Raw genomic sequence first — 72,089 nt, 5'->3', positions numbered from 1 at the left:
AAGAAGAAGAAGAAGAAGAAGAAGAAGAAGAAGAAGAAGAAGGGAAAATGAAATATCCCAACATTTCAAGGGGCTGCTCAGGACAATGCTTTCCTTATTAAGATCCTCACAGCATACCATATCCAGAAAGCACAAAGACACCGTGTTTTTTGTTAACCCAGTTTATTTTATTTATTTTTTCATTTATTTATTGAGGAGTTAATGTTTTACATTCGACAGCAGTCTAGGGATCTGATGCCAGAGGTCTCAAGTACCCCTAGATGCCTCTCTGCCTGTACCAAACCAATCAATCAACCCGTACATCGTTCCATCCATTCATCCATCCATCCATCCATCCATCCACCCATCCAACTATCCATCCACCAATCAACCAAGCTAAGTACAAATGGAGATATAACCTTGAATGCTAAAGACAGTCAAGCCTGCACAGATAGGTTTCCAAGTGGCCAGTTTGGCTGAATAGGGCAGAGGGGCTGATCCAGGGAATGTGGTGGGGGGTGTGGGTGTGGGTGGGGTGAGCAGGTGAGCCTGTGAGCTGGGTCACATCAGGTGCGCGGAGGGGGCGGTGCGGGGCAGCTGTCACATGCGAAATGTCAGAAGCGATCGAGCTGGTGAGCAGGGTACCTGGAAGAGAGGAGAGACAAGAGGAGAAGAGAGGAGAAGAGAGGAGAGGAGAGGAGAGGAGAGGAGAGGAGAGGAGAGGAGAGGAGAGGAGAGGAGAGGAGAGGAGAGGAGAGGAGAGGAGAGGAGAGGAGAGGAGAGGAGAGGAGAGGAACTAAGAAACCCACCTGGACAGAGGTAGCATACAGGCATCCAGCAAGGCAGGCAGGCATGCAGGCAGCTGTGGCCCAGGCTCCCTGGCTCCCAGGCGCACCTCCTCCTTTGCTCCCTTGGCTGCCAGCCCCGAGGTCTGTCGTCGGTCAGCGCTGTCGTCCCGTCCTTCCGTCCCTCTGTGCCAGGGCCCAGGGGTCTGGGCGCTGCCTCCTGACCTAGTGGCAGGGCAGTTGGGCTGCCCAGTGTCAGTGCGCCTGCGCACAGAATCCTGGGGGGGGGGGACATCACAGAGGGCTCGAGAGGTTGCTAGGTCACGAGGACTCCGCCCATCCAGTTGACCCCTAGGGAGGCGGTGGTGGTGGCGGCGGCCATGACACCCACCCTGAACTTGATCTGAGGGGTGGTGGCCAGCCACCAGAGCCAGAGCCCCAGGCCAAAGCCGGCGCAGGTGGGCAGGGCTCAGGGGCCAGGGGCGCGGTGGGGGTGTGTCCGGGGGCGGGGCCGGCATCTGACAGCCCAGGGCTGGGGGCCAAGGGTCTCCACGCCCCTGTCCAAGCAAGTGCACTGACACACAGACACACTGACTGACTGACAGCCCCCGTCCCACAGACACCCCCCAGGGCCCTGGGAGCCCTGAGCTGCCCCGAGCTGCCCCGGGTTTGGCGGGCGGCCACCTGGACACAGGCCTCCATAGTGGATGCCCCTGTGGACCCCGTTGCCTGCTGACAGCGGCCCTCCTCCCCCTCCCCGTCCCCCTCCCCTTCCTCATCCTCAGAGGGACTCACTCAGGCCCCTTGGCCTAGGCAAGCCAGGGCTGCTGGCTGTGGCTGCTGCAGCTGCTATCCAGTGGGTGGGTGCAGGTATCTGGTCCTGTCAGTCCCTGATTCTTGGGACCTGCCTGCCTCCAGCTCCACCCACTCTCCAGTCCAGCCCCCTGCCCCTCCGCGAGGATGTCCCCTTTTCCCCTTGCCCCCTGTCCCCCAGCTCCCCAACAGTCATCTACTGTGTGCCTCCCAGCGCTCCTTTCCTGCCAGCCTGCTGCCGCCCTCCAGCCCTGGGGACCCTGGGCCAGCCCAGCTGCCATCTCACCATGCAGCAGGGGGACCTGCCCTAACCCCTTGCCACCACACCCACACACACAATTCTGCACCTATTCAGGGGCTCCCCTGCCTGCAGCCTGCCCCCCCAAACAGTCTCCTTCTGCCCCTCAACCCCCTTCCGACCCCTGCCATGGCCCCACACACACACACCTGGGCATGAGCAGCCCACACATGCACCTCTCTCCCCTCCCCCTCCACTCCATTTGCACTAAGGATGGGAAGAATCTTTTTCTCTGGGTGTCCCAGAGGGAGTTGGGTCTGTCCAATGTCCTGGGGAGCCGGAACTGCAAACAAACAATCTACAATGTAACATTTGGGTCTCAGGCCGCCCAGTCCCAAGTGCGCTGTGCAAGCCTAGGACTGGCGAAAACGCCCCACTCTGAACACAAGCTCTGGCTGGGGCAGTGGCTCCTCCTGTGGACTCAGAGACAGGCAGACAGAGTTTTCAGGTTCAAAACCTGTACTTCCCAGAAGCTGGTCCTTCAGTAAGGGTAAAAATAAATAAATAAATAAATAAATAAATAAATAAATAAATAATAAAACACTTTTCATTATTTATTAGTGCTGCCTGACTCTCCTGTGTGATGCCTGATTCTCAGTGAAACAAGGGAAAAAATCTTTTTGGGAGGGAGCAGGACCAAGATGCAGGCAGGTGGACTCTGTGGAGGGTGGATGGGTAGGTGCCCCATGCCCTGGCTCCAGAGCCCCAGCTGCTGTTCCAGGCGCTCTCTGATTCCAGAGATCCCCCTGTGTCTTCTCATGACACTATTTCCAGGACTGATCCTCAGGATAATGAGGATTCAAAAAATAGACAGGTCATATTGCTGTAAAAAGGAAATCCAGGGAGGTTGGGCGGTATGTCAGAGGGTTAAGCGGTGGTGGTGCGAAACGTGGGGACAGGTGGAAGAATCCGGGGAATGGCCCCCAGACCCCCACCTGCAGGGGAGTCGCTTTACAGGGAGTGAAGCAGATCTTCAGGGGGTCTATCTTTCTCTACCCCCTATGCCTTTCCCCTCCCCTCTCCCTTTCTCTCTGTTCTATGCAAGGACAGTAACAACAACAACAATAACAAGAAGAACCACAACAATGATCAAGCAACAAGGGCAGCAAAAGGAGAATAAATGGTCTGCAGGAGCAGTGGATTCCTGGTACAGGCACCGAGCACCGGCAATAACCTTGGAAGCATTAAAAACAAACAAATAAATAAATAAATAAATAAATATATAAACTCATAGAGAAAATATACAGGTAATATACATGTATACATGCATCGGTGTATTCACTTTGTAAATAAATGTACATGCACTTTTGTTTATCTAGTGAAGCAGATCTGCAGGGGTCTACCTTTCTCTCCCCCCCTCTGCATTTCCACTTCTCTCTCCCTTTCTCTCTGTCCTATGCAAGGACAGTAACAGCAACAACAACAATAATAATAACCACAACAAAGATCAGGCAACAAGGGCAGCCAAAGGGGAAAAAGTGGTCTGCAGGAGCAGTGAATTCGTGGTGCATGTATCTAGCCCTGACAATAACCCTGGAGACAATAAATGGATAAATACATAAATACATAAATAAATAAATAAACAGATAAAGAATACATAAATAAAAAATACAGGTTAATATACATGTATACGTTTCTCTGTGTTTCTACTGAGTAAAATGTCAGCGCTTTATTTATTTAGTGAAGCAGATCTTCAGGGGGCCTATATTTCTCTCCCCCATCTCTCTTTCCCCTCCTCTCTACACTTTTCTCTGTCTTCTGCAAGGACTGTAACCATCACAACAACAACAACAACAACAACAATAATAATATTAATAACCACAATAATCAAGCAACAATGGCAGCAAAAGGGGAAAATATGGAACATAGGAGCAGTGGATTCGAGGTGCTGGCACTGAGCTGTGGCAATAACCCCTTGTGGCAATAAATAAATAAATAAATAAATAAATAAATAGTACAGGTAATATACATGAATATGTCGGAGTGTGTGTATCCACTGTGTAAATGTAAAAGCACTTTTATTTATTTATTTATTTATATTTTATTTCTTTCTTACCTATCCAAGAGAATTTCTTTTCATTGCTAAAACAAATGTCACATTAAGGGTAGCAGGTGGTACCTCACCTGGTTAAGCACTCATGTTACACTGTAGGAGGACCTGGGTTCAAGACCCTGGTCCCCACCTGCAGGGGGAAATCTTTACAAGTGGTGCAGAGGTGCTGCAGGTGTCTCTCTGGTTCTCAAAATCTCTATCCCTCCCTTCCCTCTCGTTTCCTGACTGTCCATTCCAAAAAAAAAAAATAAAGATAATAGAAAGCAAAGAAAAGAAGAAGAAGAAGAAGAAGAAGAAGAAGAAGAAGAAGAAGAAGAAGAAGAAGAAGAAGAAGAAGAAGGGAAAATGAAATATCCCAACATTTCAAGGGGCTGCTCAGGACAATGCTTTCCTTATTAAGATCCTCACAGCATACCATATCCAGAAAGCACAAAGACACCGTGTTTTTTGTTAACCCAGTTTATTTTATTTATTTTTTCATTTATTTATTGAGGAGTTAATGTTTTACATTCGACAGCAGTCTAGGGATCTGATGCCAGAGGTCTCAAGTACCCCTAGATGCCTCTCTGCCTGTACCAAACCAATCAATCAACCCGTACATCGTTCCATCCATTCATCCATCCATCCATCCATCCATCCACCCATCCAACTATCCATCCACCAATCAACCAAGCTAAGTACAAATGGAGATATAACCTTGAATGCTAAAGACAGTCAAGCCTGCACAGATAGGTTTCCAAGTGGCCAGTTTGGCTGAATAGGGCAGAGGGGCTGATCCAGGGAATGTGGTGGGGGGTGTGGGTGTGGGTGGGGTGAGCAGGTGAGCCTGTGAGCTGGGTCACATCAGGTGCGCGGAGGGGGCGGTGCGGGGCAGCTGTCACATGCGAAATGTCAGAAGCGATCGAGCTGGTGAGCAGGGTACCTGGAAGAGAGGAGAGACAAGAGGAGAAGAGAGGAGAAGAGAGGAGAGGAGAGGAGAGGAGAGGAGAGGAGAGGAGAGAAGAGGAGAGGAGAGGAGAGGAGAGGAGAGGAGAGGAGAGGAGAGGAGAGGAGAGGAGAGGAGAGGAGAGGAGAGGAGAGGAGAGGAACTAAGAAACCCACCTGGACAGAGGTAGCATACAGGCATCCAGCAAGGCAGGCAGGCATGCAGGCAGCTGTGGCCCAGGCTCCCTGGCTCCCAGGCGCACCTCCTCCTTTGCTCCCTTGGCTGCCAGCCCCGAGGTCTGTCGTCGGTCAGCGCTGTCGTCCCGTCCTTCCGTCCCTCTGTGCCAGGGCCCAGGGGTCTGGGCGCTGCCTCCTGACCTAGTGGCAGGGCAGTTGGGCTGCCCAGTGTCAGTGCGCCTGCGCACAGAATCCTGGGGGGGGGGGGACATCACAGAGGGCTCGAGAGGTTGCTAGGTCACGAGGACTCCGCCCATCCAGTTGACCCCTAGGGAGGCGGTGGTGGTGGCGGCGGCCATGACACCCACCCTGAACTTGATCTGAGGGGTGGTGGCCAGCCACCAGAGCCAGAGCCCCAGGCCAAAGCCGGCGCAGGTGGGCAGGGCTCAGGGGCCAGGGGCGCGGTGGGGGTGTGTCCGGGGGCGGGGCCGGCATCTGACAGCCCAGGGCTGGGGGCCAAGGGTCTCCACGCCCCTGTCCAAGCAAGTGCACTGACACACAGACACACTGACTGACTGACAGCCCCCGTCCCACAGACACCCCCCAGGGCCCTGGGAGCCCTGAGCTGCCCCGAGCTGCCCCGGGTTTGGCGGGCGGCCACCTGGACACAGGCCTCCATAGTGGATGCCCCTGTCGACCCCGTTGCCTGCTGACAGCGGCCCTCCTCCCCCTCCCCGTCCCCCTCCCCTTCCTCATCCTCAGAGGGACTCACTCAGGCCCCTTGGCCTAGGCAAGCCAGGGCTGCTGGCTGTGGCTGCTGCAGCTGCTATCCAGTGGGTGGGTGCAGGTATCTGGTCCTGTCAGTCCCTGATTCTTGGGACCTGCCTGCCTCCAGCTCCACCCACTCTCCAGTCCAGCCCCCTGCCCCTCTGTTGTTAAAATTTCCGGGGCTCTTGCCGGGCCGGCTAGCTTCACGGTGGTGAACAGAGACGCGGAGACAACGGCTGGGCAGGGAAGCTCTATTTCTTTATTCAGGAACAACGATTCACAAATTAAGACAAACTAATCACCAAACAGAACTCTGCTGTCTCTTTGCGGCGGCACAAGCACTCCCTCTTACTCTCGAACTCAGGAACTCTCCAACTCTGGAACTCTAGAACTCTCTTACTGGGGAACCCTCTGAAACTCTGGCACTCTCGAACTCAGGAACCCTCTCCCTTACTCTCGAACTCAGACACTCTCTAACTCAGGAACTCAAGAACTCTCGGACTCCGGAACCCTCTCCCAGGGTCCCTTGGGGCGGGGCCAAGCAGGCCCGCGAAATTAACAGGACTCATCCAATTCTCTTGGAGGGGGAGGGCTAGAACAAGCCAATGTAAAGCATACGACACCCCTCCGCGAGGATGTCCCCTTTTCCCCTTGCCCCCTGTCCCCCAGCTCCCCAACAGTCATCTACTGTGTGCCTCCCAGCGCTCCTTTCCTGCCAGCCTGCTGCCGCCCTCCAGCCCTGGGGACCCTGGGCCAGCCCAGCTGCCATCTCACCATGCAGCAGGGGGACCTGCCCTAACCCCTTGCCACCACACCCACACACACAATTCTGCACCTATTCAGGGGCTCCCCTGCCTGCAGCCTGCCCCCCCAAACAGTCTCCTTCTGCCCCTCAACCCCCTTCCGACCCCTGCCATGGCCCCACACACACACACCTGGGCATGAGCAGCCCACACATGCACCTCTCTCCCCTCCCCCTCCACTCCATTTGCACTAAGGATGGGAAGAATCTTTTTCTCTGGGTGTCCCAGAGGGAGTTGGGTCTGTCCAATGTCCTGGGGAGCCGGAACTGCAAACAAACAATCTACAATGTAACATTTGGGTCTCAGGCCGCCCAGTCCCAAGTGCGCTGTGCAAGCCTAGGACTGGCGAAAACGCCCCACTCTGAACACAAGCTCTGGCTGGGGCAGTGGCTCCTCCTGTGGACTCAGAGACAGGCAGACAGAGTTTTCAGGTTCAAAACCTGTACTTCCCAGAAGCTGGTCCTTCAGTAAGGGTAAAAATAAATAAATAAATAAATAAATAAATAAATAAATAATAAAACACTTTTCATTATTTATTAGTGCTGCCTGACTCTCCTGTGTGATGCCTGATTCTCAGTGAAACAAGGGAAAAAATCTTTTTGGGAGGGAGCAGGACCAAGATGCAGGCAGGTGGACTCTGTGGAGGGTGGATGGGTAGGTGCCCCATGCCCTGGCTCCAGAGCCCCAGCTGCTGTTCCAGGCGCTCTCTGATTCCAGAGATCCCCCTGTGTCTTCTCATGACACTATTTCCAGGACTGATCCTCAGGATAATGAGGATTCAAAAAATAGACAGGTCATATTGCTGTAAAAAGGAAATCCAGGGAGGTTGGGCGGTATGTCAGAGGGTTAAGCGGTGGTGGTGCGAAACGTGGGGACAGGTGGAAGAATCCGGGGAATGGCCCCCAGACCCCCACCTGCAGGGGAGTCGCTTTACAGGGAGTGAAGCAGATCTTCAGGGGGTCTATCTTTCTCTACCCCCTCTGCCTTTCCCCTCCCCTCTCCCTTTCTCTCTGTTCTATGCAAGGACAGTAACAACAACAACAATAACAAGAAGAACCACAACAATGATCAAGCAACAAGGGCAGCAAAAGGAGAATAAATGGTCTGCAGGAGCAGTGGATTCCTGGTACAGGCACCGAGCACCGGCAATAACCTTGGAAGCATTAAAAACAAACAAATAAATAAATAAATATATAAACTCATAGAGAAAATATACAGGTAATATACATGTATACATGCATCGGTGTATTCACTTTGTAAATAAATGTACATGCACTTTTGTTTATCTAGTGAAGCAGATCTGCAGGGGTCTACCTTTCTCTCCCCCCCTCTGCATTTCCACTTCTCTCTCCCTTTCTCTCTGTCCTATGCAAGGACAGTAACAGCAACAACAACAATAATAATAACCACAACAAAGATCAGGCAACAAGGGCAGCCAAAGGGGAAAAAGTGGTCTGCAGGAGCAGTGAATTCGTGGTGCATGTATCTAGCCCTGACAATAACCCTGGAGACAATAAATGGATAAATACATAAATACATAAATAAATAAATAAACAGATAAAGAATACATAAATAAAAAATACAGGTTAATATACATGTATACGTTTCTCTGTGTTTCTACTGAGTAAAATGTCAGCGCTTTATTTATTTAGTGAAGCAGATCTTCAGGGGGCCTATATTTCTCTCCCCCATCTCTCTTTCCCCTCCTCTCTACACTTTTCTCTGTCTTCTGCAAGGACTGTAACCATCACAACAACAACAACAACAACAACAACAATAATAATAATATTAATAACCACAATAATCAAGCAACAATGGCAGCAAAAGGGGAAAATATGGAACATAGGAGCAGTGGATTCGAGGTGCTGGCACTGAGCTGTGGCAATAACCCCTTGTGGCAATAAATAAATAAATAAATAAATAAATAAATAAATAGTACAGGTAATATACATGAATATGTCGGAGTGTGTGTATCCACTGTGTAAATGTAAAAGCACTTTTATTTATTTATTTATTTATATTTTATTTCTTTCTTACCTATCCAAGAGAATTTCTTTTCATTGCTAAAACAAATGTCACATTAAGGGTAGCAGGTGGTACCTCACCTGGTTAAGCACTCATGTTACACTGTAGGAGGACCTGGGTTCAAGACCCTGGTCCCCACCTGCAGGGGGAAATCTTTACAAGTGGTGCAGAGGTGCTGCAGGTGTCTCTCTGGTTCTCAAAATCTCTATCCCTCCCTTCCCTCTCGTTTCCTGACTGTCCATTCCAAAAAAAAAAAATAAAGATAATAGAAAGCAAAGAAAAGAAGAAGAAGAAGAAGAAGAAGAAGAAGAAGAAGAAGAAGAAGAAGAAGAAGAAGGGAAAATGAAATATCCCAACATTTCAAGGGGCTGCTCAGGACAATGCTTTCCTTATTAAGATCCTCACAGCATACCATATCCAGAAAGCACAAAGACACCGTGTTTTTTGTTAACCCAGTTTATTTTATTTATTTTTTCATTTATTTATTGAGGAGTTAATGTTTTACATTCGACAGCAGTCTAGGGATCTGATGCCAGAGGTCTCAAGTACCCCTAGATGCCTCTCTGCCTGTACCAAACCAATCAATCAACCCGTACATCGTTCCATCCATTCATCCATCCATCCATCCATCCATCCACCCATCCAACTATCCATCCACCAATCAACCAAGCTAAGTACAAATGGAGATATAACCTTGAATGCTAAAGACAGTCAAGCCTGCACAGATAGGTTTCCAAGTGGCCAGTTTGGCTGAATAGGGCAGAGGGGCTGATCCAGGGAATGTGGTGGGGGGTGTGGGTGTGGGTGGGGTGAGCAGGTGAGCCTGTGAGCTGGGTCACATCAGGTGCGCGGAGGGGGCGGTGCGGGGCAGCTGTCACATGCGAAATGTCAGAAGCGATCGAGCTGGTGAGCAGGGTACCTGGAAGAGAGGAGAGACAAGAGGAGAAGAGAGGAGAAGAGAGGAGAGGAGAGGAGAGGAGAGGAGAGGAGAGGAGAGGAGAGGAGAGGAGAGGAGAGGAGAGGAGAGGAGAGGAGAGGAGAGGAGAGGAACTAAGAAACCCACCTGGACAGAGGTAGCATACAGGCATCCAGCAAGGCAGGCAGGCATGCAGGCAGCTGTGGCCCAGGCTCCCTGGCTCCCAGGCGCACCTCCTCCTTTGCTCCCTTGGCTGCCAGCCCCGAGGTCTGTCGTCGGTCAGCGCTGTCGTCCCGTCCTTCCGTCCCTCTGTGCCAGGGCCCAGGGGTCTGGGCGCTGCCTCCTGACCTAGTGGCAGGGCAGTTGGGCTGCCCAGTGTCAGTGCGCCTGCGCACAGAATCCTGGGGGGGGGGGGGACATCACAGAGGGCTCGAGAGGTTGCTAGGTCACGAGGACTCCGCCCATCCAGTTGACCCCTAGGGAGGCGGTGGTGGTGGCGGCGGCCATGACACCCACCCTGAACTTGATCTGAGGGGTGGTGGCCAGCCACCAGAGCCAGAGCCCCAGGCCAAAGCCGGCGCAGGTGGGCAGGGCTCAGGGGCCAGGGGCGCGGTGGGGGTGTGTCCGGGGGCGGGGCCGGCATCTGACAGCCCAGGGCTGGGGGCCAAGGGTCTCCACGCCCCTGTCCAAGCAAGTGCACTGACACACAGACACACTGACTGACTGACAGCCCCCGTCCCACAGACACCCCCCAGGGCCCTGGGAGCCCTGAGCTGCCCCGAGCTGCCCCGGGTTTGGCGGGCGGCCACCTGGACACAGGCCTCCATAGTGGATGCCCCTGTCGACCCCGTTGCCTGCTGACAGCGGCCCTCCTCCCCCTCCCCGTCCCCCTCCCCTTCCTCATCCTCAGAGGGACTCACTCAGGCCCCTTGGCCTAGGCAAGCCAGGGCTGCTGGCTGTGGCTGCTGCAGCTGCTATCCAGTGGGTGGGTGCAGGTATCTGGTCCTGTCAGTCCCTGATTCTTGGGACCTGCCTGCCTCCAGCTCCACCCACTCTCCAGTCCAGCCCCCTGCCCCTCCGCGAGGATGTCCCCTTTTCCCCTTGCCCCCTGTCCCCCAGCTCCCCAACATTCATCTACTGTGTGCCTCCCAGCGCTCCTTTCCTGCCAGCCTGCTGCCGCCCTCCAGCCCTGGGGACCCTGGGCCAGCCCAGCTGCCATCTCACCATGCAGCAGGGGGACCTGCCCTAACCCCTTGCCACCACACCCACACACACAATTCTGCACCTATTCAGGGGCTCCCCTGCCTGCAGCCTGCCCCCCCAAACAGTCTCCTTCTGCCCCTCAACCCCCTTCCGACCCCTGCCATGGCCCCACACACACACACCTGGGCATGAGCAGCCCACACATGCACCTCTCTCCCCTCCCCCTCCACTCCATTTGCACTAAGGATGGGAAGAATCTTTTTCTCTGGGTGTCCCAGAGGGAGTTGGGTCTGTCCAATGTCCTGGGGAGCCGGAACTGCAAACAAACAATCTACAATGTAACATTTGGGTCTCAGGCCGCCCAGTCCCAAGTGCGCTGTGCAAGCCTAGGACTGGCGAAAACGCCCCACTCTGAACACAAGCTCTGGCTGGGGCAGTGGCTCCTCCTGTGGACTCAGAGACAGGCAGACAGAGTTTTCAGGTTCAAAACCTGTACTTCCCAGAAGCTGGTCCTTCAGTAAGGGTAAAAATAAATAAATAAATAAATAAATAAATAAATAAATAAATAATAAAACACTTTTCATTATTTATTAGTGCTGCCTGACTCTCCTGTGTGATGCCTGATTCTCAGTGAAACAAGGGAAAAAATCTTTTTGGGAGGGAGCAGGACCAAGATGCAGGCAGGTGGACTCTGTGGAGGGTGGATGGGTAGGTGCCCCATGCCCTGGCTCCAGAGCCCCAGCTGCTGTTCCAGGCGCTCTCTGATTCCAGAGATCCCCCTGTGTCTTCTCATGACACTATTTCCAGGACTGATCCTCAGGATAATGAGGATTCAAAAAATAGACAGGTCATATTGCTGTAAAAAGGAAATCCAGGGAGGTTGGGCGGTATGTCAGAGGGTTAAGCGGTGGTGGTGCGAAACGTGGGGACAGGTGGAAGAATCCGGGGAATGGCCCCCAGACCCCCACCTGCAGGGGAGTCGCTTTACAGGGAGTGAAGCAGATCTTCAGGGGGTCTATCTTTCTCTACCCCCTCTGCCTTTCCCCTCCCCTCTCCCTTTCTCTCTGTTCTATGCAAGGACAGTAACAACAACAACAATAACAAGAAGAACCACAACAATGATCAAGCAACAAGGGCAGCAAAAGGAGAATAAATGGTCTGCAGGAGCAGTGGATTCCTGGTACAGGCACCGAGCACCGGCAATAACCTTGGAAGCATTAAAAACAAACAAATAAATAAATAAATAAATATATAAACTCATAGAGAAAATATACAGGTAATATACATGTATACATGCATCGGTGTATTCACTTTGTAAATAAATGTACATGCACTTTTGTTTATCTAGTGAAGCAGATCTGCAGGGGTCTACCTTTCTCTCCCCCCCTCTGCATTTCCACTTCTCTCTCCCTTTCTCTCTGTCCTATGCAAGGACAGTAACAGCAACAACAACAATAATAATAACCACAACAAAGATCAGGCAACAAGGGCAGCCAAAGGGGAAAAAGTGGTCTGCAGGAGCAGTGAATTCGTGGTGCATGTATCTAGCCCTGACAATAACCCTGGAGACAATAAATGGATAAATACATAAATACATAAATAAATAAATAAATAAACAGATAAAGAATACATAAATAAAAAATACAGGTTAATATACATGTATACGTTTCTCTGTGTTTCTACTGAGTAAAATGTCAGCGCTTTATTTATTTAGTGAAGCAGATCTTCAGGGGGCCTATATTTCTCTCCCCCATCTCTCTTTCCCCTCCTCTCTACACTTTTCTCTGTCTTCTGCAAGGACTGTAACCATCACAACAACAACAACAATAATAATATTAATAACCACAATAATCAAGCAACAATGGCAGCAAAAGGGGAAAATATGGAACATAGGAGCAGTGGATTCGAGGTGCTGGCACTGAGCTGTGGCAATAACCCCTTGTGGCAATAAATAAATAAATAAATAAATAAATAGTACAGGTAATATACATGAATATGTCGGAGTGTGTGTATCCACTGTGTAAATGTAAAAGCACTTTTATTTATTTATTTATTTATTTATTTATTTATATTTTATTTCTTTCTTACCTATCCAAGAGAATTTCTTTTCATTGCTAAAACAAATGTCACATTAAGGGTAGCAGGTGGTACCTCACCTGGTTAAGCACTCATGTTACACTGTAGGAGGACCTGGGTTCAAGACCCTGGTCCCCACCTGCAGGGGGAAATCTTTACAAGTGGTGCAGAGGTGCTGCAGGTGTCTCTCTGGTTCTCAAAATCTCTATCCCTCCCTTCCCTCTCGTTTCCTGACTGTCCATTCCAAAAAAAAAAAAATAAAGATAATAGAAAGCAAAGAAAAGAAGAAGAAGAAGAAGAAGAAGAAGAAGAAGAAGAAGAAGAAGAAGAAGAAGAAGAAGAAGAAGAAGAAGAAGGGAAAATGAAATATCCCAACATTTCAAGGGGCTGCTCAGGACAATGCTTTCCTTATTAAGATCCTCACAGCATCCCATATCCAGAAAGCACAAAGACACCGTGTTTTTTGTTAACCCAGTTTATTTTATTTATTTTTTCATTTATTTATTGAGGAGTTAATGTTTTACATTCGACAGCAGTCTAGGGATCTGATGCCAGAGGTCTCAAGTACCCCTAGATGCCTCTCTGCCTGTACCAAACCAATCAATCAACCCGTACATCGTTCCATCCATTCATCCATCCATCCATCCATCCATCCACCCATCCAACTATCCATCCACCAATCAACCAAGCTAAGTACAAATGGAGATATAACCTTGAATGCTAAAGACAGTCAAGCCTGCACAGATAGGTTTCCAAGTGGCCAGTTTGGCTGAATAGGGCAGAGGGGCTGATCCAGGGAATGTGGTGGGGGGTGTGGGTGTGGGTGGGGTGAGCAGGTGAGCCTGTGAGCTGGGTCACATCAGGTGCGCGGAGGGGGCGGTGCGGGGCAGCTGTCACATGCGAAATGTCAGAAGCGATCGAGCTGGTGAGCAGGGTACCTGGAAGAGAGGAGAGACAAGAGGAGAAGAGAGGAGAAGAGAGGAGAGGAGAGGAGAGGAGAGGAGAGGAGAGGAGAGGAGAGGAGAGGAGAGGAGAGGAGAGGAGAGGAGAGGAGAGGAGAGGAGAGGAACTAAGAAACCCACCTGGACAGAGGTAGCATACAGGCATCCAGCAAGGCAGGCAGGCATGCAGGCAGCTGTGGCCCAGGCTCCCTGGCTCCCAGGCGCACCTCCTCCTTTGCTCCCTTGGCTGCCAGCCCCGAGGTCTGTCGTCGGTCAGCGCTGTCGTCCCGTCCTTCCGTCCCTCTGTGCCAGGGCCCAGGGGTCTGGGCGCTGCCTCCTGACCTAGTGGCAGGGCAGTTGGGCTGCCCAGTGTCAGTGCGCCTGCGCACAGAATCCTGGGGGGGGGGGACATCACAGAGGGCTCGAGAGGTTGCTAGGTCACGAGGACTCCGCCCATCCAGTTGACCCCTAGGGAGGCGGTGGTGGTGGCGGCGGCCATGACACCCACCCTGAACTTGATCTGAGGGGTGGTGGCCAGCCACCAGAGCCAGAGCCCCAGGCCAAAGCCGGCGCAGGTGGGCAGGGCTCAGGGGCCAGGGGCGCGGTGGGGGTGTGTCCGGGGGCGGGGCCGGCATCTGACAGCCCAGGGCTGGGGGCCAAGGGTCTCCACGCCCCTGTCCAAGCAAGTGCACTGACACACAGACACACTGACTGACTGACAGCCCCCGTCCCACAGACACCCCCCAGGGCCCTGGGAGCCCTGAGCTGCCCCGAGCTGCCCCGGGTTTGGCGGGCGGCCACCTGGACACAGGCCTCCATAGTGGATGCCCCTGTCGACCCCGTTGCCTGCTGACAGCGGCCCTCCTCCCCCTCCCCGTCCCCCTCCCCTTCCTCATCCTCAGAGGGACTCACTCAGGCCCCTTGGCCTAGGCAAGCCAGGGCTGCTGGCTGTGGCTGCTGCAGCTGCTATCCAGTGGGTGGGTGCAGGTATCTGGTCCTGTCAGTCCCTGATTCTTGGGACCTGCCTGCCTCCAGCTCCACCCACTCTCCAGTCCAGCCCCCTGCCCCTCCGCGAGGATGTCCCCTTTTCCCCTTGCCCCCTGTCCCCCAGCTCCCCAACAGTCATCTACTGTGTGCCTCCCAGCGCTCCTTTCCTGCCAGCCTGCTGCCGCCCTCCAGCCCTGGGGACCCTGGGCCAGCCCAGCTGCCATCTCACCATGCAGCAGGGGGACCTGCCCTAACCCCTTGCCACCACACCCACACACACAATTCTGCACCTATTCAGGGGCTCCCCTGCCTGCAGCCTGCCCCCCCAAACAGTCTCCTTCTGCCCCTCAACCCCCTTCCGACCCCTGCCATGGCCCCACACACACACACCTGGGCATGAGCAGCCCACACATGCACCTCTCTCCCCTCCCCCTCCACTCCATTTGCACTAAGGATGGGAAGAATCTTTTTCTCTGGGTGTCCCAGAGGGAGTTGGGTCTGTCCAATGTCCTGGGGAGCCGGAACTGCAAACAAACAATCTACAATGTAACATTTGGGTCTCAGGCCGCCCAGTCCCAAGTGCGCTGTGCAAGCCTAGGACTGGCGAAAACGCCCCACTCTGAACACAAGCTCTGGCTGGGGCAGTGGCTCCTCCTGTGGACTCAGAGACAGGCAGACAGAGTTTTCAGGTTCAAAACCTGTACTTCCCAGAAGCTGGTCCTTCAGTAAGGGTAAAAATAAATAAATAAATAAATAAATAAATAAATAATAAAACACTTTTCATTATTTATTAGTGCTGCCTGACTCTCCTGTGTGATGCCTGATTCTCAGTGAAACAAGGGAAAAAATCTTTTTGGGAGGGAGCAGGACCAAGATGCAGGCAGGTGGACTCTGTGGAGGGTGGATGGGTAGGTGCCCCATGCCCTGGCTCCAGAGCCCCAGCTGCTGTTCCAGGCGCTCTCTGATTCCAGAGATCCCCCTGTGTCTTCTCATGACACTATTTCCAGGACTGATCCTCAGGATAATGAGGATTCAAAAAATAGACAGGTCATATTGCTGTAAAAAGGAAATCCAGGGAGGTTGGGCGGTATGTCAGAGGGTTAAGCGGTGGTGGTGCGAAACGTGGGGACAGGTGGAAGAATCCGGGGAATGGCCCCCAGACCCCCACCTGCAGGGGAGTCGCTTTACAGGGAGTGAAGCAGATCTTCAGGGGGTCTATCTTTCTCTACCCCCTCTGCCTTTCCCCTCCCCTCTCCCTTTCTCTCTGTTCTATGCAAGGACAGTAACAACAACAACAATAACAAGAAGAACCACAACAATGATCAAGCAACAAGGGCAGCAAAAGGAGAATAAATGGTCTGCAGGAGCAGTGGATTCCTGGTACAGGCACCGAGCACCGGCAATAACCTTGGAAGCATTAAAAACAAACAAATAAATAAATAAATAAATAAATATATAAACTCATAGAGAAAATATACAGGTAATATACATGTATACATGCATCGGTGTATTCACTTTGTAAATAAATGTACATGCACTTTTGTTTATCTAGTGAAGCAGATCTGCAGGGGTCTACCTTTCTCTCCCCCCCTCTGCATTTCCACTTCTCTCTCCCTTTCTCTCTGTCCTATGCAAGGACAGTAACAGCAACAACAACAATAATAATAACCACAACAAAGATCAGGCAACAAGGGCAGCCAAAGGGGAAAAAGTGGTCTGCAGGAGCAGTGAATTCGTGGTGCATGTATCTAGCCCTGACAATAACCCTGGAGACAATAAATGGATAAATACATAAATACATAAATAAATAAATAAATAAATAAACAGATAAAGAATACATAAATAAAAAATACAGGTTAATATACATGTATACGTTTCTCTGTGTTTCTACTGAGTAAAATGTCAGCGCTTTATTTATTTAGTGAAGCAGATCTTCAGGGGGCCTATATTTCTCTCCCCCATCTCTCTTTCCCCTCCTCTCTACACTTTTCTCTGTCTTCTGCAAGGACTGTAACCATCACAACAACAACAACAACAACAACAATAATAATATTAATAACCACAATAATCAAGCAACAATGGCAGCAAAAGGGGAAAATATGGAACATAGGAGCAGTGGATTCGAGGTGCTGGCACTGAGCTGTGGCAATAACCCCTTGTGGCAATAAATAAATAAATAAATAAATAAATAAATAGTACAGGTAATATACATGAATATGTCGGAGTGTGTGTATCCACTGTGTAAATGTAAAAGCACTTTTATTTATTTATTTATTTATTTATATTTTATTTCTTTCTTACCTATCCAAGAGAATTTCTTTTCATTGCTAAAACAAATGTCACATTAAGGGTAGCAGGTGGTACCTCACCTGGTTAAGCACTCATGTTACACTGTAGGAGGACCTGGGTTCAAGACCCTGGTCCCCACCTGCAGGGGGAAATCTTTACAAGTGGTGCAGAGGTGCTGCAGGTGTCTCTCTGGTTCTCAAAATCTCTATCCCTCCCTTCCCTCTCGTTTCCTGACTGTCCATTCCAAAAAAAAAAATAAAGATAATAGAAAGCAAAGAAAAGAAGAAGAAGAAGAAGAAGAAGAAGAAGAAGAAGAAGAAGAAGGGAAAATGAAATATCCCAACATTTCAAGGGGCTGCTCAGGACAATGCTTTCCTTATTAAGATCCTCACAGCATACCATATCCAGAAAGCACAAAGACACCGTGTTTTTTGTTAACCCAGTTTATTTTATTTATTTTTTCATTTATTTATTGAGGAGTTAATGTTTTACATTCGACAGCAGTCTAGGGATCTGATGCCAGAGGTCTCAAGTACCCCTAGATGCCTCTCTGCCTGTACCAAACCAATCAATCAACCCGTACATCGTTCCATCCATTCATCCATCCATCCATCCATCCATCCACCCATCCAACTATCCATCCACCAATCAACCAAGCTAAGTACAAATGGAGATATAACCTTGAATGCTAAAGACAGTCAAGCCTGCACAGATAGGTTTCCAAGTGGCCAGTTTGGCTGAATAGGGCAGAGGGGCTGATCCAGGGAATGTGGTGGGGGGTGTGGGTGTGGGTGGGGTGAGCAGGTGAGCCTGTGAGCTGGGTCACATCAGGTGCGCGGAGGGGGCGGTGCGGGGCAGCTGTCACATGCGAAATGTCAGAAGCGATCGAGCTGGTGAGCAGGGTACCTGGAAGAGAGGAGAGACAAGAGGAGAAGAGAGGAGAAGAGAGGAGAGGAGAGGAGAGGAGAGGAGAGGAGAGGAGAGGAGAGGAGAGGAGAGGAGAGGAGAGGAGAGGAGAGGAGAGGAGAGGAGAGGAGAGGAACTAAGAAACCCACCTGGACAGAGGTAGCATACAGGCATCCAGCAAGGCAGGCAGGCATGCAGGCAGCTGTGGCCCAGGCTCCCTGGCTCCCAGGCGCACCTCCTCCTTTGCTCCCTTGGCTGCCAGCCCCGAGGTCTGTCGTCGGTCAGCGCTGTCGTCCCGTCCTTCCGTCCCTCTGTGCCAGGGCCCAGGGGTCAGGGCGCTGCCTCCTGACCTAGTGGCAGGGCAGTTGGGCTGCCCAGTGTCAGTGCGCCTGCGCACAGAATCCTGGGGGGGGGGGACATCACAGAGGGCTCGAGAGGTTGCTAGGTCACGAGGACTCCGCCCATCCAGGTGACCCCTAGGGAGGCGGTGGTGGTGGCGGCGGCCATGACACCCACCCTGAACTTGATCTGAGGGGTGGTGGCCAGCCACCAGAGCCAGAGCCCCAGGCCAAAGCCGGCGCAGGTGGGCAGGGCTCAGGGGCCAGGGGCGCGGTGGGGGTGTGTCCGGGGGCGGGGCCGGCATCTGACAGCCCAGGGCTGGGGGCCAAGGGTCTCCACGCCCCTGTCCAAGCAAGTGCACTGACACACAGACACACTGACTGACTGACAGCCCCCGTCCCACAGACACCCCCCAGGGCCCTGGGAGCCCTGAGCTGCCCCGAGCTGCCCCGGGTTTGGCGGGCGGCCACCTGGACACAGGCCTCCATAGTGGATGCCCCTGTAGACCCCGTTGCCTGCTGACAGCGGCCCTCCTCCCCCTCCCCGTCCCCCTCCCCTTCCTCATCCTCAGAGGGACTCACTCAGGCCCCTTGGCCTAGGCAAGCCAGGGCTGCTGGCTGTGGCTGCTGCAGCTGCTATCCAGTGGGTGGGTGCAGGTATCTGATCCTGTCAGTCCCTGATTCTTGGGACCTGCCTGCCTCCAGCTCCACCCACTCTCCAGTCCAGCCCCCTGCCCCTCCGCGAGGATGTCCCCTTTTCCCCTTGCCCCCTGTCCCCCAGCTCCCCAACAGTCATCTACTGTGTGCCTCCCAGCGCTCCTTTCCTGCCAGCCTGCTGCCGCCCTCCAGCCCTGGGGACCCTGGGCCAGCCTAGCTGCCATCTCACCATGCAGCAGGGGGACCTGCCCTAACCCCTTGCCACCACACCCACACACACAATTCTGCACCTATTCAGGGGCTCCCCTGCCTGCAGCCTGCCCCCCCAAACAGTCTCCTTCTGCCCCTCAACCCCCTTCCGACCCCTGCCATGGCCCCACACACACACACCTGGGCATGAGCAGCCCACACATGCACCTCTCTCCCCTCCCCCTCCACTCCATTTGCACTAAGGATGGGAAGAATCTTTTTCTCTGGGTGTCCCAGAGGGAGTTGGGTCTGTCCAATGTCCTGGGGAGCCGGAACTGCAAACAAACAATCTACAATGTAACATTTGGGTCTCAGGCCGCCCAGTCCCAAGTGCGCTGTGCAAGCCTAGGACTGGCGAAAACGCCCCACTCTGAACACAAGCTCTGGCTGGGGCAGTGGCTCCTCCTGTGGACTCAGAGACAGGCAGACAGAGTTTTCAGGTTCAAAACCTGTACTTCCCAGAAGCTGGTCCTTCAGTAAGGGTAAAAATAAATAAATAAATAAATAAATAAATAATAAAACACTTTTCATTATTTATTAGTGCTGCCTGACTCTCCTGTGTGATGCCTGATTCTCAGTGAAACAAGGGAAAAAATCTTTTTGGGAGGGAGCAGGACCAAGATGCAGGCAGGTGGACTCTGTGGAGGGTGGATGGGTAGGTGCCCCATGCCCTGGCTCCAGAGCCCCAGCTGCTGTTCCAGGCGCTCTCTGATTCCAGAGATCCCCCTGTGTCTTCTCATGACACTATTTCCAGGACTGATCCTCAGGATAATGAGGATTCAAAAAATAGACAGGTCATATTGCTGTAAAAAGGAAATCCAGGGAGGTTGGGCGGTATGTCAGAGGGTTAAGCGGTGGTGGTGCGAAACGTGGGGACAGGTGGAAGAATCCGGGGAATGGCCCCCAGACCCCCACCTGCAGGGGAGTCGCTTTACAGGGAGTGAAGCAGATCTTCAGGGGGTCTATCTTTCTCTACCCCCTCTGCCTTTCCCCTCCCCTCTCCCTTTCTCTCTGTTCTATGCAAGGACAGTAACAACAACAACAATAACAAGAAGAACCACAACAATGATCAAGCAACAAGGGCAGCAAAAGGAGAATAAATGGTCTGCAGGAGCAGTGGATTCCTGGTACAGGCACCGAGCACCGGCAATAACCTTGGAAGCATTAAAAACAAACAAATAAATAAATAAATAAATAAATATATAAACTCATAGAGAAAATATACAGGTAATATACATGTATACATGCATCGGTGTATTCACTTTGTAAATAAATGTACATGCACTTTTGTTTATCTAGTGAAGCAGATCTGCAGGGGTCTACCTTTCTCTCCCCCCCTCTGCATTTCCACTTCTCTCTCCCTTTCTCTCTGTCCTATGCAAGGACAGTAACAGCAACAACAACAATAATAATAACCACAACAAAGATCAGGCAACAAGGGCAGCCAAAGGGGAAAAAGTGGTCTGCAGGAGCAGTGAATTCGTGGTGCATGTATCTAGCCCTGACAATAACCCTGGAGACAATAAATGGATAAATACATAAATACATAAATAAATAAATAAATAAATAAACAGATAAAGAATACATAAATAAAAAATACAGGTTAATATACATGTATACGTTTCTCTGTGTTTCTACTGAGTAAAATGTCAGCGCTTTATTTATTTAGTGAAGCAGATCTTCAGGGGGCCTATATTTCTCTCCCCCATCTCTCTTTCCCCTCCTCTCTACACTTTTCTCTGTCTTCTGCAAGGACTGTAACCATCACAACAACAACAACAACAACAACAACAACAATAATAATATTAATAACCACAATAATCAAGCAACAATGGCAGCAAAAGGGGAAAATATGGAACATAGGAGCAGTGGATTGGAGGTGCTGGCACTGAGCTGTGGCAATAACCCCTTGTGGCAATAAATAAATAAATAAATAAATAAATAAATAAATAGTACAGGTAATATACATGAATATGTCGGAGTGTGTGTATCCACTGTGTAAATGTAAAAGCACTTTTATTTATTTATTTATTTATATTTTATTTCTTTCTTACCTATCCAAGAGAATTTCTTTTCATTGCTAAAACAAATGTCACATTAAGGGTAGCAGGTGGTACCTCACCTGGTTAAGCACTCATGTTACACTGTAGGAGGACCTGGGTTCAAGACCCTGGTCCCCACCTGCAGGGGGAAATCTTTACAAGTGGTGCAGAGGTGCTGCAGGTGTCTCTCTGGTTCTCAAAATCTCTATCCCTCCCTTCCCTCTCGTTTCCTGACTGTCCATTCCAAAAAAAAAAAATAAAGATAATAGAAAGCAAAGAAAAGAAGAAGAAGAAGAAGAAGAAGAAGAAGAAGAAGAAGAAGAAGAAGAAGAAGGAGGAGGAGGGAAAATGAAATATCCCAACATTTCAAGGGGCTGCTCAGGACAATGCTTTCCTTATTAAGATCCTCACAGCATACCATATCCAGAAAGCACAAAGACACCGTGTTTTTTGTTAACCCAGTTTATTTTATTTATTTTTTCATTTATTTATTGAGGAGTTAATGTTTTACATTCGACAGCAGTCTAGGGATCTGATGCCAGAGGTCTCAAGTACCCCTAGATGCCTCTCTGCCTGTACCAAACCAATCAATCAACCCGTACATCGTTCCATCCATTCATCCATCCATCCATCTATCCAACTATCCATCCACCAATCAACCAAGCTAAGTACAAATGGAGATATAACCTTGAATGCTAAAGACAGTCAAGCCTGCACAGATAGGTTTCCAAGTGGCCAGTTTGGCTGAATAGGGCAGAGGGGCTGATCCAGGGAATGTGGTGGGGGGTGTGGGTGTGGGTGGGGTGAGCAGGTGAGCCTGTGAGCTGGGTCACATCAGGTGCGCGGAGGGGGCGGTGCGGGGCAGCTGTCACATGCGAAATGTCAGAAGCGATCGAGCTGGTGAGCAGGGTACCTGGAAGAGAGGAGAGACAAGAGGAGAAGAGAGGAGAAGAGAGGAGAGGAGAGGAGAAGAGAGGAGAGGAGAGGAGAGGAGAGGAGAGGAGAGGAGAGGAGAGGAGAGGAGAGGAGAGGAGAGGAGAGGAGAGGAGAGGAGAGGAGAGGAGAGGAACTAAGAAACCCACCTGGACAGAGGTAGCATACAGGCATCCAGCAAGGCAGGCAGGCATGCAGGCAGCTGTGGCCCAGGCTCCCTGGCTCCCAGGCGCACCTCCTCCTTTGCTCCCTTGGCTGCCAGCCCCGAGGTCTGTCGTCGGTCAGCGCTGTCGTCCCGTCCTTCCGTCCCTCTGTGCCAGGGCCCAGGGGTCTGGGCGCTGCCTCCTGACCTAGTGGCAGGGCAGTTGGGCTGCCCAGTGTCAGTGCGCCTGCGCACAGAATCCTGGGGGGGGGGGACATCACAGAGGGCTCGAGAGGTTGCTAGGTCACGAGGACTCCGCCCATCCAGTTGACCCCTAGGGAGGCGGTGGTGGTGGCGGCGGCCATGACACCCACCCTGAACTTGATCTGAGGGGTGGTGGCCAGCCACCAGAGCCAGAGCCCCAGGCCAAAGCCGGCGCAGGTGGGCAGGGCTCAGGGGCCAGGGGCGCGGTGGGGTTGTGTCCGGGGGCGGGGCCGGCATCTGACAGCCCAGGGCTGGGGGCCAAGGGTCTCCACGCCCCTGTCCAAGCAAGTGCACTGACACACAGACACACTGACTGACTGACAGCCCCCGTCCCACAGACACCCCCCAGGGCCCTGGGAGCCCTGAGCTGCCCCGAGCTGCCCCGGGTTTGGCGGGCGGCCACCTGGACACAGGCCTCCATAGTGGATGCCCCTGTCGACCCCGTTGCCTGCTGACAGCGGCCCTCCTCCCCCTCCCCGTCCCCCTCCCCTTCCTCATCCTCAGAGGGACTCACTCAGGCCCCTTGGCCTAGGCAAGCCAGGGCTGCTGGCTGTGGCTGCTGCAGCTGCTATCCAGTGGGTGGGTGCAGGTATCTGGTCTTGTCAGACCCTGATTCTTGGGACCTGCCTGCCTCCAGCTCCACCCACTCTCCAGTCCAGCCCCCTGCCCCTCCGCGAGGATGTCCCCTTTTCCCCTTGCCCCCTGTCCCCCAGCTCCCCAACAGTCATCTACTGTGTGCCTCCCAGCGCTCCTTTCCTGCCAGCCTGCTGCCGCCCTCCAGCCCTGGGGACCCTGGGCCAGCCCAGCTGCCATCTCACCATGCAGCAGGGGGACCTGCCCTAACCCCTTGCCACCACACCCACACACACAATTCTGCACCTATTCAGGGGCTCCCCTGCCTGCAGCCTGCCCCCCCAAACAGTCTCCTTCTGCCCCTCAACCCCCTTCCGACCCCTGCCATGGCCCCACACACACACACCTGGGCATGAGCAGCCCACACATGCACCTCTCTCCCCTCCCCCTCCACTCCATTTGCACTAAGGATGGGAAGAATCTTTTTCTCTGGGTGTCCCAGAGGGAGTTGGGTCTGTCCAATGTCCTGGGGAGCCGGAACTGCAAACAAACAATCTACAATGTAACATTTGGGTCTCAGGCCGCCCAGTCCCAAGTGCGCTGTGCAAGCCTAGGACTGGCGAAAACGCCCCACTCTGAACACAAGCTCTGGCTGGGGCAGTGGCTCCTCCTGTGGACTCAGAGACAGGCAGACAGAGTTTTCAGGTTCAAAACCTGTACTTCCCAGAAGCTGGTCCTTCAGTAAGGGTAAAAATAAATAAATAAATAAATAAATAAATAAATAATAAAACACTTTTCATTATTTATTAGTGCTGCCTGACTCTCCTGTGTGATGCCTGATTCTCAGTGAAACAAGGGAAAAAATCTTTTTGGGAGGGAGCAGGACCAAGATGCAGGCAGGTGGACTCTGTGGAGGGTGGATGGGTAGGTGCCCCATGCCCTGGCTCCAGAGCCCCAGCTGCTGTTCCAGGCGCTCTCTGATTCCAGAGATCCCCCTGTGTCTTCTCATGACACTATTTCCAGGACTGATCCTCAGGATAATGAGGATTCAAAAAATAGACAGGTCATATTGCTGTAAAAAGGAAATCCAGGGAGGTTGGGCGGTATGTCAGAGGGTTAAGCGGTGGTGGTGCGAAACGTGGGGACAGGTGGAAGAATCCGGGGAATGGCCCCCAGACCCCCACCTGCAGGGGAGTCGCTTTACAGGGAGTGAAGCAGATCTTCAGGGGGTCTATCTTTCTCTACCCCCTCTGCCTTTCCCCTCCCCTCTCCCTTTCTCTCTGTTCTATGCAAGGACAGTAACAACAACAACAATAACAAGAAGAACCACAACAATGATCAAGCAATGATCAGGAGCAGTGGATTCCTGGTACAGGCACCGAGCACCGGCAATAACCTTGGAAGCATTAAAAACAAACAAATAAATAAATAAATAAATAAATATATAAACTCATAGAGAAAATATACAGGTAATATACATGTATACATGCATCGGTGTATTCACTTTGTAAATAAATGTACATGCACTTTTGTTTATCTAGTGAAACAGATCTGCAGGGGTCTACCTTTCTCTCCCCCCCTCTGCATTTCCACTTCTCTCTCCCTTTCTCTCTGTCCTATGCAAGGACAGTAACAGCAACAACAACAATAATAATAACCACAACAAAGATCAGGCAACAAGGGCAGCCAAAGGGGAAAAAGTGGTCTGCAGGAGCAGTGAATTCGTGGTGCATGTATCTAGCCCTGACAATAACCCTGGAGACAATAAATGGATAAATACATAAATACATAAATAAATAAACAGATAAAGAATACATAAATAAAAAATACAGGTTAATATACATGTATACGTTTCTCTGTGTTTCTACTGAGTAAAATGTCAGCGCTTTATTTATTTAGTGAAGCAGATCTTCAGGGGGCCTATATTTCTCTCCCCCATCTCTCTTTCCCCTCCTCTCTACACTTTTCTCTGTCTTCCGCAAGGACTGTAACCATCACAACAACAACAACAACAACAACAACAATAATAATAATATTAATAACCACAATAATCAAGCAACAATGGCAGCAAAAGGGGAAAATATGGAACATAGGAGCAGTGGATTCGAGGTGCTGGCACTGAGCTGTGGCAATAACCCCTTGTGGCAATAAATAAATAAATAAATAAATAAATAAATAAATAGTACAGGTAATATACATGAATATGTCGGAGTGTGTGTATCCACTGTGTAAATGTAAAAGCACTTTTATTTATTTATTTATTTATTTATATTTTATTTCTTTCTTACCTATCCAAGAGAATTTCTTTTCATTGCTAAAACAAATGTCACATTAAGGGTAGCAGGTGGTACCTCACCTGGTTAAGCACTCATGTTACACTGTAGGAGGACCTGGGTTCAAGACCCTGGTCCCCACCTGCAGGGGGAAATCTTTACAAGTGGTGCAGAGGTGCTGCAGGTGTCTCTCTGGTTCTCAAAATCTCTATCCCTCCCTTCCCTCTCGTTTCCTGACTGTCCATTCCAAAAAAAAAAATAAAGATAATAGAAAGCAAAGAAAAGAAGAAGAAGAAGAAGAAGAAGAAGAAGAAGAAGAAGAAGAAGAAGAAGAAGAAGAAGAAGGGAAAATGAAATATCCCAACATTTCAAGGGGCTGCTCAGGACAATGCTTTCCTTATTAAGATCCTCACAGCATACCATATCCAGAAAGCACAAAGACACCGTGTTTTTTGTTAACCCAGTTTATTTTATTTATTTTTTCATTTATTTATTGAGGAGTTAAGGTTTTACATTCGACAGCAGTCTAGGGATCTGATGCCAGAGGTCTCAAGTACCCCTAGATGCCTCTCTGCCTGTACCAAACCAATCAATCAACCCGTACATCGTTCCATCCATTCATCCATCCATCCACCCATCCAACTATCCATCCACCAATCAACCAAGCTAAGTACAAATGGAGATATAACCTTGAATGCTAAAGACAGTCAAGCCTGCACAGATAGGTTTCCAAGTGGCCAGTTTGGCTGAATAGGGCAGAGGGGCTGATCCAGGGAATGTGGTGGGGGGTGTGGGTGTGGGTGGGGTGAGCAGGTGAGCCTGTGAGCTGGGTCACATCAGGTGCGCGGAGGGGGCGGTGCGGGGCAGCTGTCACATGCGAAATGTCAGAAGCGATCGAGCTGGTGAGCAGGGTACCTGGAAGAGAGGAGAGACAAGAGGAGAAGAGAGGAGAAGAGAGGAGAGGAGAGGAGAGGAGAGGAGAGGAGAGGAGAGGAGAGGAGAGGAGAGGAGAGGAGAGGAGAGGAGAGGAGAGGAGAGGAGAGGAACTAAGAAACCCACCTGGACAGAGGTAGCATACAGGCATCCAGCAAGGCAGGCAGGCATGCAGGCAGCTGTGGCCCAGGCTCCCTGGCTCCCAGGCGCACCTCCTCCTTTGCTCCCTTGGCTGCCAGCCCCGAGGTCTGTCGTCGGTCAGCGCTGTCGTCCCGTCCTTCCGTCCCTCTGTGCCAGGGCCCAGGGGTCTGGGCGCTGCCTCCTGACCTAGTGGCAGGGCAGTTGGGCTGCCCAGTGTCAGTGCGCCTGCGCACAGAATCCTGGGGGGGGGGGACATCACAGAGGGCTCGAGAGGTTGCTAGGTCACGAGGACTCCGCCCATCCAGTTGACCCCTAGGGAGGCGGTGGTGGTGGCGGCGGCCATGACACCCACCCTGAACTTGATCTGAGGGGTGGTGGCCAGCCACCAGAGCCAGAACCCCAGGCCAAAGCCGGCGCAGGTGGGCAGGGCTCAGGGGCCAGGGGCGCGGTGGGGGTGTGTCCGGGGGCGGGGCCGGCATCTGACAGCCCAGGGCTGGGGGCCAAGGGTCTCCACGCCCCTGTCCAAGCAAGTGCACTGACACACAGACACACTGACTGACTGACAGCCCCCGTCCCACAGACACCCCCCAGGGCCCTGGGAGCCCTGAGCTGCCCCGAGCTGCCCCGGGTTTGGCGGGCGGCCACCTGGACACAGGCCTCCATAGTGGATGCCCCTGTCGACCCCGTTGCCTGCTGACAGCGGCCCTCCTCCCCCTCCCCGTCCCCCTCCCCTTCCTCATCCTCAGAGGGACTCACTCAGGCCCCTTGGCCTAGGCAAGCCAGGGCTGCTGGCTGTGGCTGCTGCAGCTGCTATCCAGTGGGTGGGTGCAGGTATCTGGTCCTGTCAGTCCCTGATTCTTGGGACCTGCCTGCCTCCAGCTCCACCCACTCTCCAGTCCAGCCCCCTGCCCCTCCGCGAGGATGTCCCCTTTTCCCCTTGCCCCCTGTCCCCCAGCTCCCCAACAGTCATCTACTGTGTGCCTCCCAGCGCTCCTTTCCTGCCAGCCTGCTGCCGCCCTCCAGCCCTGGGGACCCTGGGCCAGCCCAGCTGCCATCTCACCATGCAGCAGGGGGACCTGCCCTAACCCCTTGCCACCACACCCACACACACAATTCTGCACCTATTCAGGGGCTCCCCTGCCTGCAGCCTGCCCCCCCAAACAGTCTCCTTCTGCCCCTCAACCCCCTTCCGACCCCTGCCATGGCCCCACACACACACACCTGGGCATGAGCAGCCCACACATGCACCTCTCTCCCCTCCCCCTCCACTCCATTTGCACTAAGGATGGGAAGAATCTTTTTCTCTGGGTGTCCCAGAGGGAGTTGGGTCTGTCCAATGTCCTGGGGAGCCGGAACTGCAAACAAACAATCTACAATGTAACATTTGGGTCTCAGGCCGCCCAGTCCCAAGTGCGCTGTGCAAGCCTAGGACTGGCGAAAACGCCCCACTCTGAACACAAGCTCTGGCTGGGGCAGTGGCTCCTCCTGTGGACTCAGAGACAGGCAGACAGAGTTTTCAGGTTCAAAACCTGTACTTCCCAGAAGCTGGTCCTTCAGTAAGGGTAAAAATAAATAAATAAATAAATAAATAAATAAATAATAAAACACTTTTCATTATTTATTAGTGCTGCCTGACTCTCCTGTGTGATGCCTGATTCTCAGTGAAACAAGGGAAAAAATCTTTTTGGGAGGGAGCAGGACCAAGATGCAGGCAGGTGGACTCTGTGGAGGGTGGATGGGTAGGTGCCCCATGCCCTGGCTCCAGAGCCCCAGCTGCTGTTCCAGGCGCTCTCTGATTCCAGAGATCCCCCTGTGTCTTCTCATGACACTATTTCCAGGACTGATCCTCAGGATAATGAGGATTCAAAAAATAGACAGGTCATATTGCTGTAAAAAGGAAATCCAGGGAGGTTGGGCGGTATGTCAGAGGGTTAAGCGGTGGTGGTGCGAAACGTGGGGACAGGTGGAAGAATCCGGGGAATGGCCCCCAGACCCCCACCTGCAGGGGAGTCGCTTTACAGGGAGTGAAGCAGATCTTCAGGGGGTCTATCTTTCTCTACCCCCTCTGCCTTTCCCCTCCCCTCTCCCTTTCTCTCTGTTCTATGCAAGGACAGTAACAACAACAACAATAACAAGAAGAACCACAACAATGATCAAGCAACAAGGGCAGCAAAAGGAGAATAAATGGTCTGCAGGAGCAGTGGATTCCTGGTACAGGCACCGAGCACCGGCAATAACCTTGGAAGCATTAAAAACAAACAAATAAATAAATAAATAAATAAATATATAAACTCATAGAGAAAATATACAGGTAATATACATGTATACATGCATCGGTGTATTCACTTTGTAAATAAATGTACATGCACTTTTGTTTATCTAGTGAAGCAGATCTGCAGGGGTCTACCTTTCTCTCCCCCCCTCTGCATTTCCACTTCTCTCTCCCTTTCTCTCTGTCCTATGCAAGGACAGTAACAGCAACAACAACAATAATAATAACCACAACAAAGATCAGGCAACAAGGGCAGCCAAAGGGGAAAAAGTGGTCTGCAGGAGCAGTGAATTCGTGGTGCATGTATCTAGCCCTGACAATAACCCTGGAGACAATAAATGGATAAATACATAAATACATAAATAAATAAATAAATAAATAAACAGATAAAGAATACATAAATAAAAAATACAGGTTAATATACATGTATACGTTTCTCTGTGTTTCTACTGAGTAAAATGTCAGCGCTTTATTTATTTAGTGAAGCAGATCTTCAGGGGGCCTATATTTCTCTCCCCCATCTCTCTTTCCCCTCCTCTCTACACTTTTCTCTGTCTTCTGCAAGGACTGTAACCATCACAACAACAACAACAACAACAACAATAATAATATTAATAACCACAATAATCAAGCAACAATGGCAGCAAAAGGGGAAAATATGGAACATAGGAGCAGTGGATTCGAGGTGCTGGCACTGAGCTGTGGCAATAACCCCTTGTGGCAATAAATAAATAAATAAATAAATAAATAAATAGTACAGGTAATATACATGAATATGTCGGAGTGTGTGTATCCACTGTGTAAATGTAAAAGCACTTTTATTTATTTATTTATTTATTTATATTTTATTTCTTTCTTACCTATCCAAGAGAATTTCTTTTCATTGCTAAAACAAATGTCACATTAAGGGTAGCAGGTGGTACCTCACCTGGTTAAGCACTCATGTTACACTGTAGGAGGACCTGGGTTCAAGACCCTGGTCCCCACCTGCAGGGGGAAATCTTTACAAGTGGTGCAGAGGTGCTGCAGGTGTCTCTCTGGTTCTCAAAATCTCTATCCCTCCCTTCCCTCTCGTTTCCTGACTGTCCATTCCAAAAAAAAAAATAAAGATAATAGAAAGCAAAGAAAAGAAGAAGAAGAAGAAGAAGAAGAAGAAGAAGAAGAAGAAGAAGGGAAAATGAAATATCCCAACATTTCAAGGGGCTGCTCAGGACAATGCTTTCCTTATTAAGATCCTCACAGCATACCATATCCAGAAAGCACAAAGACACCGTGTTTTTTGTTAACCCAGTTTATTTTATTTATTTTTTCATTTATTTATTGAGGAGTTAATGTTTTACATTCGACAGCAGTCTAGGGATCTGATGCCAGAGGTCTCAAGTACCCCTAGATGCCTCTCTGCCTGTACCAAACCAATCAATCAACCCGTACATCGTTCCATCCATTCATCCATCCATCCATCCATCCATCCACCCATCCAACTATCCATCCACCAATCAACCAAGCTAAGTACAAATGGAGATATAACCTTGAATGCTAAAGACAGTCAAGCCTGCACAGATAGGTTTCCAAGTGGCCAGTTTGGCTGAATAGGGCAGAGGGGCTGATCCAGGGAATGTGGTGGGGGGTGTGGGTGTGGGTGGGGTGAGCAGGTGAGCCTGTGAGCTGGGTCACATCAGGTGCGCGGAGGGGGCGGTGCGGGGCAGCTGTCACATGCGAAATGTCAGAAGCGATCGAGCTGGTGAGCAGGGTACCTGGAAGAGAGGAGAGACAAGAGGAGAAGAGAGGAGAAGAGAGGAGAGGAGAGGAGAGGAGAGGAGAGGAGAGGAGAGGAGAGGAGAGGAGAGGAGAGGAGAGGAGAGGAGAGGAGAGGAGAGGAGAGGAGAGGAGAGGAACTAAGAAACCCACCTGGACAGAGGTAGCATACAGGCATCCAGCAAGGCAGGCAGGCATGCAGGCAGCTGTGGCCCAGGCTCCCTGGCTCCCAGGCGCACCTCCTCCTTTGCTCCCTTGGCTGCCAGCCCCGAGGTCTGTCGTCGGTCAGCGCTGTCGTCCCGTCCTTCCGTCCCTCTGTGCCAGGGCCCAGGGGTCAGGGCGCTGCCTCCTGACCTAGTGGCAGGGCAGTTGGGCTGCCCAGTGTCAGTGCGCCTGCGCACAGAATCCTGGGGGGGGGGGACATCACAGAGGGCTCGAGAGGTTGCTAGGTCACGAGGACTCCGCCCATCCAGGTGACCCCTAGGGAGGCGGTGGTGGTGGCGGCGGCCATGACACCCACCCTGAACTTGATCTGAGGGGTGGTGGCCAGCCACCAGAGCCAGAGCCCCAGGCCAAAGCCGGCGCAGGTGGGCAGGGCTCAGGGGCCAGGGGCGCGGTGGGGGTGTGTCCGGGGGCGGGGCCGGCATCTGACAGCCCAGGGCTGGGGGCCAAGGGTCTCCACGCCCCTGTCCAAGCAAGTGCACTGACACACAGACACACTGACTGACTGACAGCCCCCGTCCCACAGACACCCCCCAGGGCCCTGGGAGCCCTGAGCTGCCCCGAGCTGCCCCGGGTTTGGCGGGCGGCCACCTGGACACAGGCCTCCATAGTGGATGCCCCTGTAGACCCCGTTGCCTGCTGACAGCGGCCCTCCTCCCCCTCCCCGTCCCCCTCCCCTTCCTCATCCTCAGAGGGACTCACTCAGGCCCCTTGGCCTAGGCAAGCCAGGGCTGCTGGCTGTGGCTGCTGCAGCTGCTATCCAGTGGGTGGGTGCAGGTATCTGATCCTGTCAGTCCCTGATTCTTGGGACCTGCCTGCCTCCAGCTCCACCCACTCTCCAGTCCAGCCCCCTGCCCCTCCGCGAGGATGTCCCCTTTTCCCCTTGCCCCCTGTCCCCCAGCTCCCCAACAGTCATCTACTGTGTGCCTCCCAGCGCTCCTTTCCTGCCAGCCTGCTGCCGCCCTCCAGCCCTGGGGACCCTGGGCCAGCCTAGCTGCCATCTCACCATGCAGCAGGGGGACCTGCCCTAACCCCTTGCCACCACACCCACACACACAATTCTGCACCTATTCAGGGGCTCCCCTGCCTGCAGCCTGCCCCCCCAAACAGTCTCCTTCTGCCCCTCAACCCCCTTCCGACCCCTGCCATGGCCCCACACACACACACCTGGGCATGAGCAGCCCACACATGCACCTCTCTCCCCTCCCCCTCCACTCCATTTGCACTAAGGATGGGAAGAATCTTTTTCTCTGGGTGTCCCAGAGGGAGTTGGGTCTGTCCAATGTCCTGGGGAGCCGGAACTGCAAACAAACAATCTACAATGTAACATTTGGGTCTCAGGCCGCCCAGTCCCAAGTGCGCTGTGCAAGCCTAGGACTGGCGAAAACGCCCCACTCTGAACACAAGCTCTGGCTGGGGCAGTGGCTCCTCCTGTGGACTCAGAGACAGGCAGACAGAGTTTTCAGGTTCAAAACCTGTACTTCCCAGAAGCTGGTCCTTCAGTAAGGGTAAAAATAAATAAATAAATAAATAAATAAATAATAAAACACTTTTCATTATTTATTAGTGCTGCCTGACTCTCCTGTGTGATGCCTGATTCTCAGTGAAACAAGGGAAAAAATCTTTTTGGGAGGGAGCAGGACCAAGATGCAGGCAGGTGGACTCTGTGGAGGGTGGATGGGTAGGTGCCCCATGCCCTGGCTCCAGAGCCCCAGCTGCTGTTCCAGGCGCTCTCTGATTCCAGAGATCCCCCTGTGTCTTCTCATGACACTATTTCCAGGACTGATCCTCAGGATAATGAGGATTCAAAAAATAGACAGGTCATATTGCTGTAAAAAGGAAATCCAGGGAGGTTGGGCGGTATGTCAGAGGGTTAAGCGGTGGTGGTGCGAAACGTGGGGACAGGTGGAAGAATCCGGGGAATGGCCCCCAGACCCCCACCTGCAGGGGAGTCGCTTTACAGGGAGTGAAGCAGATCTTCAGGGGGTCTATCTTTCTCTACCCCCTCTGCCTTTCCCCTCCCCTCTCCCTTTCTCTCTGTTCTATGCAAGGACAGTAACAACAACAACAATAACAAGAAGAACCACAACAATGATCAAGCAACAAGGGCAGCAAAAGGAGAATAAATGGTCTGCAGGAGCAGTGGATTCCTGGTACAGGCACCGAGCACCGGCAATAACCTTGGAAGCATTAAAAACAAACAAATAAATAAATAAATAAATAAATATATAAACTCATAGAGAAAATATACAGGTAATATACATGTATACATGCATCGGTGTATTCACTTTGTAAATAAATGTACATGCACTTTTGTTTATCTAGTGAAGCAGATCTGCAGGGGTCTACCTTTCTCTCCCCCCCTCTGCATTTCCACTTCTCTCTCCCTTTCTCTCTGTCCTATGCAAGGACAGTAACAGCAACAACAACAATAATAATAACCACAACAAAGATCAGGCAACAAGGGCAGCCAAAGGGGAAAAAGTGGTCTGCAGGAGCAGTGAATTCGTGGTGCATGTATCTAGCCCTGACAATAACCCTGGAGACAATAAATGGATAAATACATAAATACATAAATAAATAAATAAATAAATAAACAGATAAAGAATACATAAATAAAAAATACAGGTTAATATACATGTATACGTTTCTCTGTGTTTCTACTGAGTAAAATGTCAGCGCTTTATTTATTTAGTGAAGCAGATCTTCAGGGGGCCTATATTTCTCTCCCCCATCTCTCTTTCCCCTCCTCTCTACACTTTTCTCTGTCTTCTGCAAGGACTGTAACCATCACAACAACAACAACAACAACAACAACAACAATAATAATATTAATAACCACAATAATCAAGCAACAATGGCAGCAAAAGGGGAAAATATGGAACATAGGAGCAGTGGATTGGAGGTGCTGGCACTGAGCTGTGGCAATAACCCCTTGTGGCAATAAATAAATAAATAAATAAATAAATAAATAAATAGTACAGGTAATATACATGAATATGTCGGAGTGTGTGTATCCACTGTGTAAATGTAAAAGCACTTTTATTTATTTATTTATTTATATTTTATTTCTTTCTTACCTATCCAAGAGAATTTCTTTTCATTGCTAAAACAAATGTCACATTAAGGGTAGCAGGTGGTACCTCACCTGGTTAAGCACTCATGTTACACTGTAGGAGGACCTGGGTTCAAGACCCTGGTCCCCACCTGCAGGGGGAAATCTTTACAAGTGGTGCAGAGGTGCTGCAGGTGTCTCTCTGGTTCTCAAAATCTCTATCCCTCCCTTCCCTCTCGTTTCCTGACTGTCCATTCCAAAAAAAAAAAATAAAGATAATAGAAAGCAAAGAAAAGAAGAAGAAGAAGAAGAAGAAGAAGAAGAAGAAGAAGAAGAAGAAGAAGAAGGAGGAGGAGGGAAAATGAAATATCCCAACATTTCAAGGGGCTGCTCAGGACAATGCTTTCCTTATTAAGATCCTCACAGCATACCATATCCAGAAAGCACAAAGACACCGTGTTTTTTGTTAACCCAGTTTATTTTATTTATTTTTTCATTTATTTATTGAGGAGTTAATGTTTTACATTCGACAGCAGTCTAGGGATCTGATGCCAGAGGTCTCAAGTACCCCTAGATGCCTCTCTGCCTGTACCAAACCAATCAATCAACCCGTACATCGTTCCATCCATTCATCCATCCATCCATCTATCCAACTATCCATCCACCAATCAACCAAGCTAAGTACAAATGGAGATATAACCTTGAATGCTAAAGACAGTCAAGCCTGCACAGATAGGTTTCCAAGTGGCCAGTTTGGCTGAATAGGGCAGAGGGGCTGATCCAGGGAATGTGGTGGGGGGTGTGGGTGTGGGTGGGGTGAGCAGGTGAGCCTGTGAGCTGGGTCACATCAGGTGCGCGGAGGGGGCGGTGCGGGGCAGCTGTCACATGCGAAATGTCAGAAGCGATCGAGCTGGTGAGCAGGGTACCTGGAAGAGAGGAGAGACAAGAGGAGAAGAGAGGAGAAGAGAGGAGAGGAGAGGAGAAGAGAGGAGAGGAGAGGAGAGGAGAGGAGAGGAGAGGAGAGGAGAGGAGAGGAGAGGAGAGGAGAGGAGAGGAGAGGAGAGGAGAGGAGAGGAGAGGAACTAAGAAACCCACCTGGACAGAGGTAGCATACAGGCATCCAGCAAGGCAGGCAGGCATGCAGGCAGCTGTGGCCCAGGCTCCCTGGCTCCCAGGCGCACCTCCTCCTTTGCTCCCTTGGCTGCCAGCCCCGAGGTCTGTCGTCGGTCAGCGCTGTCGTCCCGTCCTTCCGTCCCTCTGTGCCAGGGCCCAGGGGTCTGGGCGCTGCCTCCTGACCTAGTGGCAGGGCAGTTGGGCTGCCCAGTGTCAGTGCGCCTGCGCACAGAATCCTGGGGGGGGGGGACATCACAGAGGGCTCGAGAGGTTGCTAGGTCACGAGGACTCCGCCCATCCAGTTGACCCCTAGGGAGGCGGTGGTGGTGGCGGCGGCCATGACACCCACCCTGAACTTGATCTGAGGGGTGGTGGCCAGCCACCAGAGCCAGAGCCCCAGGCCAAAGCCGGCGCAGGTGGGCAGGGCTCAGGGGCCAGGGGCGCGGTGGGGTTGTGTCCGGGGGCGGGGCCGGCATCTGACAGCCCAGGGCTGGGGGCCAAGGGTCTCCACGCCCCTGTCCAAGCAAGTGCACTGACACACAGACACACTGACTGACTGACAGCCCCCGTCCCACAGACACCCCCCAGGGCCCTGGGAGCCCTGAGCTGCCCCGAGCTGCCCCGGGTTTGGCGGGCGGCCACCTGGACACAGGCCTCCATAGTGGATGCCCCTGTCGACCCCGTTGCCTGCTGACAGCGGCCCTCCTCCCCCTCCCCGTCCCCCTCCCCTTCCTCATCCTCAGAGGGACTCACTCAGGCCCCTTGGCCTAGGCAAGCCAGGGCTGCTGGCTGTGGCTGCTGCAGCTGCTATCCAGTGGGTGGGTGCAGGTATCTGGTCTTGTCAGACCCTGATTCTTGGGACCTGCCTGCCTCCAGCTCCACCCACTCTCCAGTCCAGCCCCCTGCCCCTCCGCGAGGATGTCCCCTTTTCCCCTTGCCCCCTGTCCCCCAGCTCCCCAACAGTCATCTACTGTGTGCCTCCCAGCGCTCCTTTCCTGCCAGCCTGCTGCCGCCCTCCAGCCCTGGGGACCCTGGGCCAGCCCAGCTGCCATCTCACCATGCAGCAGGGGGACCTGCCCTAACCCCTTGCCACCACACCCACACACACAATTCTGCACCTATTCAGGGGCTCCCCTGCCTGCAGCCTGCCCCCCCAAACAGTCTCCTTCTGCCCCTCAACCCCCTTCCGACCCCTGCCATGGCCCCACACACACACACCTGGGCATGAGCAGCCCACACATGCACCTCTCTCCCCTCCCCCTCCACTCCATTTGCACTAAGGATGGGAAGAATCTTTTTCTCTGGGTGTCCCAGAGGGAGTTGGGTCTGTCCAATGTCCTGGGGAGCCGGAACTGCAAACAAACAATCTACAATGTAACATTTGGGTCTCAGGCCGCCCAGTCCCAAGTGCGCTGTGCAAGCCTAGGACTGGCGAAAACGCCCCACTCTGAACACAAGCTCTGGCTGGGGCAGTGGCTCCTCCTGTGGACTCAGAGACAGGCAGACAGAGTTTTCAGGTTCAAAACCTGTACTTCCCAGAAGCTGGTCCTTCAGTAAGGGTAAAAATAAATAAATAAATAAATAAATAAATAAATAATAAAACACTTTTCATTATTTATTAGTGCTGCCTGACTCTCCTGTGTGATGCCTGATTCTCAGTGAAACAAGGGAAAAAATCTTTTTGGGAGGGAGCAGGACCAAGATGCAGGCAGGTGGACTCTGTGGAGGGTGGATGGGTAGGTGCCCCATGCCCTGGCTCCAGAGCCCCAGCTGCTGTTCCAGGCGCTCTCTGATTCCAGAGATCCCCCTGTGTCTTCTCATGACACTATTTCCAGGACTGATCCTCAGGATAATGAGGATTCAAAAAATAGACAGGTCATATTGCTGTAAAAAGGAAATCCAGGGAGGTTGGGCGGTATGTCAGAGGGTTAAGCGGTGGTGGTGCGAAACGTGGGGACAGGTGGAAGAATCCGGGGAATGGCCCCCAGACCCCCACCTGCAGGGGAGTCGCTTTACAGGGAGTGAAGCAGATCTTCAGGGGGTCTATCTTTCTCTACCCCCTCTGCCTTTCCCCTCCCCTCTCCCTTTCTCTCTGTTCTATGCAAGGACAGTAACAACAACAACAATAACAAGAAGAACCACAACAATGATCAAGCAATGATCAGGAGCAGTGGATTCCTGGTACAGGCACCGAGCACCGGCAATAACCTTGGAAGCATTAAAAACAAACAAATAAATAAATAAATAAATAAATATATAAACTCATAGAGAAAATATACAGGTAATATACATGTATACATGCATCGGTGTATTCACTTTGTAAATAAATGTACATGCACTTTTGTTTATCTAGTGAAACAGATCTGCAGGGGTCTACCTTTCTCTCCCCCCCTCTGCATTTCCACTTCTCTCTCCCTTTCTCTCTGTCCTATGCAAGGACAGTAACAGCAACAACAACAATAATAATAACCACAACAAAGATCAGGCAACAAGGGCAGCCAAAGGGGAAAAAGTGGTCTGCAGGAGCAGTGAATTCGTGGTGCATGTATCTAGCCCTGACAATAACCCTGGAGACAATAAATGGATAAATACATAAATACATAAATAAATAAACAGATAAAGAATACATAAATAAAAAATACAGGTTAATATACATGTATACGTTTCTCTGTGTTTCTACTGAGTAAAATGTCAGCGCTTTATTTATTTAGTGAAGCAGATCTTCAGGGGGCCTATATTTCTCTCCCCCATCTCTCTTTCCCCTCCTCTCTACACTTTTCTCTGTCTTCCGCAAGGACTGTAACCATCACAACAACAACAACAACAACAACAACAATAATAATAATATTAATAACCACAATAATCAAGCAACAATGGCAGCAAAAGGGGAAAATATGGAACATAGGAGCAGTGGATTCGAGGTGCTGGCACTGAGCTGTGGCAATAACCCCTTGTGGCAATAAATAAATAAATAAATAAATAAATAAATAAATAGTACAGGTAATATACATGAATATGTCGGAGTGTGTGTATCCACTGTGTAAATGTAAAAGCACTTTTATTTATTTATTTATTTATTTATATTTTATTTCTTTCTTACCTATCCAAGAGAATTTCTTTTCATTGCTAAAACAAATGTCACATTAAGGGTAGCAGGTGGTACCTCACCTGGTTAAGCACTCATGTTACACTGTAGGAGGACCTGGGTTCAAGACCCTGGTCCCCACCTGCAGGGGGAAATCTTTACAAGTGGTGCAGAGGTGCTGCAGGTGTCTCTCTGGTTCTCAAAATCTCTATCCCTCCCTTCCCTCTCGTTTCCTGACTGTCCATTCCAAAAAAAAAAATAAAGATAATAGAAAGCAAAGAAAAGAAGAAGAAGAAGAAGAAGAAGAAGAAGAAGAAGAAGAAGAAGAAGAAGAAGAAGAAGAAGGGAAAATGAAATATCCCAACATTTCAAGGGGCTGCTCAGGACAATGCTTTCCTTATTAAGATCCTCACAGCATACCATATCCAGAAAGCACAAAGACACCGTGTTTTTTGTTAACCCAGTTTATTTTATTTATTTTTTCATTTATTTATTGAGGAGTTAAGGTTTTACATTCGACAGCAGTCTAGGGATCTGATGCCAGAGGTCTCAAGTACCCCTAGATGCCTCTCTGCCTGTACCAAACCAATCAATCAACCCGTACATCGTTCCATCCATTCATCCATCCATCCACCCATCCAACTATCCATCCACCAATCAACCAAGCTAAGTACAAATGGAGATATAACCTTGAATGCTAAAGACAGTCAAGCCTGCACAGATAGGTTTCCAAGTGGCCAGTTTGGCTGAATAGGGCAGAGGGGCTGATCCAGGGAATGTGGTGGGGGGTGTGGGTGTGGGTGGGGTGAGCAGGTGAGCCTGTGAGCTGGGTCACATCAGGTGCGCGGAGGGGGCGGTGCGGGGCAGCTGTCACATGCGAAATGTCAGAAGCGATCGAGCTGGTGAGCAGGGTACCTGGAAGAGAGGAGAGACAAGAGGAGAAGAGAGGAGAAGAGAGGAGAGGAGAGGAGAGGAGAGGAGAGGAGAGGAGAGGAGAGGAGAGGAGAGGAGAGGAGAGGAGAGGAGAGGAGAGGAGAGGAGAGGAGAGGAACTAAGAAACCCACCTGGACAGAGGTAGCATACAGGCATCCAGCAAGGCAGGCAGGCATGCAGGCAGCTGTGGCCCAGGCTCCCTGGCTCCCAGGCGCACCTCCTCCTTTGCTCCCTTGGCTGCCAGCCCCGAGGTCTGTCGTCGGTCAGCGCTGTCGTCCCGTCCTTCCGTCCCTCTGTGCCAGGGCCCAGGGGTCTGGGCGCTGCCTCCTGACCTAGTGGCAGGGCAGTTGGGCTGCCCAGTGTCAGTGCGCCTGCGCACAGAATCCTGGGGGGGGGGGACATCACAGAGGGCTCGAGAGGTTGCTAGGTCACGAGGACTCCGCCCATCCAGTTGACCCCTAGGGAGGCGGTGGTGGTGGCGGCGGCCATGACACCCACCCTGAACTTGATCTGAGGGGTGGTGGCCAGCCACCAGAGCCAGAACCCCAGGCCAAAGCCGGCGCAGGTGGGCAGGGCTCAGGGGCCAGGGGCGCGGTGGGGGTGTGTCCGGGGGCGGGGCCGGCATCTGACAGCCCAGGGCTGGGGGCCAAGGGTCTCCACGCCCCTGTCCAAGCAAGTGCACTGACACACAGACACACTGACTGACTGACAGCCCCCGTCCCACAGACACCCCCCAGGGCCCTGGGAGCCCTGAGCTGCCCCGAGCTGCCCCGGGTTTGGCGGGCGGCCACCTGGACACAGGCCTCCATAGTGGATGCCCCTGTCGACCCCGTTGCCTGCTGACAGCGGCCCTCCTCCCCCTCCCCGTCCCCCTCCCCTTCCTCATCCTCAGAGGGACTCACTCAGGCCCCTTGGCCTAGGCAAGCCAGGGCTGCTGGCTGTGGCTGCTGCAGCTGCTATCCAGTGGGTGGGTGCAGGTATCTGGTCCTGTCAGTCCCTGATTCTTGGGACCTGCCTGCCTCCAGCTCCACCCACTCTCCAGTCCAGCCCCCTGCCCCTCTGCGAGGATGTCCCCTTTTCCCCTTGCCCCCTGTCCCCCAGCTCCCCAACAGTCATCTACTGTGTGCCTCCCAGCGCTCCTTTCCTGCCAGCCTGCTGCCGCCCTCCAGCCCTGGGGACCCTGGGCCAGCCCAGCTGCCATCTCACCATGCAGCAGGGGGACCTGCCCTAACCCCTTGCCACCACACCCACACACACAATTCTGCACCTATTCAGGGGCTCCCCTGCCTGCAGCCTGCCCCCCCAAACAGTCTCCTTCTGCCCCTCAACCCCCTTCCGACCCCTGCCATGGCCCCACACACACACACCTGGGCATGAGCAGCCCACACATGCACCTCTCTCCCCTCCCCCTCCACTCCATTTGCACTAAGGATGGGAAGAATCTTTTTCTCTGGGTGTCCCAGAGGGAGTTGGGTCTGTCCAATGTCCTGGGGAGCCGGAACTGCAAACAAACAATCTACAATGTAACATTTGGGTCTCAGGCCGCCCAGTCCCAAGTGCGCTGTGCAAGCCTAGGACTGGCGAAAACGCCCCACTCTGAACACAAGCTCTGGCTGGGGCAGTGGCTCCTCCTGTGGACTCAGAGACAGGCAGACAGAGTTTTCAGGTTCAAAACCTGTACTTCCCAGAAGCTGGTCCTTCAGTAAGGGTAAAAATAAATAAATAAATAAATAAATAAATAAATAATAAAACACTTTTCATTATTTATTAGTGCTGCCTGACTCTCCTGTGTGATGCCTGATTCTCAGTGAAACAAGGGAAAAAATCTTTTTGGGAGGGAGCAGGACCAAGATGCAGGCAGGTGGACTCTGTGGAGGGTGGATGGGTAGGTGCCCCATGCCCTGGCTCCAGAGCCCCAGCTGCTGTTCCAGGCGCTCTCTGATTCCAGAGATCCCCCTGTGTCTTCTCATGACACTATTTCCAGGACTGATCCTCAGGATAATGAGGATTCAAAAAATAGACAGGTCATATTGCTGTAAAAAGGAAATCCAGGGAGGTTGGGCGGTATGTCAGAGGGTTAAGCGGTGGTGGTGCGAAACGTGGGGACAGGTGGAAGAATCCGGGGAATGGCCCCCAGACCCCCACCTGCAGGGGAGTCGCTTTACAGGGAGTGAAGCAGATCTTCAGGGGGTCTATCTTTCTCTACCCCCTCTGCCTTTCCCCTCCCCTCTCCCTTTCTCTCTGTTCTATGCAAGGACAGTAACAACAACAACAATAACAAGAAGAACCACAACAATGATCAAGCAACAAGGGCAGCAAAAGGAGAATAAATGGTCTGCAGGAGCAGTGGATTCCTGGTACAGGCACCGAGCACCGGCAATAACCTTGGAAGCATTAAAAACAAATAAATAAATAAATAAATAAATATATAAACTCATAGAGAAAATATACAGGTAATATACATGTATACATGCATCGGTGTATTCACTTTGTAAATAAATGTACATGCACTTTTGTTTATCTAGTGAAGCAGATCTGCAGGGGTCTACCTTTCTCTCCCCCCCTCTGCATTTCCACTTCTCTCTCCCTTTCTCTCTGTCCTATGCAAGGACAGTAACAGCAACAACAACAATAATAATAACCACAACAAAGATCAGGCAACAAGGGCAGCCAAAGGGGAAAAAGTGGTCTGCAGGAGCAGTGAATTCGTGGTGCATGTATCTAGCCCTGACAATAACCCTGGAGACAATAAATGGATAAATACATAAATACATAAATAAATAAATAAATAAACAGATAAAGAATACATAAATAAAAAATACAGGTTAATATACATGTATACGTTTCTCTGTGTTTCTACTGAGTAAAATGTCAGCGCTTTATTTATTTAGTGAAGCAGATCTTCAGGGGGCCTATATTTCTCTCCCCCATCTCTCTTTCCCCTCCTCTCTACACTTTTCTCTGTCTTCCGCAAGGACTGTAACCATCACAACAACAACAACAACAACAACAATAATAATAATATTAATAACCACAATAATCAAGCAACAATGGCAGCAAAAGGGGAAAATATGGAACATAGGAGCAGTGGATTCGAGGTGCTGGCACTGAGCTGTGGCAATAACCCCTTGTGGCAATAAATAAATAAATAAATAAATAAATAAATAGTACAGGTAATATACATGAATATGTCGGAGTGTGTGTATCCACTGTGTAAATGTAAAAGCACTTTTATTTATTTATTTATTTATTTATATTTTATTTCTTTCTTACCTATCCAAGAGAATTTCTTTTCATTGCTAAAACAAATGTCACATTAAGGGTAGCAGGTGGTACCTCACCTGGTTAAGCACTCATGTTACACTGTAGGAGGACCTGGGTTCAAGACCCTGGTCCCCACCTGCAGGGGGAAATCTTTACAAGTGGTGCAGAGGTGCTGCAGGTGTCTCTCTGGTTCTCAAAATCTCTATCCCTCCCTTCCCTCTCGTTTCCTGACTGTCCATTCCAAAAAAAAAAAATAAAGATAATAGAAAGCAAAGAAAAGAAGAAGAAGAAGAAGAAGAAGAAGAAGAAGAAGAAGAAGAAGAAGAAGAAGAAGAAGAAGAAGAAGAAGAAGAAGGGAAAATGAAATATCCCAACATTTCAAGGGGCTGCTCAGGACAATGCTTTCCTTATTAAGATCCTCACAGCATACCATATCCAGAAAGCACAAAGACACCGTGTTTTTTGTTAACCCAGTTTATTTTATTTATTTTTTCATTTATTTATTGAGGAGTTAAGGTTTTACATTCGACAGCAGTCTAGGGATCTGATGCCAGAGGTCTCAAGTACCCCTAGATGCCTCTCTGCCTGTACCAAACCAATCAATCAACCCGTACATCGTTCCATCCATTCATCCATCCATCCACCCATCCAACTATCCATCCACCAATCAACCAAGCTAAGTACAAATGGAGATATAACCTTGAATGCTAAAGACAGTCAAGCCTGCACAGATAGGTTTCCAAGTGGCCAGTTTGGCTGAATAGGGCAGAGGGGCTGATCCAGGGAATGTGGTGGGGGGTGTGGGTGTGGGTGGGGTGAGCAGGTGAGCCTGTGAGCTGGGACACATCAGGTGCGCGGAGGGGGCGGTGCGGGGCAGCTGTCACATGCGAAATGTCAGAAGCGATCGAGCTGGTGAGCAGGGTACCTGGAAGAGAGGAGAGACAAGAGGAGAAGAGAGGAGAAGAGAGGAGAGGAGAGGAGAGGAGAGGAGAGGAGAGGAGAGGAGAGGAGAGGAGAGGAGAGGAGAGGAGAGGAGAGGAGAGGAGAGGAGAGGAGAGGAGAGGAGAGGAGAGGAACTAAGAAACCCACCTGGACAGAGGTAGCATACAGGCATCCAGCAAGGCAGGCAGGCATGCAGGCAGCTGTGGCCCAGGCTCCCTGGCTCCCAGGCGCACCTCCTCCTTTGCTCCCTTGGCTGCCAGCCCCGAGGTCTGTCGTCGGTCAGCGCTGTCGTCCCGTCCTTCCGTCCCTCTGTGCCAGGGCCCAGGGGTCTGGGCGCTGCCTCCTGACCTAGTGGCAGGGCAGTTGGGCTGCCCAGTGTCAGTGCGCCTGCGCACAGAATCCTGGGGGGGGGGGGACATCACAGAGGGCTCGAGAGGTTGCTAGGTCACGAGGACTCCGCCCATCCAGTTGACCCCTAGGGAGGCGGTGGTGGTGGCGGCGGCCATGACACCCACCCTGAACTTGATCTGAGGGGTGGTGGCCAGCCACCAGAGCCAGAGCCCCAGGCCAAAGCCGGCGCAGGTGGGCAGGGCTCAGGGGCCAGGGGCGCGGTGGGGGTGTGTCCGGGGGCGGGGCCGGCATCTGACAGCCCAGGGCTGGGGGCCAAGGGTCTCCACGCCCCTGTCCAAGCAAGTGCACTGACACACAGACACACTGACTGACTGACAGCCCCCGTCCCACAGACACCCCCCAGGGCCCTGGGAGCCCTGAGCTGCCCCGAGCTGCCCCGGGTTTGGCGGGCGGCCACCTGGACACAGGCCTCCATAGTGGATGCCCCTGTCGACCCCGTTGCCTGCTGACAGCGGCCCTCCTCCCCCTCCCCGTTCCCCCTCCCCTTCCTCATCCTCAGAGGGACTCACTCAGGCCCCTTGGCCTAGGCAAGCCAGGGCTGCTGGCTGTGGCTGCTGCAGCTGCTATCCAGTGGGTGGGTGCAGGTATCTGGTCCTGTCAGTCCCTGATTCTTGGGACCTGCCTGCCTCCAGCTCCACCCACTCTCCAGTCCAGCCCCCTGCCCCTCTGCGAGGATGTCCCCTTTTCCCCTTGCCCCCTGTCCCCCAGCTCCCCAACAGTCATCTACTGTGTGCCTCCCAGCGCTCCTTTCCTGCCAGCCTGCTGCCGCCCTCCAGCCCTGGGGACCCTGGGCCAGCCCAGCTGCCATCTCACCATGCAGCAGGGGGACCTGCCCTAACCCCTTGCCACCACACCCACACACACAATTCTGCACCTATTCAGGGGCTCCCCTGCCTGCAGCCTGCCCCCCCAAACAGTCTCCTTCTGCCCCTCAACCCCCTTCCGACCCCTGCCATGGCCCCACACACACACACCTGGGCATGAGCAGCCCACACATGCACCTCTCTCCCCTCCCCCTCCACTCCATTTGCACTAAGGATGGGAAGAATCTTTTTCTCTGGGTGTCCCAGAGGGAGTTGGGTCTGTCCAATGTCCTGGGGAGCCGGAACTGCAAACAAACAATCTACAATGTAACATTTGGGTCTCAGGCCGCCCAGTCCCAAGTGCGCTGTGCAAGCCTAGGACTGGCGAAAACGCCCCACTCTGAACACAAGCTCTGGCTGGGGCAGTGGCTCCTCCTGTGGACTCAGAGACAGGCAGACAGAGTTTTCAGGTTCAAAACCTGTACTTCCCAGAAGCTGGTCCTTCAGTAAGGGTAAAAATAAATAAATAAATAAATAAATAAATAATAAAACACTTTTCATTATTTATTAGTGCTGCCTGACTCTCCTGTGTGATGCCTGATTCTCAGTGAAACAAGGGAAAAAATCTTTTTGGGAGGGAGCAGGACCGAGATGCAGGCAGGTGGACTCTGTGGAGGGTGGATGGGTAGGTGCCCCATGCCCTGGCTCCAGAGCCCCAGCTGCTGTTCCAGGCGCTCTCTGATTCCAGAGATCCCCCTGTGTCTTCTCATGACACTATTTCCAAGACTGATCCTCAGGATAATGAGGATTCAAAAAATAGACAGGTCATATTGCTGTAAAAAGGAAATCCAGGGAGGTTGGGCGGTATGTCAGAGGGTTAAGCGGTGGTGGTGCGAAACGTGGGGACAGGTGGAAGAATCCGGGGAATGGCCCCCAGACCCCCACCTGCAGGGGAGTCGCTTTACAGGGAGTGAAGCAGATCTTCAGGGGGTCTATCTTTCTCTACCCCCTCTGCCTTTCCCCTCCCCTCTCCCTTTCTCTCTGTTCTATGCAAGGACAGTAACAACAACAACAATAACAAGAAGAACCACAACAATGATCAAGCAACAAGGGCAGCAAAAGGAGAATAAATGGTCTGCAGGAGCAGTGGATTCCTGGTACAGGCACCAAGCACCGGCAATAACCTTGGAAGCATTAAAAACAAATAAATAAATAAATAAATATATAAACTCATAGAGAAAATATACAGGTAATATACATGTATACATGCATCGGTGTATTCACTTTGTAAATAAATGTACATGCACTTTTGTTTATCTAGTGAAGCAGATCTGCAGGGGTCTACCTTTCTCTCCCCCCCTCTGCATTTCCACTTCTCTCTCCCTTTCTCTCTGTCCTATGCAAGGACAGTAACAGCAACAACAACAATAATAATAACCACAACAAAGATCAGGCAACAAGGGCAGCCAAAGGGGAAAAAGTGGTCTGCAGGAGCAGTGAATTCGTGGTGCATGTATCTAGCCCTGACAATAACCCTGGAGACAATAAATGGATAAATACATAAATACATAAATAAATAAATAAACAGATAAAGAATACATAAATAAAAAATACAGGTTAATATACATGTATACGTTTCTCTGTGTTTCTACTGAGTAAAATGTCAGCGCTTTATTTATTTAGTGAAGCAGATCTTCAGGGGGCCTATATTTCTCTCCCCCATCTCTCTTTCCCCTCCTCTCTACACTTTTCTCTGTCTTCCGCAAGGACTGTAACCATCACAACAACAACAACAACAACAACAACAATAATAATAATATTAATAACCACAATAATCAAGCAACAATGGCAGCAAAAGGGGAAAATATGGAACATAGGAGCAGTGGATTCGAGGTGCTGGCACTGAGCTGTGGCAATAACCCCTTGTGGCAATAAATAAATAAATAAATAAATAAATAGTACAGGTAATATACATGAATATGTCGGAGTGTGTGTATCCACTGTGTAAATGTAAAAGCACTTTTATTTATTTATTTATTTATTTATTTATTTATTTATTTATATTTTATTTCTTTCTTACCTATCCAAGAGAATTTCTTTTCATTGCTAAAACAAATGTCACATTAAGGGTAGCAGGTGGTACCTCACCTGGTTAAGCACTCATGTTACACTGTAGGAGGACCTGGGTTCAAGACCCTGGTCCCCACCTGCAGGGGGAAATCTTTACAAGTGGTGCAGAGGTGCTGCAGGTGTCTCTCTGGTTCTCAAAATCTCTATCCCTCCCTTCCCTCTCGTTTCCTGACTGTCCATTCCAAAAAAAAAAAAAAATAAAGATAATAGAAAGCAAAGAAAAGAAGAAGAAGAAGAAGAAGAAGAAGAAGAAGAAGAAGAAGAAGAAGAAGAAGGGAAAATGAAATATCCCAACATTTCAAGGGGCTGCTCAGGACAATGCTTTCCTTATTAAGATCCTCACAGCATACCATATCCAGAAAGCACAAAGACACCGTGTTTTTTGTTAACCCAGTTTATTTTATTTATTTTTTCATTTATTTATTGAGGAGTTAAGGTTTTACATTCGACAGCAGTCTAGGGATCTGATGCCAGAGGTCTCAAGTACCCCTAGATGCCTCTCTGCCTGTACCAAACCAATCAATCAACCCGTACATCGTTCCATCCATTCATCCATCCATCCATCCATCCACCCATCCAACTATCCATCCACCAATCAACCAAGCTAAGTACAAATGGAGATATAACCTTGAATGCTAAAGACAGTCAAGCCTGCACAGATAGGTTTCCAAGTGGCCAGTTTGGCTGAATAGGGCAGAGGGGCTGATCCAGGGAATGTGGTGGGGGGTGTGGGTGTGGGTGGGGTGAGCAGGTGAGCCTGTGAGCTGGGTCACATCAGGTGCGCGGAGGGGGCGGTGCGGGGCAGCTGTCACATGCGAAATGTCAGAAGCGATCGAGCTGGTGAGCAGGGTACCTGGAAGAGAGGAGAGACAAGAGGAGAAGAGAGGAGAGGAGAGGAGAGGAGAGGAGAGGAGAGGAGAGGAGAGGAGAGGAGAGGAGAGGAGAGGAGAGGAGAGGAGAGGAGAGGAGAGGAGAGGAGAGGAGAGGAACTAAGAAACCCACCTGGACAGAGGTAGCATACAGGCATCCAGCAAGGCAGGCAGGCATGCAGGCAGCTGTGGCCCAGGCTCCCTGGCTCCCAGACGCACCTCCTCCTTTGCTCCCTTGTCTGCCAGCCCCGAGGTCTGTCGTCGGTCAGCGCTGTCGTCCCGTCCTTCCGTCCCTCTGTGCCAGGGCCCAGGGGTCTGGGCGCTGCCTCCTGACCTAGTGGCAGGGCAGTTGGGCTGCCCAGTGTCAGTGAGCCTGCGCACAGAATCCTGGGGGGGGGGACATCACAGAGGGCTCGAGAGGTTGCTAGGTCACGAGGACTCCGCCCATCCAGTTGACCCCTAGGGAGGCGGTGGTGGTGGCGGCGGCCATGACACCCACCCTGAACTTGATCTGAGGGGTGGTGGCCAGCCACCAGAGCCAGAGCCCCAGGCCAAACCGGCGCAGGTGGGCAGGGCTCAGGGGCCAGGGGCGCGGTGGGGGTGTGTCCGGGGGCGGGGCCGGCATCTGACAGCCCAGGGCTGGGGGCCAAGGGTCTCCACGCCCCTGTCCAAGCAAGTGCACTGACACACAGACACACTGACTGACTGACAGCCCCCGTCCCACAGACACCCCCCAGGGCCCTGGGAGCCCTGAGCTGCCCCGAGCTGCCCCGGGTTTGGCGGGCGGCCACCTGGACACAGGCCTCCATAGTGGATGCCCCTGTCGACCCCGTTGCCTGCTGACAGCGGCCCTCCTCCCCCTCCCCGTCCCCCTCCCCTTCCTCATCCTCAGAGGGACTCACTCAGGCCCCTTGGCCTAGGCAAGCCAGGGCTGCTGGCTGTGGCTGCTGCAGCTGCTATCCAGTGGGTGGGTGCAGGTATCTGGTCCTGTCAGTCCCTGATTCTTGGGACCTGCCTGCCTCCAGCTCCACCCACTCTCCAGTCCAGCCCCCTGCCCCTCCGCGAGGATGTCCCCTTTTCCCCTTGCCCCCTGTCCCCCAGCTCCCCAACAGTCATCTACTGTGTGCCTCCCAGCGCTCCTTTCCTGCCAGCCTGCTGCCGCCCTCCAGCCCTGGGGACCCTGGGCCAGCCCAGCTGCCATCTCACCATGCAGCAGGGGGACCTGCCCTAACCCCTTGCCACCACACCCACACACACAATTCTGCACCTATTCAGGGGCTCCCCTGCCTGCAGCCTGCCCCCCCAAACAGTCTCCTTCTGCCCCTCAACCCCCTTCCGACCCCTGCCATGGCCCCACACACACACACCTGGGCATGAGCAGCCCACACATGCACCTCTCTCCCCTCCCCCTCCACTCCATTTGCACTAAGGATGGGAAGAATCTTTTTCTCTGGGTGTCCCAGAGGGAGTTGGGTCTGTCCAATGTCCTGGGGAGCCGGAACTGCAAACAAACAATCTACAATGTAACATTTGGGTCTCAGGCCGCCCAGTCCCAAGTGCGCTGTGCAAGCCTAGGACTGGCGAAAACGCCCCACTCTGAACACAAGCTCTGGCTGGGGCAGTGGCTCCTCCTGTGGACTCAGAGACAGGCAGACAGAGTTTTCAGGTTCAAAACCTGTACTTCCCAGAAGCTGGTCCTTCAGTAAGGGTAAAAATAAATAAATAAATAAATAAATAAATAAATAAATAAATAATAAAACACTTTTCATTATTTATTAGTGCTGCCTGACTCTCCTGTGTGATGCCTGATTCTCAGTGAAACAAGGGAAAAAATCTTTTTGGGAGGGAGCAGGACCAAGATGCAGGCAGGTGGACTCTGTGGAGGGTGGATGGGTAGGTGCCCCATGCCCTGGCTCCAGAGCCCCAGCTGCTGTTCCAGGCGCTCTCTGATTCCAGAGATCCCCCTGTGTCTTCTCATGACACTATTTCCAGGACTGATCCTCAGGATAATGAGGATTCAAAAAATAGACAGGTCATATTGCTGTAAAAAGGAAATCCAGGGAGGTTGGGCGGTATGTCAGAGGGTTAAGCGGTGGTGGTGCGAAACGTGGGGACAGGTGGAAGAATCCGGGGAATGGCCCCCAGACCCCCACCTGCAGGGGAGTCGCTTTACAGGGAGTGAAGCAGATCTTCAGGGGGTCTATCTTTCTCTACCCCCTCTGCCTTTCCCCTCCCCTCTCCCTTTCTCTCTGTTCTATGCAAGGACAGTAACAACAACAACAATAACAAGAAGAACCACAACAATGATCAAGCAACAAGGGCAGCAAAAGGAGAATAAATGGTCTGCAGGAGCAGTGGATTCCTGGTACAGGCACCGAGCACCGGCAATAACCTTGGAAGCATTAAAAACAAACAAATAAATAAATAAATAAATAAATATATAAACTCATAGAGAAAATATACAGGTAATATACATGTATACATGCATCGGTGTATTCACTTTGTAAATAAATGTACATGCACTTTTGTTTATCTAGTGAAGCAGATCTGCAGGGGTCTACCTTTCTCTCCCCCCCTCTGCATTTCCACTTCTCTCTCCCTTTCTCTCTGTCCTATGCAAGGACAGTAACAGCAACAACAACAATAATAATAACCACAACAAAGATCAGGCAACAAGGGCAGCCAAAGGGGAAAAAGTGGTCTGCAGGAGCAGTGAATTCGTGGTGCATGTATCTAGCCCTGACAATAACCCTGGAGACAATAAATGGATAAATACATAAATACATAAATAAATAAATAAATAAACAGATAAAGAATACATAAATAAAAAATACAGGTTAATATACATGTATACGTTTCTCTGTGTTTCTACTGAGTAAAATGTCAGCGCTTTATTTATTTAGTGAAGCAGATCTTCAGGGGGCCTATATTTCTCTCCCCCATCTCTCTTTCCCCTCCTCTCTACACTTTTCTCTGTCTTCCGCAAGGACTGTAACCATCACAACAACAACAACAACAACAACAACAATAATAATATTAATAACCACAATAATCAAGCAACAATGGCAGCAAAAGGGGAAAAGATGGAACATAGGAGCAGTGGATTCGAGGTGCTGGCACTGAGCTGTGGCAATAACCCCTTGTGGCAATAAATAAATAAATAAATAAATAAATAAATAAATAGTACAGGTAATATACATGAATATGTCGGAGTGTGTGTATCCACTGTGTAAATGTAAAAGCACTTTTATTTATTTATTTATTTATTTATATTTTATTTCTTTCTTACCTATCCAAGAGAATTTCTTTTCATTGCTAAAACAAATGTCACATTAAGGGTAGCAGGTGGTACCTCACCTGGTTAAGCACTCATGTTACACTGTAGGAGGACCTGGGTTCAAGACCCTGGTCCCCACCTGCAGGGGGAAATCTTTACAAGTGGTGCAGAGGTGCTGCAGGTGTCTCTCTGGTTCTCAAAATCTCTATCCCTCCCTTCCCTCTCGTTTCCTGACTGTCCATTCCAAAAAAAAAAATAAAGATAATAGAAAGCAAAGAAAAGAAGAAGAAGAAGAAGAAGAAGAAGAAGAAGAAGAAGAAGAAGAAGAAGAAGAAGAAGAAGAAGGGAAAATGAAATATCCCAACATTTCAAGGGGCTGCTCAGGACAATGCTTTCCTTATTAAGATCCTCACAGCATACCATATCCAGAAAGCACAAAGACACCGTGTTTTTTGTTAACCCAGTTTATTTTATTTATTTTTTCATTTATTTATTGAGGAGTTAAGGTTTTACATTCGACAGCAGTCTAGGGATCTGATGCCAGAGGTCTCAAGTACCCCTAGATGCCTCTCTGCCTGTACCAAACCAATCAATCAACCCGTACATCGTTCCATCCATTCATCCATCCATCCATCTATCCAACTATCCATCCAACAATCAACCAAGCTAAGTACAAATGGAGATATAACCTTGAATGCTAAAGACAGTCAAGCCTGCACAGATAGGTTTCCAAGTGGCCAGTTTGGCTGAATAGGGCAGAGGGGCTGATCCAGGCAATGTGGTGGGGGGTGTGGGTGTGGGTGGGGTGAGCAGGTGAGCCTGTGAGCTGGGTCACATCAGGTGCGCGGAGGGGGCGGTGCGGGGCAGCTGTCACATGCGAAATGTCAGAAGCGATCGAGCTGGTGAGCAGGGTACCTGGAAGAGAGGAGAGACAAGAGGAGAAGAGAGGAGAAGAGAGGAGAGGAGAGGAGAAGAGAGGAGAGGAGAGGAGAGGAGAGGAGAGGAGAGGAGAGGAGAGGAGAGGAGAGGAGAGGAGAGGAGAGGAGAGGAGAGGAGAGGAGAGGAGAGGAGAGGAGAGGAACTAAGAAACCCACCTGGACAGAGGTAGCATACAGGCATCCAGCAAGGCAGGCAGGCATGCAGGCAGCTGTGGCCCAGGCTCCCTGGCTCCCAGGCGCACCTCCTCCTTTGCTCCCTTGGCTGCCAGCCCCGAGGTCTGTCGTCGGTCAGCGCTGTCGTCCCGTCCTTCCGTCCCTCTGTGCCAGGGCCCAGGGGTCTGGGCGCTGCCTCCTGACCTAGTGGCAGGGCAGTTGGGCTGCCCAGTGTCAGTGCGCCTGCGCACAGAATCCTGGGGGGGGGGGGGGACATCACAGAGGGCTCGAGAGGTTGCTAGGTCACGAGGACTCCGCCCATCCAGTTGACCCCTAGGGAGGCGGTGGTGGTGGCGGCGGCCATGACACCCACCCTGAACTTGATCTGAGGGGTGGTGGCCAGCCACCAGAGCCAGAGCCCCAGGCCAAAGCCGGCGCAGGTGGGCAGGGCTCAGGGGCCAGGGGCGCGGTGGGGGTGTGTCCGGGGGCGGGGCCGGCATCTGACAGCCCAGGGCTGGGGGCCAAGGGTCTCCACGCCCCTGTCCAAGCAAGTGCACTGACACACAGACACACTGACTGACTGACAGCCCCCGTCCCACAGACACCCCCCAGGGCCCTGGGAGCCCTGAGCTGCCCCGAGCTGCCCCGGGTTTGGCGGGCGGCCACCTGGACACAGGCCTCCATAGTGGATGCCCCTGTCGACCCCGTTGCCTGCTGACAGCGGCCCTCCTCCCCCTCCCCGTCCCCCTCCCCTTCCTCATCCTCAGAGGGACTCACTCAGGCCCCTTGGCCTAGGCAAGCCAGGGCTGCTGGCTGTGGCTGCTGCAGCTGCTATCCAGTGGGTGGGTGCAGGTATCTGGTCCTGTCAGTCCCTGATTCTTGGGACCTGCCTGCCTCCAGCTCCACCCACTCTCCAGTCCAGCCCCCTGCCCCTCCGCGAGGATGTCCCCTTTTCCCCTTGCCCCCTGTCCCCCAGCTCCCCAACAGTCATCTACTGTGTGCCTCCCAGCGCTCCTTTCCTGCCAGCCTGCTGCCGCCCTCCAGCCCTGGGGACCCTGGGCCAGCCCAGCTGCCATCTCACCATGCAGCAGGGGGACCTGCCCTAACCCCTTGCCACCACACCCACACACACAATTCTGCACCTATTCAGGGGCTCCCCTGCCTGCAGCCTGCCCCCCCAAACAGTCTCCTTCTGCCCCTCAACCCCCTTCCGACCCCTGCCATGGCCCCACACACACACACCTGGGCATGAGCAGCCCACACATGCACCTCTCTCCCCTCCCCCTCCACTCCATTTGCACTAAGGATGGGAAGAATCTTTTTCTCTGGGTGTCCCAGAGGGAGTTGGGTCTGTCCAATGTCCTGGGGAGCCGGAACTGCAAACAAACAATCTACAATGTAACATTTGGGTCTCAGGCCGCCCAGTCCCAAGTGCGCTGTGCAAGCCTAGGACTGGCGAAAACGCCCCACTCTGAACACAAGCTCTGGCTGGGGCAGTGGCTCCTCCTGTGGACTCAGAGACAGGCAGACAGAGTTTTCAGGTTCAAAACCTGTACTTCCCAGAAGCTGGTCCTTCAGTAAGGGTAAAAATAAATAAATAAATAAATAAATAAATAAATAATAAAACACTTTTCATTATTTATTAGTGCTGCCTGACTCTCCTGTGTGATGCCTGATTCTCAGTGAAACAAGGGAAAAAATCTTTTTGGGAGGGAGCAGGACCAAGATGCAGGCAGGTGGATTCTGTGGAGGGTGGATGGGTAGGTGCCCCATGCCCTGGCTCCAGAGCCCCAGCTGCTGTTCCAGGCGCTCTCTGATTCCAGAGATCCCCCTGTGTCTTCTCATGACACTATTTCCAGGACTGATCCTCAGGATAATGAGGATTCAAAAAATAGACAGGTCATATTGCTGTAAAAAGGAAATCCAGGGAGGTTGGGCGGTATGTCAGAGGGTTAAGCGGTGGTGGTGCGAAACGTGGGGACAGGTGGAAGAATCCGGGGAATGGCCCCCAGACCCCCACCTGCAGGGGAGTCGCTTTACAGGGAGTGAAGCAGATCTTCAGGGGGTCTATCTTTCTCTACCCCCTCTGCCTTTCCCCTCCCCTCTCCCTTTCTCTCTGTTCTATGCAAGGACAGTAACAACAACAACAATAACAAGAAGAACCACAACAATGATCAAGCAACAAGGGCAGCAAAAGGAGAATAAATGGTCTGCAGGAGCAGTGGATTCCTGGTACAGGCACCGAGCACCGGCAATAACCTTGGAAGCATTAAAAACAAACAAACAAATAAATAAATAAATATATAAACTCATAGAGAAAATATACAGGTAATATACATGTATACATGCATCGGTGTATTCACTTTGTAAATAAATGTACATGCACTTTTGTTTATCTAGTGAAGCAGATCTGCAGGGGTCTACCTTTCTCTCCCCCCCTCTGCATTTCCACTTCTCTCTCCCTTTCTCTCTGTCCTATGCAAGGACAGTAACAGCAACAACAACAATAATAATAACCACAACAAAGATCAGGCAACAAGGGCAGCCAAAGGGGAAAAAGTGGTCTGCAGGAGCAGTGAATTCGTGGTGCATGTATCTAGCCCTGACAATAACCCTGGAGACAATAAATGGATAAATACATAAATACATAAATAAATAAATAAACAGATAAAGAATACATAAATAAAAAATACAGGTTAATATACATGTATACGTTTCTCTGTGTTTCTACTGAGTAAAATGTCAGCGCTTTATTTATTTAGTGAAGCAGATCTTCAGGGGGCCTATATTTCTCTCCCCCATCTCTCTTTCCCCTCCTCTCTACACTTTTCTCTGTCTTCCGCAAGGACTGTAACCATCACAACAACAACAACAACAACAACAACAATAATAATATTAATAACCACAATAATCAAGCAACAATGGCAGCAAAAGGGGAAAATATGGAACATAGGAGCAGTGGATTCGAGGTGCTGGCACTGAGCTGTGGCAATAACCCCTTGTGGCAATAAATAAATAAATAAATAAATAAATAGTACAGGTAATATACATGAATATGTCGGAGTGTGTGTATCCACTGTGTAAATGTAAAAGCACTTTTATTTATTTATTTATTTATTTATTTATTTATATTTTATTTCTTTCTTACCTATCCAAGAGAATTTCTTTTCATTGCTAAAACAAATGTCACATTAAGGGTAGCAGGTGGTACCTCACCTGGTTAAGCACTCATGTTACACTGTAGGAGGACCTGGGTTCAAGACCCTGGTCCCCACCTGCAGGGGGAAATCTTTACAAGTGGTGCAGAGGTGCTGCAGGTGTCTCTCTGGTTCTCAAAATCTCTATCCCTCCCTTCCCTCTCGTTTCCTGACTGTCCATTCCAAAAAAAAAAAAAAGATAATAGAAAGCAAAGAAAAGAAGAAGAAGAAGAAGAAGAAGAAGAAGAAGAAGAAGAAGAAGAAGAAGAAGAAGAAGAAGAAGAAGGGAAAATGAAATATCCCAACATTTCAAGGGGCTGCTCAGGACAATGCTTTCCTTATTAAGATCCTCACAGCATACCATATCCAGAAAGCACAAAGACACCGTGTTTTTTGTTAACCCAGTTTATTTTATTTATTTTTTCATTTATTTATTGAGTAGTTAAGGTTTTACATTCGACAGCAGTCTAGGGATCTGATGCCAGAGGTCTCAAGTACCCCTAGATGCCTCTCTGCCTGTACCAAACCAATCAATCAACCCGTACATCGTTCCATCCATTCATCCATCCATCCATCCATCCAACTATCCATCCACCAATCAACCAAGCTAAGTACAAATGGAGATATAACCTTGAATGCTAAAGACAGTCAAGCCTGCACAGATAGGTTTCCAAGTGGCCAGTTTGGCTGAATAGGGCAGAGGGGCTGATCCAGGGAATGTGGTGGGGGGTGTGGGTGTGGGTGGGGTGAGCAGGTGAGCCTGTGAGCTGGGTCACATCAGGTGCGCGGAGGGGGCGGTGCGGGGCAGCTGTCACATGCGAAATGTCAGAAGCGATCTAGCTGGTGAGCAGGGTACCTGGAAGAGAGGAGAGACAAGAGGAGAAGAGAGGAGAAGAGAGGAGAGGAGAGGAGAGGAGAGGAGAGGAGAGGAGAGGAGAGGAGAGGAGAGGAGAGGAGAGGAGAGGAGAGGAGAGGAGAGGAGAGGAACTAAGAAACCCACCTGGACAGAGGTAGCATACAGGCATCCAGCAAGGCAGGCAGGCATGCAGGCAGCTGTGGCCCAGGCTCCCTGGCTCCCAGGCGCACCTCCTCCTTTGCTCCCTTGGCTGCCAGCCCCGAGGTCTGTCGTCGGTCAGCGCTGTCGTCCCGTCCTTCCGTCCCTCTGTGCCAGGGCCCAGGGGTCTGGGCGCTGCCTCCTGACCTAGTGGCAGGGCAGTTGGGCTGCCCAGTGTCAGTGCGCCTGCGCACAGAATCCTGGGGGGGGGGGGGACATCACAGAGGGCTCCAGAGGTTGCTAGGTCACGAGGACTCCGCCCATCCAGTTGACCCCTAGGGAGGCGGTGGTGGTGGCGGCGGCCATGACACCCACCCTGAACTTGATCTGAGGGGTGGTGGCCAGCCACCAGAGCCAGAGCCCCAGGCCAAAGCCGGCGCAGGTGGGCAGGGCTCAGGGGCCAGGGGCGCGGTGGGGGTGTGTCCGGGGGCGGGGCCGGCATCTGACAGCCCAGGGCTGGGGGCCAAGGGTCTCCACGCCCCTGTCCAAGCAAGTGCACTGACACACAGACACACTGACTGACTGACAGCCCCCGTCCCACAGACACCCCCCAGGGCCCTGGGAGCCCTGAGCTGCCCCGAGCTGCCCCGGGTTTGGCGGGCGGCCACCTGGACACAGGCCTCCATAGTGGATGCCCCTGTCGACCCCGTTGCCTGCTGACAGCGGCCCTCCTCCCCCTCCCCGTCCCCCTCCCCTTCCTCATCCTCAGAGGGACTCACTCAGGCCCCTTGGCCTAGGCAAGCCAGGGCTGCTGGCTGTGGCTGCTGCAGCTGCTATCCAGTGGGTGGGTGCAGGTATCTGGTCCTGTCAGTCCCTGATTCTTGGGACCTGCCTGCCTCCAGCTCCACCCACTCTCCAGTCCAGCCCCCTGCCCCTCCGCGAGGATGTCCCCTTTTCCCCTTGCCCCCTGTCCCCCAGCTCCCCAACAGTCATCTACTGTGTGCCTCCCAGCGCTCCTTTCCTGCCAGCCTGCTGCCGCCCTCCAGCCCTGGGGACCCTGGGCCAGCCCAGCTGCCATCTCACCATGCAGCAGGGGGACCTGCCCTAACCCCTTGCCACCACACCCACACACACAATTCTGCACCTATTCAGGGGCTCCCCTGCCTGCAGCCTGCCCCCCCAAACAGTCTCCTTCTGCCCCTCAACCCCCTTCCGACCCCTGCCATGGCCCCACACACACACACCTGGGCATGAGCAGCCCACACATGCACCTCTCTCCCCTCCCCCTCCACTCCATTTGCACTAAGGATGGGAAGAATCTTTTTCTCTGGGTGTCCCAGAGGGAGTTGGGTCTGTCCAATGTCCTGGGGAGCCGGAACTGCAAACAAATAATCTACAATGTAAAATTTGGGTCTCAGGCCGCCCAGTCCCAAGTGCGCTGTGCAAGCCTAGGACTGGCGAAAACGCCCCACTCTGAACACAAGCTCTGGCTGGGGCAGTGGCTCCTCCTGTGGACTCAGAGACAGGCAGACAGAGTTTTCAGGTTCAAAACCTGTACTTCCCAGAAGCTGGTCCTTCAGTAAGGGTAAAAATAAATAAATAAATAAATAATAAAACACTTTTCATTATTTATTAGTGCTGCCTGACTCTCCTGTGTGATGCCTGATTCTCAGTGAAACAAGGGAAAAAATCTTTTTGGGAGGGAGCAGGACCAAGATGCAGGCAGGTGGACTCTGTGGAGGGTGGATGGGTAGGTGCCCCATGCCCTGGCTCCAGAGCCCCAGCTGCTGTTCCAGGCGCTCTCTGATTCCAGAGATCCCCCTGTGTCTTCTCATGACACTATTTCCAGGACTGATCCTCAGGATAATGAGGATTCAAAAAATAGACAGGTCATATTGCTGTAAAAAGGAAATCCAGGGGGGTTGGGCGGTATGTCAGAGGGTTAAGTGGTGGTGGTGGTGCAAAACGAGGGGACAGGTGGAAGAATCCGGGGAATGGCCCCCAGACCCCCACCTGCAGGGGAGTCGCTTTACAGGGAGTGAAGCAGATCTTCAGGGGGTCTATCTTTCTCTACCCCCTCTGCCTTTCCCCTCCCCTCTCCCTTTCTCTCTGTTCTATGCAAGGACAGTAACAACAACAACAATAACAAGAAGAACCACAACAATGATCAAGCAACAAGGGCAGCAAAAGGAGAATAAATGGTCTGCAGGAGCAGTGGATTCCTGGTACAGGCACCGAGCACTGGCAATAACCTTGGAAGCACTAAAAATAAATAAATAAATAAATAAATATATAAACTCATAGAGAAAATATACAGGTAATATACATGTATACATGCATCGGTGTATTCACTTTGTAAATAAATGTACATGCACTTTTGTTTATCTAGTGAAGCAGATCTGCAGGGGTCTACCTTTCTCTCCCCCCCTCTGCATTTCCACTTCTCTCTCCCTTTCTCTCTGTCCTATGCAAGGACAGTAACAGCAACAACAACAATAATAATAACCACAACAAAGATCAGGCAACAAGGGCAGCCAAAGGGGAAAAAGTGGTCTGCAGGAGCAGTGAATTCGTGGTGCATGTCTCTAGCCCTGACAATAACCCTGGAGGCAATAAATGGATAAATACATAAATACATACATAAATAAATAAACAGATAAAGAATACATAAATAAAAAATACAGGTTAATATACATGTATACGTTTCTCTGCGTTTCTACTGAGTAAAATGTCAGCGCTTTATTTATTTACTGAAGCAGATCTTCAGGGGGCCTATATTTCTCTCCCCCATCTCTCTTTCCCCTCCTCTCTACACTTTTCTCTGTCTTCCGCAAGGACTGTAACCATCACAACAACAACAACAACAACAATAATAATATTAATAACCACAATAATCAAGCAACAATGGCAGCAAAAGGGGAAAATATGGAACATAGGAGCAGTGGATTCGAGGTGCTGGCACTGAGCTGTGGCAATAACCCCTTGTGGCAATAAATAAATAAATAAATAAATAAATAAATAAATAAATAGTACAGGTAATATACATGAATATGTCGGAGTGTGTGTATCCACTGTGTAAATGTAAAAGCACTTTTATTTATTTATTTATTTATTTATTTATTTATATTTTATTTCTTTCTTACCTATCCAAGAGAATTTCTTTTCATTGCTAAAACAAATGTCACATTAAGGGTAGCAGGTGGTACCTCACCTGGTTAAGCACTCATGTTACACTGTAGGAGGACCTGGGTTCAAGACCCTGGTCCCCACCTGCAGGGGGAAATCTTTACAAGTGGTGCAGAGGTGCTGCAGGTGTCTCTCTGGTTCTCAAAATCTCTATCCCTCCCTTCCCTCTTGATTCCTGACTGTCCATTCCAAAAAAAAAAATAAAGATAATAGAAAGCAAAGAAAAGAAGAATTAGAAGAAGAAGAAGAAGAAGAAGAAGGAGAAGAAGAAGAAGAAGAAGAAGAAGAAGAAGAAGAAGAAGAAGAAGAAGAAGAAGAAGAAGAAGAAGGAGAAGAAGAAGAAGAGAAAATGAAATATCCCAACATTTCAAGGGGCTGCTCAGGACAATGCTTTCCTTATTAAGATCCTCACAGCATACCATATCCAGAAAGCACAAAGACACCGTGTTTTTTGTTAACCCAGTTTATTTTATTTATTTTTTCATTTATTTATTGAGGAGTTAATGTTTTACATTCAACAGCAGTCTAGGGCTCTGATGCCAGAGGTCTCAAGTACCCCTAGATGCCTCTCTGCCTGTACCAAACCAATCAATCAACCCGTACATCGTTCCATCCATTCATCCATCCATCCATCCATCCATCCATCCATCCATCCACCCATCCAACTATCCATCCACCAATCAACCAAGCTAAGTACAAATGGAGATATAACCTTGAATGCTAAAGACAGTCAAGCTTGCACAGATAGGTTTCCAAGTGGCCAGTTTGGCTGAATAGGGCAGAGGGGCTGATCCAGGGAATGTGGTGGGGGGTGTGGGTGTGGGTGGGGTGAGCAGGTGAGCCTGTCAGCTGGGTCACGATGGGGCGCGGAAGGGGGTTGGTGCGGGCAGCTGTCACAGGCGAAATGTCAGAAGCGCTCAAGCTGATGAGCAGGGCACCTAGAAGAGAGGAGAGACAAGAAGAGAGGAGCAAAGAGGAGAGGAAAGGAAAGTAGAGGAGAGGAGAGGAGAGGAGAGGAGAGGAGAGGAGAGGAGAGGAGAGGAGAGCAAGGCGAAGCGAGGCGAGGTGTTGCTCGGAGAGGAGAGGAGAGGAGAGGAGAGGAGAGGAGAGGAGAGGAGAGGAGAGGAGAGGAGAGGAGAGGAGAGGAGAGGAGAGGAGAGGAACTGAGAGAAACCCACTTGGACAGAGGTAGCATACAGGCATCCATCAAGGCAGGCAGGCATGCAGGCAGCTGTGGCCCAGGCTCCCTGGCTCCCTGGCGCACCTCCTCCTTTGCTCTCTTGGGTGCCAGCCCCGAGGTCTGTCGTTGGTCAGCGCTGTCCTCCTGTCCTTCTGTCCCTCTGTGCCAGGGCCCTGGGATGTGGGCGCTGCCGCCTGACCTAGTGGCAGGGCAGTTGGGCTGTCCAGTGTCAGTGCGCCTGCGCACAGAATCCTGGGGCGGGGGGACATCACAGAGGGCTCGAGAGGTTGCTAGGTCACGAGGACCCCGCCCATCCAGTTGACCCCTAGGGATGCTGTGGTGATGGCGGCCATGACCCCCACCTTGAACTTGACCTGAGTGCTGGTGGCCAGCCACCAGAGCCAGAGCCCCAGGCCAAAGGGGGCGCAGGTGGGCAGGCTTGGGCGCAAGGGGCACAGTGGGGGCGGGAACTGGGTCGGGGCCGGCATCTGACAGCCCAGGGTTGGGGGCCAAGGGCCCCCAGACCCTTGTCCAAGCAAGTATGCTGACACACAGACAGACTGACTGACTGACAGCCCACGCCCCAGAGACACCCCCAGGACCCAGGGAGTCCTGAGCTCCCCCGAGCTACCCAGGCTTTGGCGGGGGGCCACCTATCCACAGGCCTCCATAGTGGAGGCCCTTGTTGACCCTATTGCCTGCTGACAGCGGCCCTCCTCCCCCTCCTCCTCCTCTTCCTCATCCTCAGAGGGACTCACTCAGGGCCCTTGGCCTAGGGAAGCCAGGGCTGCTGTTCTGGCTGCTGCAGCTGCTATCCAGTGGGTGGGTGCAGGTATGTGGTCCTGTCAGTCCCTGATTCTTGGGACCTGCCTGCCTCCAGCTCCACCCACTCTACAGTCCAGCCCCCTCGCCCTCTGCAAGGATGCCCCCTTTTCCCCTTGCCCCCTGTCCCCCAGCTCCCCAACTGTCATCTACTGTGTGCCTCCCAGCGCTCCTTTCCTGCCAGCCTGCTGCCGCCCTCCAGCCCTGGGGACCCTGGGCCAGCCCAACTGCCATCTCACTATGCAGCAGGGAGACCTGCCTTAACCCTCTGCCACCACACACACACTACCCTGCACCTATTCAGGGGCTCCCCTGCCTGCAGCCTGCCCCCCAGTCTCCTTCTGTCCCTCCAACCCCTTCCAAGACCTGCCACGGCCCCCCCCCACACAACTGGGCATGAGCAGCCCACACATGCACCTCTCTCTCCTCCCCCTCCACTCCATTTGCACTAAGGATGGGAAGAGTTCTTCTCTGGGTGTCCTGGAAGGAGTAGGTTCTGTCCAATGTCCTGGGGAGCTGGAACTGCAAACAAACAATCTACAATGTAACTTTGGGGTCTAGGCCGCCCAATCCCTAGTGCGCTGTGTAGGCCTAGGGCTAGCGAAAACACCCCACTCTGAGCACAAGGTCTGGCTGGGGCAGTGGCTCCCCCTGAGGACTCAGAGACAGACAGACAGAGTTTTCAGGTTCAAAACCTATACTTCCCTGAAGGTGGTCATTAACTAGGGTAAAAAGAAAAAAAAAACTTTTTTCCCCCTTCCTGGCTATCCTGTCTGATGCCTGTTACTCAGTGAAAAAAGGAGAATAATTTTTTTTTGAGGGTACAGGTCCAAAATGCAGACAGGTGGACTCCGTGGAGGTTGGATGGGTAGGTGCTCCATGCCCTGTCTCCAGAGCCCCAGGTGCTGTTCCAGGAGCTCTGTAATACCAGAGATCACCCTGTATCCATGTCACGTAACTATTTCCAGGACTGATCCTCAGGATAATGAGGATTCAAGAGCAGGCAGGTCATATTGCAGCAAAAAGTAATTCCAGGGAGGTTGGGCAGTATGTCAGAGGGTTAAACTCTTGCGGCCCGTAACCAGGGGACAGGTGGAAGGATGAGAGGTCTGCCCCCAGACCCCCACATGCAGGGGAGTTGCTTTACAGAGGGTGAAGCAGATCTTTAGGGGGTCTAACTTTCTCACCCACTCTGTTTCCCCTCCTCTCTCCTTTTCTCTCTGTCCTATGCAAGGACAGTAATGACAACAACAACAACAATAATAATAACCATAACAAAGATCAAGCAAAAAGGGCAGCAAAAGGGGAACAAATGGTCTGCAGGAGCAGTAGATTCCTGGTGAAGGCACCAAGCACTGGCCATAATCCTGGAGGCAATACATAAAGAAAGAAAGAAAGAAATAATGAAAGAAAGACAAACTGATAGAGAAAAAAATACAGGTAATATTCCTGTATATGTGTGTCGGTTTCCACATAGTACATGTAAATGCACATTTATTTATCTAGTGAAGTAGAACTGCAGGGGTCTACCTTTCTCTACCCCTATGTCTTTCCACTCCTCTCTCCCTTTCTCTCTGTTCTATGCAACAACAGTAACAACAACAACAACTGTAAAAAATAACAAGAACAAAGTTCAGGCAACAAGGGCAGCAAAAGGGAAAAAGTGGGATGCAGGAACAGTGGTTTCATTGTGCCGGCACCAGCCATGACAATAACCCTGGAAGCAATAAATGGATACATAAAAATGAATTAAATAAACCAATAAAGACTACATGAATAAAAAATACAGGTAATATACATGTATACTACGTGCCTTTGTGATTCTACTTAGTAAAATGTAAATGTACTTTATGTAGTGAAGCAGATCTTCAGGGGCCTGTCTTTCTCTCCCTCATCTCTCTTTCCCCTCCTCTCTCCATTTTTCTCTGTCCTCCGCAAGGACAGTAACAATCACAACAAAAACAATAATAAAAATAAAAATAATAATAACCACAATAATCAAGCAACAAGGGCAGCAAAAGGGGAAAAAGGTCTGCAGGAGCAGTGGATTCCTGGTGTAGGCACTGAGCTGTGGCAATAACCCCTCGACGCATTCAATCAATAAATGAATAAATAATACAGGTAATATATATGTATATGTCCCTGTGTGTTTCCACCTATGTAAATGTAAATGCACTTTTATTTATATATTAATTAATTAATTTATTTATTTCTTACCTATCCAAGAAAATTTCTTTTCATTGCTAAAAAATGCCACATTAAGGGTACCAGGTGGTTCCTCACCTGGTTAAGACTCATATTATAGTGCACGAGGACCTGGGTTCAAGACCCTGGTCCCCACCTGCAGAGGGAAATCTTTACAAGTGGTGCAGTAGTGCTGCAGTTGTCTCTCTGTTTCTCAAACTCTCTATCCCTCCCTTCCCTCTCAATTACAGACTATTTATTCCAATCACTAAATCAAAATAATTGAAAGTAAAAAAAAAAGAATAGAAAAAGAAAGGAAAATGAAATATCCCAACATTTAAAGGTGCTGCTCAGGACAGTGTTTTCCTTGTTAAGATCTTCACAGCATACCATATCAAGAAAGGGCAAAGACACCGTGTTTTTTTTAACCCAGTTTATTTAATTAATTTATTCATTTATTTATTGAGGTGTTAATGTTTTACATTCGACAGCAGACTAGGACTCTGATGCCAGAGGTCCCAAGTACCCCTAGATGGCTCTCTGCCTCTACAAAACCAATCGATCAACCCGTGCATCATTCCATCCATCCATCCATCCATCCATCCATCCATCCATCCATCCATCCATCCTTCCTTCCTTCCTTCCTTCCATCCATCCATCCAACTATCTATCCACCAATCAACCAAGCTAAGTACAAAAGGAGATATAACCTTGAATAATGAAGACAATCAAGCCTGCACAGGTAGGTTGCAAAGTGGCCAGTTCAGCTGAATAGGGCTGAGGGGCTGATCCAGGGAATGTGTTGGGGGGTGTGGGTGTGGGTTGGGTGAGCCTGTGAGCCTGTGAGCTGGGTCACATCCGGGGCAGGGAGGGTGTTAAGGGGATGTGGTAGGCTGTCAATGGAGAACTGTCACAAGTGCTGGAGCTCGTGAGCAGGGCACCAGGAATAGAGGACAGACAAGAGGAGAGAAGCAAAGAGGAGAGGAGAGGCAAGGAGAGGAGACGAGAGGAGAGGAGAGGAGAGGAACTGAGAAACCCACCTGGACAGAGGCAGCATACAGGCATCCAGGAAGGTAGGCAGGCATGAGGCAGCTCTGGCCTGGGCTCCCTAGCTCCTGGCTTCACCTCCTCCTTTCCTCTCTTTGCTGTCAGTGCCAAAGTCCATCATCAGTCAGCGTTGTCCTCCAGTCTTTCTGTCCCTCTGTGTTATGGCCCTGGGGTCTGTGCACTGCCGCTTGACCTAGTGGCTGGGCAGTTAGTCTGCCCAGTGTCAGTGCACCTAAGCACAGAATCCTGGGGGGGGGGGACATCACAGAGGGCTCCCATGGTTGCTAGGCCATGGGACCCCGCCCATCCAGTTGACCCCTTGGGAGGCCATGACCCCCATCCCGAACTTGACCTGAGGGGTGGTGGCCAGCCACCAGAGCCAGAGCCCCAGGCCAAAGCCAGCGCAGGTGGGTAGGGCCCAGGGGTAGAGTGTCTCGTGTCCAGGGCGGGGCTGGCATCTGATATCCCAGGGCTGGGGGCCAATGGCCGTCCCTGTCCAACCATGTGCACTGATTGACAGACTGACTGACAGCCCCCACCCCAAAGACACACCCGTTGTCCCTGGGTGCCCTGAGCTGCTCCGGGTTTTGTGGGTGGCTGCCTTGACTCAGGCCTCCATAGTGGAGGCCCCTGTGTACCCTGTTGCCTGCTGACAGTGGCCCTCCTCCCCTTCCTCCTCCTCCTCTTCCTTCTCTGAAGGGACTCACATGAGGCCCTTGGCCTAGAAATCCAGAGGTGCTGATCAGGTTACTGCAGCTGCTATCCAGTGGGTGGGTGCAGGTATCTGGACCTGTCAGTCCCTGATTCTTAGGATCTGCCTGACTCCAGCTCCACCCATTCTCCACTCTAGCCCCCTCTGCAAGGATCCCCCTTTCCCTTTACCCCCTGTTCCCCAGCTACCCAACTGTCATCTACTTTGTGTCTCCCTGTACTACTTTCCTGCCAGCCTACTGCTGCCCTCTAGCCCTGGGGGCCCTGGGACAGCCCAGCTGTCATCTCATTATCCACAAGAGGGACCTGCCCTAACTGCCCACCCCCACCCGCACACAGCCCTGCACACACTCAGGGGGCTCCCCTGCCTGCAGCCTGCCCCCCAGACAGTCTCCTCTGCCCTTCACCCCCTTTCCTTCTCTGCCATGTCTCCCCACACACAACTGGGTATGAGCATCCCACACATGCACCTCCCCCCCACACACACTCCATTTGCTCTGAGGATGTGAAGATTCTTTTTCTCTTGGTGTAGGGGAAGGAGTTGAGTCTTTTCAATATCCTGTTGAGCACAGACTGCAAACAAACAATAAACAATGTAACATTTGGATATCAGGCCCTCCCAATCTATAGTGTGCTGTGCAGGCCTATGACTGGCAAAAACACCCTACTCTGAGCACAAGGTCTGCCTGGGGTAGTGGCTCCTCCTGTAGACTCCGAGACAGACAGTTTTCAGGTTCAAAACCTATGCTTCCCAGAAGCTGTTCATTCACTATTGTTAAAAAAGAAAAAGTGTTTTTTCCCTGTCTTGCTCTTTTGTCTGATGCCTGTTTCTCAGTGAAAAAAGGGATTGAAAAAAATTTTGGTGAGTGATAATATTAATAATAATAATAATCACAATGATGATCAATCAAGAAGGGCAGCAATAGGGTAAAATGGTCTACAAGAGAAGTTGATTCCTGGTGCAGGCTCTTAGCTCTGACTATAATAAGCTTGATAGAGCTTAGGGAGAACTTCTCCCATCCTTGGATGGAGGTCTGAGAAGATACTCTCTCGTCTCTAAACCGAGGTGGGCTAAGGGGAAAAGCCATCTCTCAGACTAAGTTCTTCCCTTCTTGACTCTCAAGCACACAGAAACCTCAAACTGCAGGCCATATGGCCGCATACTTTAAGATTTATTCACTCATAGTTCACACATTCCACCTCACCTTTTGATCACAAATGAAAAGCACATCTTGTCACCCACTCCTAACTCTGGACAAGTGAGAAGCCCCCAAGATCTCATTTCCTGTAGCCCTTTTGATGTCTTTGAAGCCTGTTCTTCCTTCTCTATCTCACCCCTATTCTTCTCACAAATACCTTTGCATAATTAAATGCCTGCAACAGGAGACTAATTGTATTGATCTTTATGTACCAAATCTTGTCATACCAACCCCTGCCACAGGGGCATGCTGACCTTTAAGAAACCTGTGAATTCTGACATATGTAAAAAATGTTCTTTGTCTAGCCTTCTATAACAACCCAACCCTCCCCTCAATAAACGAGTGTGTTCATAGCAGAATCCTCCCCGAGTTTCTTTCTTTTCATGCCGTCTCTTGAACTGGTGATGGAAATTCGGTAGTTTACCTTTCTAGCTGAGAGACCATCCACGCGAGCTCCAACATGGGTGTTTCTACTGAATAAACGTTAATGCACTTTTATTTATTTAGTGAAGCAGATCTGCAGGTGTCTATCTTTCTTTCCCTACTCTGTATTTCCCCTCCCCCTTTTCTTTCTGTCCTATGTAAAGACTGTGACAGCAATACTAATAATAACCACAAGAAAGATCAGGCAACAAAGGCAGCAAAAGTGGAAAAAGTGGTCTGCAGGAGTAGTTTATTTGTGGTGCAGGCACCTAGCCCTGACAATTATCCTGGAGGCTATAAATAAATATATATATAAACAAGTAAATAAACACATTAAAATACAGGTAATATACATGTATACGTGCCTGTGTTTTTCCACTGAGTAAATGTAAATGCACTTTTATTTATTTAGTGAAGCAGATCTGCAGGGGTCTATCTTTCTCTCCCCATCTCTCCCCTCCTCTCTCCATTTCTCTCTGACCTAAGCAATGACAGTTACAATAACAATAATAATAATAATCACAATGATCAAACAACAAGGGCAGAAAAGGGGGGGAAATGGTCTGCAGGAGCAGTGGATTTGTGGTGCAAGCATGTACCCCTGGCAATAACCCTGGAGGTAATAAATAAATAAATAATACAGGTAATATAAATGTATACATGCTTGTGTGTTTCCACTGAGTAAATGTAAATGCATGTTTATTTATTTATTTTTTATTTCACACCTAGCCAAGAGAATTTCTTTTCATTGTTAAAGAAGTGTTGATGCTGAGGAATTATACTGATGCAGTCTCTGCCCCCAGGTTTTACCATGCCCCATGAAATCCTAGCAGTGCCCCCTTCAACCAATCCTGCCCCCACACGTCACTCCTGGTTGTTGTCCAATAAAAGCTCTCTCACTCCCCCCCTCTCTCTGGGCTCTCTCTCTTTCTCTCTCTCTCGCTCCTGCCCTGTGGTGAGGTAGTGGGGATGACCATTATCGGCTGACTCCACGTGGCCTGAGCCACCCCCCCCCCCGATCCAATAATAAAGACTTGTGTACCCCACTTGCTTCGGACCTCCTCTCTCTCTCTTCTCTGCGGCGCAGCCTGACACCTGGCCCCAACCGACAAAGTGTCACATTCAGGGGACTAAGTGGTGCTGCACCTGTTTAAGCACTCATGTTACAGTGCACAAGGACCTGGGTTCAAGACCCTGGTCCCCACCTGCAGGGGGAAATCTTTACAAGTGGTGCAGAAGTGCTGCAGGTGTCTCTCTGTCTCTCAACCTCTCTATCCCTCCCTTCCCTCTCGATTTCTGCTGTTGTGACAGCTTTAGAACACTTTAGTAGGAGTAAGAGATTTTTTGGATTATTGACAGCATCTGTAATTGCCATTACAACAATTGCTGCTACGACTTCAACTGCTGTTGTAGCATTGTCCCAATCTGTTCAAACAGCACATCCGATGAATGAATACTTTCACAACATGACCTCTGAGATTGTAGCCCAAATGACAATTGATCAGGAAATCGTGAAGAGTCATGACACCCTTGAGGCTGCAGTCTCCTGGCTTGGAGAACACCAGCAGGCACTGTGGATTCACAATAAATTAATGTGTGACACAGAATATCAGTCTATGTGAATTACCCAAGTACCTTTCAATTACTCACAGTCTTGGGAAGATGTTCAGAAGCTCATTTATGGGGCCTTCAAGGACCATCTTGGATGAGATATAAATGATCTAAATAAACAGCTAAAATCACAACTGGACATACTCAAGTCTGAAGCTAGGAATATGACACTCAGCAGTTTAGATGATCTGGCATATTGGTTAAACTCCAAAAACTGGTGTACTGGACTCAATCTCCAAGTGCTGTTCGGAGCAGGTCTACTACTCTTTCTGCTTTTTAAAAATAATTTTACAATTCTTCTGCAAACTCCTCACAAGAACACAATGATCTGAAGCATGCATTGCAGCAGTCCAACACCCTGGATATGCCAGGATTGCCACCCAGGAGCCTCTGTAAGTCTATGTTGGGGACGTCTCTGTAAGTCTATGTTCTGAGCTTCCTTGAGTATTGGACTTAAAGAGATATTACAACACAGGTCTTCAGGCTAACAGGGCCTTATCTGACACCCAGTTATTATGTCCACACTCTGTGGGGTGAAGGCAGAGCTTTCAGGGGTAACTCTAGAGTCACTGAAGATTTGCTTATTTCTCATATGCTCATACACACTGTACATCTTGTCTATGTCTATAATCAGAAATGGGGAATTGTTGTGACCCCAACAGGAGTTTGGGACTATTAGCATACGAGTGATGACATCAGCCTGAGGAGGATACATAGAGGGGAATGCATAAAAGGAGGGGTTCAGAGCAGCACCCTCCCTTGGCTGGGTCACCTTCACCACAGCATGTTTCTGTTGGTTTGGATTTCAGATTAGTCCTCACACATGGTGATCTTGGGTGGTTTGATTGCCGAATTTAGACTTTGCCTGTTCTTTTAACCAGAACCACTTCTTTATTATTGTGACTTTCTAAATAAATCCCTTATTGGTTTAAACTTAAATGGGTCCACGTGTTCTTGCACTACCCAGTCCCCACCTTCAGGGGGAAAGCTTCGTGAGTATTGAAGTAGGGCTGCAGGTGTCTCTCTTTCTCTCTAGCTCCCTTATCCCCTCTCAGTTTCTGTCTGTATCCAGTAAATAAATACAGAAAAAAGGAGTAAGAGAATGAAAATAAAATGCCTGGGCCAAGAAGAAAATAACTCAGCTGGTAGCATTTTTGGCTTGCATAAACAAGTTGCAAGTTTAATCCCTGATGCCACCTGAACTGAACTGGTGTTTTCACTGGTCTCTCCCTTTGTCTCCTGTGATAATATCTTTCTCCTCCTCTCTTATGAGTAATAGATGAAATACAGTATTTTTTAGAAAGGAAACAAAATATGTGATTGTGTGTCCCAGTGAAAGAGGGTAGGTAGAGAGATACTCAGCATAGTAAAATGTGAAAGGTTACCCCGAGATGCACAGCCCCTCAGCATATCTCCTCCTGACTGGGCTTCAGACAAGAAGTTGTATTCATTACTACTCTACAATAAAAAATATAATATTGTGTCCTTTGAGACAAAATGAATGGAACTGGAGATGATTAACTACACATAGCAAAATAAGTAAAAGACAAAAGACAATTACTGATGGTTTCACTGATGTGGGATTTAGAGGTTGGATGCACATGAACTTGGAAAAGAAGACGGAGAAGGGGGAGAAGGTGAAGAAGAAGAAGAATCAAGGAAACCATTTCTAAGATTTGTGAAAACTGTGGTGGATCTCTTTGGGAGGTGAGAGCGTGGGCATATAGAACTTTGGTGGTAGGCATGGTGAAGAACTACACACTGTAATTATAAAATCTTGTAACGTACTATTAATCACAAATTTTAAAAAGTTGTATTCATAGGAAGAAAACCCTCAGGGGTCTACTTATTGGGTTGTCTAAGTGCCTTATAGTAAATAGAATTATTAAACACACATTGCTATAAATGGAGATTTCAACTTGGTGATAGAATCTACCTTCTAGAAAATGAAATACATAGTTGTAAAATGCTTTAATTCTATTTCTATCCTAAAGTGGTAGGAGGAGGCCACCAAGGGAATGGTTACTAATCATAGGAAGGATTAGTAAATGCTTGGTGTGAGATGACACGGCTCTAGTATATGGAGTAGAAATGCAGAGGAAATAGAACCTACTCAGCTGTTTCAAATAGCCACTGTATGGAAACAGTCCCAAAGCATATCTTCTGGATACATAAAACAAATCATAACAGGCCAAATGATATTTCAGTGAAAATAAAATAAGAAACTTCAGAGGTGAAAGCCAATCTTCTCTTTTGATTTCCCAGAATGGAAAGCCCTTCGAAAAGGGAAGTGAGTCCGGAGGCGGAGCTACGAGCAGCAGATCGCTTTCTCTCCTCTCTCCTCTCCTCTCCTGGATCAACTAGGAATACCAAAGGAGACCACCCGAACCGAAAGAAGACAGGACTAGAATGACCACAGAAACCCAGTAAATCACCCGTGAGTACAAACACGCGTGGCTGGTGACAGAGAGGAGAGAGGGGCCTAAGGAGAGATTAAGTGACTGCTAACAGTTTGTCAGTGGAGACACCACCTCCAGTCTGCTCCACCAACAAGGGGACAGCTGAAGGGAGGAAAGGACTCCCCAGAGACTCACCAAGTGCAACTCTGAGTCTCCATTGCTACTACCCTCAGAATCTGGAGCAGCAACAGGGAGGGACACCAGGGTACAGAGATCTAACCGGGAAATTCAGGAGAAGACCTATACCTCGGTGGCATAGCTGAGGTGCTGTGAAAGTCTCTTTACATAACCACTGGATTATCTCTGCCACACCCTGCTTTATCTCTTGGTCAGGAGTCAGTGATTAAGCTAAGAAGCCTATTGATAGTTTAAAAGCCCTCAGGCTCCCATATCCTACAGGGGAAAAAAAAAAACGCTTTTACACCACTGAACTCCAACTCAGGGATTGAAAAAACTGTTAACTTATATAAAATGGTTAAAACAACAAGAAAAAATATTGGAGACTCGAACCAGGACAAGAGTCCAGCTAAAAGTCCTCCAGAGGGTGAAGCACAAAACAACGAGTTCAACATCCAAACATTAGCTAAGGAAATAATAACAGGAGTGAGTAAAGAATTTGAAAAAATTGTAATCAGAAATGCAGGAACAACAAATGAGAATATGGAAGAAAATTCTAATTATCTCATGGTTATTAGAGAGCTGAAAGCTGAAATCGCTGAGCTAAGAAGGCAACTAGCTGAACAAGCTAAAACAGTATCAGAGCAGGGCAACAAAATAGATGAACTCCAGAAAGCAGTAGAGGGCAGAGAGAATAGAATCAATGAGGCTGAAGACAGAATTAGGAAGATTGAGGATGAATTAGAGACAACTAAAAAAGAAGTAAGAGATCTCAAAAAGAGATTAAGAGATACTGAAAACAACAACAGAGTCCTATGGGATGACTTCAAAAGAAACAATATACGCATTATTGGCTTACCAGAGGAAGAAAGAGAAGGGGAGGAAGAAAGCGTTCTCCAGGCCATAATAGCTGAAAATTTCTCTAGTCTAGACAACACCAAAGACATAAAGATTCAAGAAGCCCAGAGGGTCCCAAACAGAATTAACCCAGACCTAAAGACACCAAGACATGTCATACTTAGATTGGAAAGGAATAAGGATAAAGAAAGGATCCTCAAGGCTGCAAGAGAAAAACAAAGAGTCACCTACAAAGGAAAACCCATAAGATTAGCAGCAGACTTCTCCATACAAACACTACAGGCCAGAAGAGAATGGCAAGATATCTATCGAGTGCTCAATGAGAAAGGCTTTCAGCCAAGAATACTATATCCTGCTAGATTGTCATTCAGACTAGATGGAAGCATCAAAA

The sequence above is a fragment of the Erinaceus europaeus genome, chromosome 5 (assembly GCF_950295315.1).
Source record: "Erinaceus europaeus chromosome 5, mEriEur2.1, whole genome shotgun sequence".
Taxonomy (NCBI): domain Eukaryota; kingdom Metazoa; phylum Chordata; class Mammalia; order Eulipotyphla; family Erinaceidae; genus Erinaceus; species Erinaceus europaeus.
This window is presented reverse-complemented; position numbering follows the sequence as displayed.